Source organism: Zingiber officinale, chromosome 11B (assembly GCF_018446385.1).
Source record: "Zingiber officinale cultivar Zhangliang chromosome 11B, Zo_v1.1, whole genome shotgun sequence".
Taxonomy (NCBI): domain Eukaryota; kingdom Viridiplantae; phylum Streptophyta; class Magnoliopsida; order Zingiberales; family Zingiberaceae; genus Zingiber; species Zingiber officinale.
The window spans coordinates 11,662,682-11,734,770 of record NC_056007.1 but is presented as its reverse complement, the minus strand read 5'-3'; the positions used below and the strand labels follow the sequence as shown (position 1 = coordinate 11,734,770).

Here is a 72,089-nt window from a genome sequence, read left to right as displayed (position 1 = left end):
AAAGGAAGAAGTGAAGCTTAAGTATATGAAGTCACAAGATAAATTTGTCGATATCTTCACAAAATCATTGAAATTTGATGTTTTCAAGAAACTACATTTTTTACTTGGAGTAATGACCCTAGTTTAAGAGAAGATGTTGAAAATATAAATCAGATTAATTAAGTATTTAATATTGTGTATATGAATATTAGAAGATTCATGAATGACTCTTTGGATGAAGCATATATGAATATGGCATTTATTATTGGTTCATATATTTATATAGATATATCTTAGATATTCCTTATAAATACCTTATGTATTTAACCATTCAAATATGAAGAAAAAAATAATACAAATTAGTTTTCTCCTTAGTATTATAATTTTTTACTGTTTTATTTATATTTTAAATAAATTTTATTATATTTTATTATTATTAATTAAGTTTAGCTTCTAGAATTATCACCCAAATATCTACATCGACTAAAACGAAAAGAAAAAAACAAAGTCGTCGACAGCAGGGTTCGAACCTGCGCGGGCAGAGCCCAACAGATTTCAAGTCTGTCTCCTTAACCACTCGGACATATCGACTTTTTGATTATGTTAGATTTATTTTGTTAATATAGTTTTTAAAGTTTATTATATAATATCTGATCACTCGGTTCTTTAAAGTCCATATTATCTCCATTAGGCAATTGCTACAATGATTTATTCGAAAAATACACCTTTGAAAGGTCCCTAATTTTATGATTGAGATTATTATTAAATTATAGGATATTTGTGTATTTGCCCATATTAAGCAAGTTCTCTTAGCAATAAGTGGTTTTTTATTTCCTAAAAGAAATAAACAGGAATGGTAAAGGTTAAATGCAGAGACAATGATGTATTATGGTGATTCCGCTCACCTTTAGTATCTCTCATCATCGGTCTCGTAACAAGATGAAGACAGGTAAATTATATATCGAAACTTTCTAAGGAGAAGGATATTTAATTCTCAGGAGAATAAATCTCATGGGAATCCAATGAAATAACTGTCACCTAATACCAATTTAGCTACACAATATGCAGAGTGTAAAAGTATACCAGAATCATAAAATGTGATTTTTTTGTTTATTATTAAAACAACTTCTCATCTTATCTCAATCTATTTTTTTTATAAATCTATTTTTTCTGGTGACCGGTGGAAAATTTTCGTAGGACCAAACCGGTCACCCCAGACTCGACGTTACCCAACCTAATTAATTTTTTTTTCAATCTATTTTTATTTAAAAAATACTCTTATTTTCAATGATATTATAGTAATTATGATCTCACAGTTACTACACGATTATAACAACTATGTTCCGGTAGCCATTATAACACAATACTAATTAATATTAATAAGTATTAATCAAAAATAAAATATATATATATATATTATAGCATCTATGATTCATAACTATTACAATATAATATTGTGACAAAAGGTGAATACGCTCGTCTCCAGCGCCCCCGCCAATCCGTCTCAGGGCCAACACGGAGGAAGTAAATCACGGCGGCTACTAGTTTTTGGAATAGCGACTAGCACATAAGGAAGGTATTTGTCTCGGCTTTGTCGAGATTCAAATCCCAAATCTTATTATGACAACATCTCATGCGTTAGCCACTAGACCCCTCCGAAAAAACTATTACAATATAATATGAACAGTAGTTATATAACATAGTGTTATTAATATTAATTATAATTGAAATATCTATGTTGTAATATTGTAGTAGTGATAATTCCATAGTTACTGTACAACATAAAAAATAAAAGATTTTTTTCGAAGCTAAAAGTATACTAAGATGGGATGGGACGGGTGCGATGTTATTTCCATAATAAATTATGGAAGGCAAAAAAAAAAAAACACGCGATTCTAATAAAAAGGATTTTTTTTTTTTTTGTCCAAATAGAATTTTGACCCTAACGAACTTGGGCTAGATATTTGATAACTGACTTAAGATAATTCCCCTACGGAACTAATGAAGTTTTATTGTGACAATTAAAGCATGATGCCTATAACCATAAGATTTCATATTTCACAAGAAAATAAATCATATAGAGATTAATTATCACTTTAAAAATGTAGTCCCATAAAGTTTTTCAGTAGGTGACTGAATGCCTAGATTTGAATATATGTAACATAAGTTAAATTTCTATAATAAATTTAGGGCAACTTGAGAGAGAGTACTATAATTATATGTTATGTAACTAATATAAGAGATTATGTTGGATCGGGTGGACTAGTTAGAAAAAGTGAATAATCCTGCAATTATAAATTAACACTTTTCTTACTATTTAGTAAGGACATATTTTAATTAATTAAAAATAAATAACATAAATAAACTAAGATGGGATTCCGGATTTACTTGGATTTCAACTGAAGATCTTGCTAATTCATGCCAATGAAAGCTCAACTAAGATCTCCTTCGTAAAGATGAAGCATCCTCTTACAAACTTTGAAAGCACAAAATGAAATACAGAATTGAAAGAACATGTGTGTTATAAACTCCTAACTCTAAGGCATTATTTATAGTGCACTTCTCGAAATAACTATTTTACTGACATGATAACTCAGAGCGTCTCAGTTGGGTGGGGGCAATGCTTATCCACTCTACAATCGTCAGTGGATAAAATTTGTCAATGGTCAGCTGATCTAGCTGAATGGAGGCATCTTAATTCATCGAAGGCACCTCAGATATTGTTGAACTGAATTTCAACACTAATGCACTCTGCAACCATTCTGCTTAATCGAAGGCGCCTCCAATTGAACAGAGGCGCCTCGGCTAGTATTCATCTGAGGCGCCTCAAGTTTTTTCTATGACATCTAATTTGCTAGGCATCTAAAGCGCCTCAAGTCAACTGACGTCTTAAGTCTTCAAGTCTCAATGGTCAACTTCCAAATTGATGATTTTCAGACTCCGCTCAGTTGGGTGATACTTTGGTCGTCCAAAGTTGAACTCACCCAAACCGAACTCCGACATTCTCCTCAAGCAAGCTTCCTCCAATCTTCTCGTCCCTCAAATGTGTCGTGTGTGTCCTTCTCGCTCTTCCGGTATACTCTTCCGCAGCTCCTCATCCCTCGGATGCATCGAACCCATCGACTTCTTTACCATACCATTCTTCTTGCTCACTACGTCTTCCGTTCAATTTCTTATGTTCTTAAGCTTCTATACACTTAGACACAAGAAATCAAACATACACAGGATCTTATAACTTAATTTGATTAATTATATCAAAACTACCCGGGGTACTTACACTTCCCCTTTTGATATACATCAACCTGAGTGATAGTTAGGGTAAAACAATCAATGAATTATTTAAAACAATTTTAAAAACAATAAATTTTATAATTCTATACAAAGAAAATTTTGCAAACTCCCTTTTAACTTAACTCTCATAATTTCTCTCCCCTTGATCACATCAAAAATAAGGTAAACAAAATGAGAAAACAAATAGAAAAAATCTGAAAAATATTCTAGGGGTTATACATAGTCTCTCTGTTTTTCAAAAAAAAAAAAACAATATTTTTTAAATATACTAATTTCTAAGATTTAAAAGCCATATTTTCCAAAAAAAAATTAAAATGATTTTTAACTTTCAAAAAATTCTAAAAATTTTGTCGATATTAATCATTATCAATCCTCACCATCCAAAAAAAATTCACATGAAAATAGATTTTCTCATAGTGGAAAAATATTTTTCTTGCATAAAAATTTATTTTTGAAATTAAATGCTTAAAATTAAATTTTGACTTCAAAAAATCATGCTAATTTTTCCATGCTTTGAAAATATAAGGGTTATCTACATAAAAATTAAATTTTTAAAAAATTAATCTTCAAAAGATTTTTAATTTTAAAAATTAGTGTTTTGATAAATAATTCATAAAAAATTATTAAAAAATCTGATTTTTTTCTATTAACAGATAATATATTTATTTATCACAAAAAAATTTAAACCAAATTAAAATCGAACAGATTGTCTATAGAAAAATAATTTTATTAAAAATTCAAGCAAATTAAATTTGTTGCACACAAGTAATGACAATTTAATAGGTTAAACATGATTTTGAAACCCAACATAAATTTCTACCTACTAGATTTATCATAAATTTTCTTGGGATATAATTTCTTAAAACATTTGCAATTGGCCCCTATGATTTCTCACATACTAATTTAGTTTTCCATAATATCTAAAATTATTTTCTAGGACATATGAATTTGAACATATAAAATCTTGTTCTGATTTTAATTTTTGCATAATTTTATATTTTTAGTTTAAATTTTATCAAATTGTTCTAATAAACATGCATAGTATTTCTTTGAATTTATATATTTAATTCTAGTTTAAATAAACTTCTAGACAATATTTTAATAACATCGTATAATTGGTCAGAAGGTAAGAGTCGTATCTCACTTACCATGTCGGACTCGTAGGTGAATGCTCTGATGTAGGATGCTCTAGGAACACAATCATCTCATATCATCCAACGCGACAATCTTCCCCTTCGAGCTATGACGAGAAGAAAAGGACGCTACTAGCCTCCCTTTTGGATCTTGAAGAAGGACGATCAAGGCTATTGACAAGGAAGATGATTAGTTCATGACCTCCTGACATGATTGCACTCTATTCGGAGTCTAGACAAGATGGAATTGGCTAACCGGATTGTCAAAACTTAAGATTTGGTTTTTTAACTTTTCTTTTATTTGTTATAAATTTTTAAGGATTTGTTTTTTCCCTAAAAATTAGTTTAGATTTTTTATATTTATTTTTAATGATTAGTTTTCTTTTACTTTTTCTTTTTTTTTTCCATTGCAACTTTTTCTTATTTTTTAGGTTAGTTAAACAAGAGTTAGGACTTTTATAAAACGAATGTTAAGTTTGATTTTGATTTGAATAAAATTTATTTTTATCTTTCTCTGCAAACCTCTAATTCGAACATAGCACCCGAAGTTTCTTCCCCTACGTCAGTTGGTATCATAGCTTTAGATCCATGAATGATCATTGTAGTTAAGGGCACGGTCGTGAAAGACAGGTTCCAGCTGCGGAAGCCTTGAACCAAGATCAAAGCATATCCTACGAATTCATCGAAGATCTACAAAGACAAGTCTGTTGGATCGAGAAGCGCTAGAGGGGGGTGAATAGCGTTCATGGCTATTTCGTTCGATTTAAAACAGAGTCGAAAATACGCAGCGGAATTAAGTAAAGAAAAGAGCACATGCAAACACAAGCAGTTACTTGGTTCGGAGCTTGTGTCGACTCCTGCTCCAAGGCCCACGCTGTTGAGCGTTTACGTTGGGCAGCAACTATAATCTCGTAAAGATAGTTACAAATTTAAAGTACAATTAATAAAGAAATATACTAACGACAAGATTAATAGTAGATTCTGAGCTCTGGGGTCGTTGGAATCAAGTTACAGCTTTGACGGAACTTCTCGCTGGCAGCTGGTTGCGTAAGGATTGCTTTTCTTGTGTTGTCTCAAGCTGCTGGTCGAGTCCCTCTTTAAAATAGTGATAGAGGCGCCTCCAAGCCTGTTCGAGGCGCCTCCAGGCCGCCGAGTCGCACGCGTGGATCAGCTCTGATCTAGTCACGCCTTATCCCATTGAAGGCACCTCCAAGCTGCTCCAAGGCGCCTCCAACGCCTGGTCCAAGGCGCCTCCAGCTTCCTCCGAGGCGCCTCCAGCTTCTCTAGACAACTGACTTCGGCTAGCACCCGGGGCGCCTCCAAGCCCCATGGAGGCGCCTCGGACACTATTCATCAGAGGTTAAATGTGCTCCTTTGTTCCTGCAAAATGTGTTAGTCCCAAACACAAACCCTGCAAAACAAAGTTAGCACACAAATATGATAAATGATATCGACAGTCATCAGACTGTCCGGGTCTGACTTCGGATTTCCAACCGGAAACCCTAGGTCGACCCGACGCCTACTGTTCCCTTTACGGGGAACGCGTCCTCACCTACTCCACTCAGGAGATTTACCTATTTCCAGTGCGATCCTCCAGATCGACTGGACTTTTGCTCAGCGTTCGAAGTTTCCGGACTTTCTGTTGGACTTCCGCCTCCCGGCCCGTCCAGTCTTCCACCTGGTTCGCGACACCAGGACTTTCCACCTAGGGTTACCCCCCCCCCCCCAGGACTTTTGCCTGAAGCTGTCGACCTGCCAAGACTTTCCGCATAAGATTACCACCCCCTAAGATTTTCCACCTGCCTAACCGCAGCTAGGACTTTTGTCTAAGTACCACTTAGGACTTTCCTGCAAGCTCCATGAACCTTGTTAGATAACACCGCAGCTTAACTTTGAACCCTTTGCCATAATCAAAACTCAGGTTCGATCATCTGGTGCTCACTGCACCAACAAAGTCATGGAGTTATCCCAGCGTCTAGCGGCGCAAGATCTTGAAGATAGTGAGGTGGTCAAGGTCATGATAGACAAGTTCCGACTGAGAAAGTCTCACACTGTGATTTGTAATGCTAAAAAAATCCATGAAGAAGTTGGAACCCCCATGATGTCACTGGCAGTATTCTTACCTAGCATTGTTGAACTTGATGATGTTCTAACCTCTTACCATAGTTCTCTTGGAGGCATGATTGATGACATGCTTGGCATTCAGCTTGCTACTTGGCATTGTTTTATTCTTGAAGATCCGCCAAATGATGGCAAGGATGCACCTACCACTATGAGTTCTGTTGTCGAAACTATCAACGAGGAGTCTAACACGAATGAAAGGAAAATGCAAAGCTTAGATGCCACTAACAAATCCAAAGACGAGGATGTAGCTTCTGTTTCCATAGAGAATGAGAAATCCCTTTAGTTGCAAGATACCTCGATAACACAACCTGATGTTAAGGTGCATGAGTTTTTAGATGAGATAGATGTTGGAAATTGACAATGATTCAGCTTGCATGAGATGAAGCGTCGTTCTTAAAAAAACTCACTCTTGTATTCATAAGATATGTTACAAGGAGAGTATTACAAAGAGGAATAAAAAACTTCTCTCACAAGAAGGGAAGATTGTCCCTCTTGTTTGAGAATAAGAAATGTGGAGAAGGAGAAGCTTAGCCTTTTTGGTAGAAAATAGAAAATAGAAAAATAGAATTTCTTAATTCATCCAATGAGAGATGCAACTCCCATTTTATAAGGGATGAAATGATTATTTAGTCGTTGTCATCCAGCCAAATATTAATTGTATTATAGCCAAAATAATGGCAAGCAATTAATGGTTGATGTGGCACCAATTAATAGCTGATAAACTTGCCAAAAGAAACTTATTTGACAACCAAACAATGGCTAGGTGGCTGGCCAAATAATGACTTGCATAATGGTGGATTTCCATCTGTTTTATCTTCCTTATTTTCAACACTCCCCCTCAAGTTTGGCGAATAGATATCCATGGAGCCCAACTTGATGAGGATGTTCTGCATATGGTTAACTGTAGTCCCCTTAGTGAAGATGTCAACAAGCTGCTCATGACTTCATATATAAGGAGTGATTATGATTTTGTCTTCTATCTTTTGACGCAAAAAATGACAACCAACTTCGATGTGTTTGGTTCACTCATGAAACACTGGATTTGAAGCAATATGGATGGATGATTGGTTGTCGCAATATAGTTTAATAGGAATGGTGACCATAAATCCCAACTCTTCGACTAAAGCCTTCAACCAGACTATTTCACTAGTTGCAGTTGCCATTGACCTATATTCTGCCTCTGCGCTTGATCTAGATACAACTGATTGCTTTTTACTTTTCCAAGATATTAGATTTCCTCCAACAAACATGCAGTATCCTGTAGTTGATTTTCTGTCTTAAGTGTCTCCAGCCCAGTATGCATCACAGTAGCCCACAATCCCTGAGCTTTTGTTGTTCTTCATGCATATCCCTCTTCCTGGAGATTGTTTGATATATCTGAGGATCCTTTCAATGGCCTTCCAGTGGCTTATATTAGGTGCGTGCATATGCTAGCTGATTTGGCCAACTGCATATGCAATATCTGGTCTGGTAATAGTCAGGTAGATGAGTTTGCCAACCAACCTTTGGTACCTTTGTATGTCAGCAAAAGGCTCATCCTTATCCTTCTCTTCATTATATCTAGAGAATGGATTGTTGGCTGGCTTTGCTCCCAACTTACCTATCTCCTGTAAAACGTCAAGAGCATATTTTCTTTAGGATTGAACTAGCCCTTTAGGGGAATATGCTAATTCTATACCTAGAAAATACTTTAATTTTTCCAAATCTTTAATTTCAAATTTAGACAATAAGAAATTTCTAGCTTGATTAATGCAGTTCATACTATTTCCAATAATAATTATGTCATCTACATATATAAGTATTATAGTGGTTTCCCTATCATTAGTTTTAATAAAAAGAGAAGAATCACTATAACATTTTCTGAAATTGAGACAAATAAGTGCAAAACTTAATTTTGCATACCAAGCTTGAGGAGATTGTTTCAGCCCATAAATAGCCTTTCTTAGTCAATAAACCTTTCCTTCCTCTCTTGAATGAATCCCTTGAGGTAATTGCATATATACTTCTTCTTCTAACTCCCCCTGGAGAAAGGCATTTTTGACGTTCATTTGATACATTGACCATCTATTGTTGGTGGTCAGTGATAAAAGAACCCTTACTGTGTTCATTTTAGCCACGGGAGCAAATGTTTCTATATAATCGACACCGTAAGTTTGAGTGTATCCTTTGGCCACTACTCTGGCTTTAAAGGGATCTATTGAATCATCGCTTTTATGTTTGACTTTGTAGATCCATTTACACCCTACTGCCTTTTTGCCCTCGGGTAAGGTTGTAATTTCCCATGTTCTATTTTTTATAAGGGCATCTAGCTCTTCTTGCATTGCCTTTTTCCATTCTGGATTTTCAGTGGCTTCATTATAATTCTTGAGTTCCTGTACTTGATCAATGTCACTCAAGAATACTTGATGACTTAGGGAAGTATTATTAGTAGTATAATAATTAGCAATTGGATGAGATATAGCTTTAAGATTGTAATAATCTACCCATTTAGATGAAGGGAACCTTGCCTCGTGGATCTTCTGAGGGAAGGTAGAGTTGAACCAGAAGTTTCATTTTCTGATGGTGTTGAGAAACTTTGAGATTGATCTCTCTCTTGCTCATTTCTTGTTTCAATCTCTAAGGAGTTTGGTTCATCATTTTCTCTTTGTTCAAGAGTGTTGTGTCTTCCTTCCTCAGAGTTCATAATATTTTCCTCCTCGCTTGATTGTGGAGGAAGAATAGTTGGCTCTTCTAGAGTATATAGGAACATTTGAAAGTCCTCTTTTTCTTGTTCTTGCTCCTTTTCTTGACCTGCAAAGTAAAACTCATTTTCTACAAATATCACATCCTTCGATGTGTATACTTTATTAGTAACAGGATCATGACATATATATCCTTTCTGAAATGAACCATATCTAATAAAAACACAACGTCTACCCTTTTTATCGAGTTTGTCCCTAAGTTGTTCAGGTACATGAACATAACAAACACAACCAAATACTTTCAAGTGTGAGATGTTTGGTTTAATGTTAGTGAGTAGATCCAAAGGAGATTTACCTTTGAGTACTCTGGAGGGTAAATAATTGATAAGATGAGTAGATGTACTAACTGCATCACTCCAATAACTTTTTGAGATGTTTGCATGAAATAGAATAGTTCTAGCTATTTCTAATAGGTGTCGATTCTTTCTTTCTGCTACGCCATTTTGTTGTGGGTATATGGACAAGATGTTTGATGAATAATCCCCCTTTCTTCTAGATAATTTTTAAATTCATGACTCATATATTCTCCTCTATTATCAGTTCTAAGTATTTTGATATTAGCATTATATTGCTTAGAAGTGTATCGAAAGAAATGCTTAAATGCCTCGAATGCTTGTCCTTTAAATGTAAGCATGTATGTCCAAGTGTACCTAGTTACATGATCAATGAAAGATATAAAATATTTAAAACCTCTTCTAGACACAATCGGAGAGGTCCATATATCAGAGTGAATAAGATCAAAGGCGTTTTTATATATTGTTTCAGAAATAGGATAGTACGCTCGAGTCTCCTTTCCAAAAATACAAGCTTCACATGATCTTTCTTCATAAATTTTATATGGGAACAATTTTTGTAAGCCTTGTTTATGTGGGTGACCTAATCTAGCATGCCATAAAGAGTAATTATCTGTTTGACATGTTGTGAGCGCATGACTATGTTGGTCCAAAAAATAAAGATTATTTCTTCTAGATCCATTACCAATTACCTTGTTCGTTTTGAGATCCTGAAAAGTAACAAAGTTAGAATCAAAAACAACCTTACAATTATGATCTTTAGTGATTTTGCTAATGGATAGTAGATCAGAAGTAAATTGAGGAACATATAACGCATTAGTATTTTTCCAAAAAGTTCTATCTCTCCTAGTTCTTTAATTTTTAAATTATGTCCGTTAGCTACTTTTACCGTCATATGGTTGACTAGTGGTTTGAGATTACTAAGTTTATTCTTATCCCTTACCATATGATAACCACAGCCTGAATCAATTAGCCAACTTTGAGAACTAAAAAATTTAGAAGAGTTTGAGTAATTACCTTGATCATTTATAGATGTTTTTACTTGCTCGAATAGTTTTGAGATGTCATTGATGGCGATTTCCAGAGTTGCAATCTTGGCCGAGTTGTGGGATGATTGATCCTTTTCCTTTAAGTGATCAGGCCTTAGGTGTGGATGAAGTCGCCAACATTTTTCCTTTGTGTGATTCGACTTCTTGCAATATCCATACACAACTTTGGATTCTTGGACTTTATTCGTCTTTTGTTCTTCTAGGTCTATATTGAAGCCATGACCCTTTGATTGTGAGGCTTCAAGTCTCATGCTTGCTGCAACTCTTTGAATCATAGCCCTGACCTCTTGATAGGGAGGAAAACTTTTCATCCTCAGAATCTTTTGACGTAGAGGAGCATAAGTTTCTTCTAGCGACATAAGAAGGTCAAATATCATATCTTCCTCTCTTTGTTGTCGTAAAACTTTGAAGTCGGTTGTAATCGGCCTCAAAGTATTATATTCATTCCATAGATCTTCGTAGTCACCAAATAGTGGGAAAGAATCTTTTTTTCCTTTTTGATATCTGCAATTTTTCTTTTGATTTCAAAGATCCTTCCCAGATTTGATTTGTGTCCATACAAATTACTCATTTATTCCCAGATGACCTTCGACGTTGGGGCGCAAGTGACCATTGATCTATGAGTTTTATCCATAGAATTTGATAGGAGAATAATACTTCATCATCCTTCTCTTTCCAAGCTTCGAAAGAAAGATCCGACTCTGCAGGAGGATCATTTGTAATATACTTCAAAAGCTTCCTTGAGTTTAAAGATCTCTTAATATGAGTGGCCCAAGAGAAGTAATTAGATGAATTGAGAATCATAGATGAAAAGATATAAGGTTGTGCTGAACTTGCTTGCAAATCTCCCATATTTGTACAACGTATAAAGGTTCGTCAAGGTTGATCGAACTAGTGCCTAGAATAAGCTTGCAACATCCTATCGGAATCAACCAACTTGCTCTAATACCATGTTGGAAATTGACAGTGATTCAGATTGCATGAGATGAAGCGCCGCTCTTAAAAAACTCACTCTTGTATTCATAAGATATGTTACAAGGAGAGTATTACAAAGAGGAATAAAAAACTTCTCTCACAAGAAGGGAAGATTATCCCTCTTGTTTGAGAATAAGAAATGTGGAGAAGGAGAAGCTTAGCCCTTTTTTTTTAGAAAATAGAAAATAAAAAAATAGAATTTTTTAATTCATCCAATGAGAGATGCAACTCCCATTTTATAAGGGATGAAATGATTATTTAGCCATTGTCATCCAGCCAAATATTAATTGTATTATAACCAAAATAATGGCAAGCAATTAATGGTTGATGTGGCATCAATTAATAGCTGATAAACTTGCCAAAAGAAGCTGATTTGACAACCAAACAATGGCTAGGTGGCTGGCCAAATAATGACTTGCATAATGGTGGATTTCCATCTGTTTTATCTTCCTTATTTTCAACAATAGATAGATGAGATAGAGTATGATGCATGGTCTATCTTCGCCGCCTTCTAAGAACGGTGCAATAGACATAGATCCTAATTTACCAACAAAAGTATAGCAGTTTCTAGAAATTTTTACCAAGTTGATACTAGTTGATCTTTCTCTTGGACTACCACTTGAAACTATTTTGAACTCGATGAGTTTTTTTTAATCCGGAGTGTCTGATGCAGGAGCATCTAGGAACACAATCATCTTATATCATCCAATGCGGCTATTTTCTCCTTCGAGCTATGAAGAGAAGAAAATGAGGTTACCGGCCTTCCTTTTGGATCTTGCAGAAGAACGATCGAGGCTATTTACAAGGAAGATGATTAGCTTGTAACCTCCTGACATGGTTGCACTCTATTCGAAGTATGTACGAGACAAAATTGCCTAACCAGATAGGCAAAACTCTAGATTTGGATTTTTAACTTTTTCTTTTATTTATTATAAACTTTGTTAGGATTAGTTTTCTTTTCTAAAAGTTAGTTTAGATTTTCTATATTTATTTTTAAGGATTAGTTTTCTTTTACTTTTTCTTTTTTTCATTAGACTTTTTCTTATTTTTTAAGTTATTTAAACAAGGGTTAGGGCTCTTGTAAAAAGAATGTCTAGTTTAGTTTTGATTTGAATAGTATATTTTTGTCTTTCTCTACAAACCTCTAATTCGAACGGCGCGCCAGCAGTTTTCTTCTCCCCCCCCCCCTCATGTTGAGGTGTCTTTGTCGTCTAATTCTTGGTGACCAGCCATCAATGCTAGTTCGGCGTATTCTTCTTTCTCGGACTCAAATGATGATGACTCGCTCCACATTGCTTTGAGGTTCTTTTTCTTGAACATTTTTGACCCTTTGTTCTTCAATCTAGGTTGTTGTCCTTGATATGCACTTTTTCGTCTCAGTTGAAGTACCTCACTTTCTTTCTACCTCATAGAAGCTTCTTGGCATGTGTCTCATTAAATTTATTAGTTTTAAAAATTTATTGAACTTCCTTATCATGTAAGTTTTTTCATCTTCATCGAGAGATGACTCTAAATCTATTTTGATCTTTTTGGCTTTGAGCACTAGATTCTATTTCAGCTCCTTTTCTTTTCTAAGTCCTACACATCTAAATTGGTAAAGTTCTAAAGTTAAAAACAAACTTTCTAAAATACTTACCTCGTGGTCCTTGGAGATATAATAGGAATCTACTTTTGGCATTCATTCCAATGTTCTCAAAAAAAAATCATTTAGAGCATACCTTAGTGAATCTCGATTCGTTACGGTTTCTCCAAGGTTGTTGAGTTCGGTTATCAATTCCTTGATCTATACATGCAGTTGAGCCACCTTTCCTCCCTCTTCCATCCAGAGGTTGGTTAAGTCAATATCGGAGCAGGTTTCATCTTACTAGTTTTGCCTCTGAGGCCCAGAGCTCTTTAGCGGAGTTGTAGGATCCGATCTGATTGACTTCTCAAGACGGTTGTACATTTAGCAGGTGGAATTCCACTTTACTGTTGCCACGAAGTTTGTTTGTTGCTTTTTGTTCCAAAGGCGATCTTCCTTTTCTTCTCAGTTCTCATTTTTGGGGGCTTCAAAATCATATTTAATTGTTAGAAGAATATTAAAGTTGATTTTAAAGAATACCTCAATTTGATGTTTCTAAAGCACGAACTCCCTCTCGAACTTCAGTGGGCGAATACTTGATCCAACCATTTTCTTGTTGCTTTAATTTGCAATTAGTCCTTCTAAGGCTATTAGGGTCTGATATCACTTGTTGGTTCGGGTGGAGAGGGGATGAATAGCACTGCAATCACAAATTAACACTTCTCTTGTTACTCACTTAGAAAGGACGCACTTTAATTAATTAAAAACAAATAACATAAATAAAGTAAGAGGGGACTCCAAATTTACTTGTTTTACAACCAGGAAGGTTGCTAATTCAAGAAAATAAAAGTTCCACTAAGATCTCCTTCGTGAATGCGGAGTATCCTCTTACAAATTTTGAAAGTACAAAATGAAATGTAGAATTGAAAGAAGATGTGTGCTATGAACTCCTAACTCAATAACACTATTTATGGTGGACTAGTTGAAATAACTGTTTTACTAACGTGGTAACTCGGGCCACCTCGGTTGACTAGGGGTGCCTTCATTGGATGAAATTTGCTAACATTCAGCTTATCTAGTTAAATGGAGACGCCTTGGTTCATCAGAGGTGCTTCGGTTGTTGCTAAGCTAGATTCCAACACTTATTTGCTCCTCAACAGTTCTACTTCATCGAAGGCGGCTCCAATCGATCAAAGGCGCCTCAGCTACTGTTCATCTGAAGCGCCTCCAATCAATTAAGGTGCCTCAAGTCTTTTCCGCGACATCTAATTTGTTGGGCATCCTAGGCACCTCAAGTCAATTGAGGCGTCTCGGGTCTTCAAGTCATCCTGGTTAACTTCCAAGTGGACCATTTTCAAACTTCGCCCGCTTGGGTGATGTTTCACCGTCCAAAGTTGAATTCACCCGAACTCAACTTTGGCCTTCTCCTCGATCAGGCTTCCTCCAGGCTTCTCGCCCCTTGGATGTGTCTTACGCGTCCTTCTCGCTCTACAAGGGTACTATTCAATAGCTCCTCGTCGCTCGAATACACCGAGCCCGTCGACTCCCTTACCATGTCATCCTTCTCGCTCACTGAGTCTTCCGCTCGACTTTTTGTGTTTCTAAATTCCTACACACTCAGACATAATATATCAAATATACAAATGACCTAACTTAACTCAATTAATGATATCAAAAGTACCCTAAAGTACTTACAAATTATTTATTATATTATGTGGCAAAAGGCGATTCGCTCACCCCCAGCGCCCCCGCCAACCCGTCCCTAGGCCAACACGGAGGAGGTAAATCACGAGTGGCTACTAGCCATTAGTGCAAATGGCCAAGACATGGGGGAGGTTATGCTCGGTCATACCGAGTTTCGACTCCAAGACCTCATGTGGCAACACCTGTCTAATATAAGGGATTATGATTTAATATTTATCACAAGATAAGGTTCAAATCACATGCTTGAAGTCTGCATCATTTATGTAACAATATGAACAATATATTTATGTTAAAAACCAAGGTGTGTTGTGAGACATGATTGTTTACATTGAAGGCACAACCATCATCAACAATAGATACCAGCTCATGACTGTTCTTGCAAGCATGAATGGCGCAAACATCTACTTTCCGAAGAAACTTCTCAGCATGCATCAGTATCAATGTCCCACATATTGGAAAACAAGTTTCTTACACTGCAGAGATAAAGAGTGATTAAGACTGAAACAGATCAAAAATGAAGTAACTTAGATGAGAATAGAGTGCTAGATGATTCTTCACCAATTGTCTGAGAATATTAGGAATTGTGTACCTTTTGGACATAGTTTTTCAGCTTGTTTCATTCTTTCAGAAGAATCTCAATCACCTCAAGCTGGAAATTTTCAAAGATTTATTGGATGAGTGTTCCCGAATACTTGCAAATTTTGATATTTTATTCGATAAGTGCTTCTGAAACAATTTCGATAAAACAGTGGCAAGGGAATGCTTTTGTCCAGTCTTCAGAATCAAACTCTGAATTTACTCCTGATCATGGCCTTCTATTGTTTTATGACTAACATGATCAATGGACAACAAAGTAAAACTTAAACTGATAACGCGATCAGATAACAGGACTTGTCGAGGTGATTCATTACTACCTCAGTCTCTGGGTCTTCCAGTTTGGTAATTACTACTGCAACAACATCGCGGCATGAATTATCAGGCTATGACAAAGTCACAATTGCAGCCTCCTTACCGGCATTCGCCTTTCCGCATAACTTAGCACGACTAATTTCGTAAACCTCCATGAAAAAGATTGGTGCCAAGTAGTCCAGCCAGGGAACACACTGCACAAAAGGAACAAGTTTTGAATACCTGAATACCATTCAGAAACAGATAAATTGCCATGAGAGGAAGTAATTGCACCTGTTCTTCCGAAAATTGTAATTCGGCACAGGCTTTGTGTATGTATTGTGCTTGGAATCTCACTTCGAGTCGCATGTTCACTGAGATAGTGTGTAGCCTGAGAAGTAAACTCCTCACAGAGTTTGCATGACTTTTTATTCCTTGCAGTTTCACTTTCACTCTCAATCTCTTCATCTATTTACCAAATTCCATTTGAAACAAGTCACCGAATTTTGCGAGATTTCTGGCATTTGTAAAAGTTAAGCTGATTAATATGGTGAGGAATAACAAAGCTCAATCTCCAAACCATTGTTGCCTGTAGTTCATTGAAGAAATACATAATTCAGGTCAATGAACAAGCAAAAGATAGCAAAGATAAACTTCACCAAGAATAATCACCTTCTACTTTAGTTTTAGAAGATGAAGATAAAATTACCCGCAAGTTGTAGCAGACAGTGGGTGCATAGTATCTCTGACGTAATGACCAGGAGTTGATTCTCAGGAACTGACGACCTACGTCAGACGCTTGTGTACCTGCATCTACTTCCTTCCATATTCGTGGGACAAGTGTCTGACTGGTGTGGAGGAAGACTAAAAGGAGAAAGGAAAACAAAATAATAATGAACAAGCAAAAGATAGCAAAGATAAACTTCACGAAGAATGATCACCTTCTACTTTAGTTTTAGAAGATGAAGATAAAATTGCCCGCGGGCTGTAGCATAGACGATAAGCGCATGGTATCTCTGGCGTAATGATCAGGAATCGATTCTTAGAAACTGACGATCTAGGATTTACCCTACGCGCCTAACGCCTGTGTACCTACATGTATTTCCCTCTATATCCATGAGGTCGATAATAAGAGATCGTTAACCTAGCAGATCTATATTTAGAAAATGAAAATCACTCTAAAGAAGGCAGAAAATCAATGCTGATTTTGAGTTCTTTAAGCTTTCAAGCATCTAAACAACAACAGTAACAACTAAGTGAGATCGATAGATTTTTATTTATATTTAAAATAAATTTTATCTTATTTTATAATCTCAAATATTCGATCAGACATAGCACATTATGACAAAAGGTAAATACGCTCGCCTCCAGCGTCCCTGCCAACCCGTCCCAAGACTAACACGGATGAGATAAATCACGGACGGTTACTAACCTTTGGAATAATGACTAGCACATAAAGGTATGATAACACCTCATACATTAACCACTAAACCCATTCAATCAGACATAGCACAGGTGGAAGACTAAAAGGAGAAAGAAAACCCCAAATATTCGATCAGGCATAGCACAGGTGGAAGACTAAAAGGAGAAAGAAAACAAGTGTGTGACTGGTGTGGAGGAAGATTAAAAGGAGAAAGGAAAACAAAATAATAAATCGTCGACAGCAGGGTTCGAACCTGCGCGGGCAAAGCCCAACAGATTTCAAGTCTGTCTCCTTAACCACTCGGACATATCGACTTCGATAATGTTTTAGATTTATCATTTTAATATAGTGTTTCAATTTTATTATATAATAACTTTTGCTATTTTAGACCACTCAGTTCTTTAAAAGTCCATACTTCTCCATTAGGCAATTGCTACATGATTTATTTGAAAATACACCTTTGAAAGGTTCATAATGTTATGATTGAGATTATTATTAAATTATAGGATATTTGTGTATATGTGCAGATTGGGCAAGTTCTCTTAGCAATAAGTGGTTTTTTATTTCCTAAAATAATGAGAAATAAACAGGATTGGTAAAGGTTAAATGCAGAGACAATGATGCAATAATATGATTTTGCTCATCCTGAGTGTCTCTCATCGTCGGTCTCATAATAAGATGAAGAAAAGTAAATCATGCACCGAGCAACCTCCTGAGTATGAGGATATCCTGAGTATGAGGATATTTAATTCTCAATGGAGTAAACCTCGCGAGAATCCAATGAAACAAGTCTGTCACATGAGTACCAACTCGGCTACACAATATATAGAGTGCAAAAGTATATTGGAATCATAAAATGTGATTTTTATTTATTTATTTATTTATTATTAAAACAACTTCTCATCCTGTCTCAATCTATTTTCATTTAAAAAATACTCTTATTTTTAATGATATTATAGTAATTATAATCTCATAATTATTATACGACTGTACCAACTATGATTCCATAGTCATTACAACAAAATACTAATCAATATTAATAAATGTTAATTAAAAATAAAGTATCTATATTATAACATCTAATGATTCGTAGTTATTACAATATAATATTAACTCATATTAATATGATGTGAAGTACTCATATTATAACAACTATAAATGGTAGTTACTATAACATAGTGTTAGTAGTGTTAATTACAATTGAAATATCTATGTTGTAGTATCGATGATTCCATATTTACCATACAACATTGAAAATAAAATATTTTTAAAAAGTAAAAATATAGTAAGATGGGATGGGATGGGATGGGATGTTATTTCCATAATAAATGGAAGGATAAAAACACAATATTCTAATAAAAAGGATTTTTTATTTTTGCCCAAATAGAATTTTTACCCTAAGAACTTGGGTTAAATATTTGATGGCTGACTTAAGATAATTCCCCTATGAAACTAATGAAGGTTTATTATGACAATTAAATTATGATGCCTATAACGATAAGATTTCATATTTCACAAGAAAATAAATCATCTAGAAATTAATTATCACTTTAAAAATGTAGTCCCATAAATTAATTAGTTGGTGACTGAATGCCTAGATTTGAATATATGTATAATAAGTTAAATTTATATAATGCCGTAAAAAGGATTACCTCCGGCCTCCAACAATTTGCCCCTAGATTAACATGAAAAAAATAAATCATAGATAATTACTAGTCAAATTTCGACACCAAAACCTCATGTAATAACATCTCATATCTTCATGGCCGCATCATCCCGAAAGGACAAGTTAAATTTTTATAATAAACTTAAAAACAACTTGAGAGAGTACTACAATTATATATTATGTAACTAATATAAGAGATTATTTATTATATTATGTGTAATATAAGAGATTATGATTTAATATTTATCACAAAATAATGTTAACATCACAAGCCCTATATTAAGGTTGATTAATTAACCACTTTAACTTAAAAGGTCAAATTATTAGGAAATAATAAACTACCACACTTGTACATGAGACTAAAAGATTGTACCCTTATCCTCTCGGGGCGGTGTAAATGATTAATACATGGGTGTTATCATATGAGGTCTTGGGGTCGAAACTCGACGTGACCGAGCATAACCTCCCTCATGTCTTGATCATTTGCATTAATGGCTAGTAGTCACCCGTGATTTACCCCCTCCGTGTTAATCTAGGGACGGATTAACGGGGACACTGGAGACGAGCGAATCACCTTTTGCCACATAAAAGATTGTACCCTCTTACTTTCAACATCATTTTTTTTTGTTAAAACAATCTTGTACAACGCTTTGCTTGCCACTTAAGTTAAAAATAATGAACTTAATTAAGCCCGTAATAATGAACTAACTTTGCTTTAAACCATTTTATAAGTTAAATACGTCTTGCTGACAACAACCTAGAGTCTAGAAGCTACACAGCTTCATTTCCCTAATAATAATTATATACAAAAACGACGTGGTAACTACAATGTTACATATGTTTTTCTCGCCTACTCGAGAAATAGATTGTCCCATCAGAAGTTAGCTTGCTTTTGTTCCGAGATGGCATCTTCTTTTGTTCTTTTTGATCTGTTTTGCCCACAGGATCCCGACGAAACCGAGCTTCTTCCTCTTCACGGAAAACTGCTTCTGTGCAGATCCTTCTTTACTCTCCTGGGGAGTTGTTAGAAACTCTTCCCTTCTGGTCAGCATCAGACCCAATGAAACCTTGGGTTTTTCATTTTCCTTCTCCCTGATTCTGCTCTCGTGCTCTTCAGGTGACTCTGGACTGATCAGCTTCATGCTCAGTATCTGCCCGATAGACAATGCTGGTCTTGGACCATAGTTTGTTGCCTCAGTAACCAAGGTTGAGCTGTTCAGGTCAAGCACACATGCATCCTTCCGTTGGTGCGATGCAGAATTCTTAAATTTTGTGGTGTTTTGTACACCAGAGCGCCGCTTCTGACCATTCTCAGATCGCCATCTCCGTAGAGCATCCTCGACAGCAAGCTTCCCTGTGTTGGCAACCTCTACCCGCTTCAGTGCATCTTCAAGTGCCTTCTTATATTTTTTTGCATCGGCAGTTGCATCCTCAACTTTCATCATCGCTTCTGATCTAGATCTGTTTGCCTCCTCTATTTGAACCATGACGGTTTCAATTTTCTGTCTAGAGATTTCATCTGCTTCTCGAGCTTTACCTGTTAGGTTGTGATATTCCTCAATTGAAATGGTTATGCCATGTGAATTCTCAAGCTCTTTGATTGAATTATTACTGATCATTAAACCTTTTGTGTGGGCAAGAGCTACAGCTTCAGCTGCTTTCGCTGCTTCTTCGATCTTCTTAGCTGCAAGTTGTCGGGCTTCAGCTGTCTTAATGCTAGACTTTGTCTGAGCAATTTCCGATGCCAGATTGGTCAATTCAACCTTAGCAGCTTCTATTGACTGCATTGACTGTTCTATTTCCAAGTTCTTTTGTTTGATCTCCTGCAAAATATTACAAGGTTCTTCAGATCTCATACTTTGCAGATCTTTAGTCTTTTGCAATCTCGCTGCTGTCTGATTAAGTTCCTCCTCCAGTGATGAAACCAATGCAATATTTGAAGCCAGCTTCTCTCGGGTTTTCTCAAGTAAAACCTTTTCCTCTCCTATCCTCATTTTCAGCATTTTGACAGAAGTTTGAATGCCACATAGATCATTGGATGACCCGTTCAAGTTTGCCTTGGTCTTCTTCGGGTCTAATGAAATCTGTTTTTCAGATTGGCTCAATCCTATCATTCCACAAATTTCCAATCCATAATGCACTTCTACATGATCAACGCTCATAGATGACATATTATTGGTTTCTGATGTTTCTTCATGTAACCTCGATTTTAAGCCAATTACAATATTTTTTGTCGTTTCAAGCTCTTTCAAGACATCAAGTGTTTCCCTTTCTTTCAGGATGAGATCTTTCTCTAGTTCAGCTATCTGTTCCTCCACTTTCATAACCTCAACATCCTCAAAGCAGTGGGGTTTCTGATGGAACGTGTGGAAGAGAGACTCAGGAATAAGCATTCAAAAAGAGTGCTGATATGAACATAGACCAAAAACAAATGAAAATAGCAACCACCCGAAGAACAATTTTATGTGCTTGGAAACAAAGTTTTTAATAGAACATAAATTTCTCAAAACATGCACTTGAATTTATGTTAATCTCAAATTGAGACCTCTAGCTCTATATTCCAGAATCATGCCCTTACCTGAACTTTCTACCTCTTAAACTGATCAATCATCAACCATTAAACAATTTAGAAGAAAAACTTGACACTTATTTCTACCAAAAATCTGCCTTTCTATTCAAAAACAAAAAGTAATTTATTATACTAAAATCCCACTTCTGTTTCTAGACCATGCAAAGGCTTGAACTTCTCTCCTTCCTTACCTGTCCCACATAGTTTTCCTATTTTACAACTGTTAGAATAAGTAAAAGGGTATTTTTATCTTTTGGTGTATATTTTCTTTTCTATATAAAGGCCTAACTCGTGATTCCCAAGACACGAGATTTTAGGTTTTGCTTTGAACATGGTATCAGAGCCAAAACCCTAATTTTCTTTCCCTACCGCGTCGAATTGTGCCCTAGTTTTTTTTTTTTTCCTTTTCTCCTCGTGCCACGTCCGTCTCCACAGGACCGCCGCGACACCATCCGCCTCCGTCGCGACCTCTCCTTCTCGTCGCGATCTCCTGCTGCGATCTCCTGGCGTCGATGTGTGTTGGCTCTGCTTTCTTCTCACCGGTTCGGAAATCTCTCCTCTCCTCGCCATCTCCTGCCGCGAGCCCTAGCAGAGGGCGCCGCGAGACATAGCAGAGGTCGCCTCCCTCTCGCGCCTGTGGAGCACGTTGCACCACCCACTGCTCGTAGCCGCCGAGCCATAGCAGAGGTCGCCTCCCTCTCGCGCCTGTGGAGCACGTCGCACCACCCACTGCTCATAGCCACCGAGCTATAGCAGAGGTCGCCTCCCTCTCTCTCCTGTGAAGCACGTCGCGCCACCCTCTTCGACAACATAAGCTTGCCACCTCTCCCATGAGCTAAGGCTTCTCCTCTCGCGCCGATCTTCCGCCGCCTCTCCCTGCCCTAGATGCAGCCGGCGTCATCACATCTGACTACAGTACCTGTAATTTTGGGTGGCTAACGTCGTCGCCATCTCTTTCACCGGCTGCCACTTCTTCCTCTTACACAGGAGAGTAGGGTTGTTCTTTCGCATATCAGCAGTTGCCTCTCTTCCCTCTTGCGACGCCGAGCTTCCTTTCTTCCAAGGAGCCGCTGTTTTTCTTCTGCCCTGTCACCACTAGCCCACAAGCTCTATTCATGGTTACGTCCAGCGCCCCAAAACCAGATACCTCAATCTTTACCAACCATATCACTGCACCCCTTTCTTCCGAGCAGTTGAACGGTAAAAATTATATCTCCTGGACATCTCACATTGAACTTTGGCTTGTTGGACAGGGTTATGAGACACATCTCACTCAAACTGAAGAAGATATTCAAGTCGCCGATCTTCCTCTATGGAAGAAAGTTGATGCTCAGTTGTGTTGTATTATCCAAGCCACCATCCATCCATCTCTTAGAAATTTCTTCCGTACTCACAAAACCTGCAAAGCTATTTGGACACAGGCTCAACAACTCTTTACAAACACCTCTCGGCGCCTCTATCAAGTTTGTGAAGATCTCATGACCATCCTCAGCGCCCATCAGATTAAGGATTCAATGTCAATGTCAATGTCAACTTATCTAGGTTCAGTCCCTAGCCTTCTTTGTGACTTCAATGAACTACTCCCACCTGCGGCCAATCCTGTTGAAGAGCTTGAAAATCGGAAGAAATTTTTTATGTCTTTGGTTTTATATGGTCTGCCCACAGATTATTCTCATGTCCGTGATCAGATCCTGGGCAGTCCCACAGAAGCTACCATGGACAATACCTGGGCGACTCTTCTCCGTGTCCCGGCCAAAGTCTTGACGATGCCTTCTTCATTTCCCATTGACTCGTCGACTTTGGTCTCTCGACACGACAAGAAACCTCCACCTCGCAAGGGTGGCAAAGGACGTCCTTGGTGTGATCATTGCCACCGACCGGGACACTCGATTGATAAGTGCTGGAGTCTACATGGGCGTCCTCCTCGTGCTGCTCAGATTGTTCAGAGTTCTGTTGCTCCTTCAGCTTCCACTTCACAGTTAACACCTGATTCGATTTCAACACCTTCCTATACTGACTTTCTGAAATGGTTTGAGGATCGACGGGCTTCGGGTTCCACTGCTACCATCGCAGACGCTGGTACTTCCTTCTGGCATATCTCGTTCTTCGATCCTTGGTTCTTGATTACGGGGCCATCATATCCATTAATAAATCCCTTTTTTTCTCTCTCACTACTTCTGGTAATTTACCAATGGTCACCATGGCCAATGGTTCCCAAACTCAATCCCAGGGTATTGGTATTGTTCATCCTTCTTCATCTCTTTTAATTCATAATGTTCTTTATGTTCCCAGAGCTCCCTTTAATTTGTTGTCAATAAGCCAACTTACTCGATCTCTTGATTGTGTCATTTCTTTTACTAACACGTCTGTTTCCTTACAGGACCGGAGTACGGGGAGGATGATTGGCTTCGGATGTGAATCTCATGGCCTTTATCGACTTCAACAACCCTCTTTTGTTGGTTCGGCGACGGCATCTCCACTTCTTATTCATGCTCAGTTGGGACATCCAAGTCTTAATAAGTTGAAACAGTTGCATCCTAATCTTTCTCACCTAGAGTCCTTATCTTGTGAGTCGTGTCAATTAGGTAAGCATGTTCGTAGTTCTTTTTCTCCTCGTATTGAGAGTCGGGCTATGTCTCCTTTTGTTTTAGTTCATTCTGATGTTTGGGGTCCGAGTCGTGTTTCTTCTACAATGGGATCAAGGTATTTTGTTACTTTTATAGACGATTTTTCCCGTTGTACATGGTTATATCTGATGAAGAATCGTTCAGAATTGTTTTCTATTTTTGAATCCTTTTTCCTTGAAATAAAAACTCAATTTGGTACTTCCCTTCGAACTTTACAAAGTGATAATGCACGCGAGTATTTGTCTACTCAGTTTCGTACCTTCTCGACATCTCATGGTGTGTTGCATCGCACGTCTTGCCCTCATACCCCTCAACAGAATGGGGTTGCAGAACGCAAGAATCGTCATCTCCTTGAGACCACTCGGACTCTTCTTCTCCATTCTCATGTCCCTCATCAGTTTTGGGATGATGTCGTACTTACTGCGTGTTATCTCATCAATCGCATGCCTTCATACACTCTCCAGGGTAAAATACCTCATCAGGTACTTTATCCACATCAGTCCCTTCATCCTCTACCACCTCGAGTCTTTGGTTCTATATGTTTTGCTCATGCTCTTGATCCCGGCATTGACAAACTCTCTCCTCGGTCTCAGAAAGGGTACAAGTGTTATTCCCCTACTTTTCGTCGGTAGTTCATCTCTGCTGATGTCACATTCTTTGAGTCAGTTTCTTTTTTTGGTCCTTCCGCTCCACAGGCCGAGGTTTCTCCCTCTCCACCTGCACCAGTGACTATCTTTATCCTCCGGAGGTGCCTCTATCATCTCCTCCTTTGCAGGTTTATCAGCGTCGTCCTCATTCTGCTGCCAGCCACTGCAACTGCTGGGGCACGTCTTTGAGTCGAGTCCTGCGTTTCCTCCGGTCCCATCTCCTGACTCTGATGTTCCTATTGCACTTCGAAAGGGTATGCGTTCCACTCGTAATCCTTCTCCTCACTATGTTTCTTTAAGCTATCATCGTCTTTCCCCATCCTATTATTATTGTTTGTCTTCCTTGTCATCTGTTTTTCTTCCAAAGACTGCAGGTGATGTCTTTGCCCATCCAGGATGGAAACAGGCTATGCTTGATAAAATGAGTGTCTTACAGAGCAGTAGGACTTGGAACCTCGTTCCTCTACCTCCTGGGAAGTCAGTGGTTGATTGTCGATGGGTGTTTACGGTGAAAGTTGGTGTAGACGGCACGGTTGATCGGCTTAAGGCTCGTCTTGTCGCTAAAGGCTATACTCAGGTATTTGGATTGGATTTTGGAGACACCTTTTCTCCTGTTGCCAAGATATCTTCCGCCGTCTTTTCCTATCCATTGCTGCAATTCGCCATTGCCCCTTCATCACTTGGACATCAAAAATGCATTCTTACATGGTGACATGCTCGAGGAAGTCTACATGGAGCAACCTTCGTGTGGTGTTGTATATCGTCTGCGGAAATCTTTATATGGTCTCAGCGGTCACCCAGAGCATGGTTCGATAGATTTAGTATTGTAATTCAACAGTTTGGCATGACTCGAGCGAGGCTGATCATTCTGCTTTTATCGTCACTCATCTACTGGTTGCATCTATGTAGTGGTTTATGTTGATGATATTGTCATCGCGGTAATGATCATCTTGGGATTTCCAAGTAAAACTTCTTTTGAACATTTCCGGACAAAAGATCTCGTGAACTCAAATATTTTCTAGGGATAGAGTGCGATCTAAAGATGGAAGGAATCATTATATCCCGAAGGAAGTATCGATGGATATTCTAGAAGAAGCAGAATGTTAAACTCGAAGACATCGACAATCCCTGGATCCTAATGTCAAGCTCCTACCAAATCGGGGAGCCTCTTTGAATCTGAGCAGTGCAGGCGATTGGTAGGGAACCTAAGCTACCTTATTGTCACTCGTCCGGATATCTCATTTGCAGTAGCGTAGTAAGTCGGTTTCTTAGCTCTCCGTGCAAAGAACATTGGGATGCAGTGACTCGCATTGTTCGATATAGGTGCACCAGGAAAGGGTCTTTTATATGAAGACAAAGGGCATACTCAAGTCGTAGGATATTCTGATGCAGATTGGGCAGGATCTCCCTCTGATAGAAGATCCACTTCTGGATTTTGTATATTTGTCGGAGGTAACCTTATTTCTTGGAAAAGCAAAAAACAAAATGTTGTGGCAAGATCTAGTGCAGAGGCAGAATATCGAGCTATGGCTATTGCTAGTCAAGAACTTATATGGTTAAAACAGTTGCTTCAGGAACTAAGGTTTGGAGAGGTTACACAAATGTTACTCATATGTGACAACCAGGACGCTATGCATATTGCCTCAAATCCAGTCTTCCATGAGAGAACAAAGCATATTGAAGTTGACTGTCACTTTGTCAGAAAGAAAGTCATATCTGGAGAAATATCTACTAGTTTTGTCAACTCAAATGATCAGCTAGCAGATATATTCAATAAATCACTTAGAAATGATCAGCTAGCAGATATATTCAATAAATCACTTAGAAGTCCCCGGATTGACTACATATGTAACAAGCTTGGTGTGTATGATCTATACTCTCAAGCTTGAGGGGGTGTTAGAATAAGTAAAGGGATATTTTTGTCTTTTGGTGTATATCTTCTTTTCTATATAAAGGTCTAACTCGTGGTTCCCAAGACACGAGATTTTAGGTTTTGCTTTGAACAATAACAAATACCTATTTGTTTTTATCTCATCAGTATGCAATTCAGCTTTTGTTACATTCTGAGTTTAGTATTTTCTTGAGGGTTGTGGGTACTCTAAACCTTTTCGGGATGTCAGCCTCACCTAGTAGAGAGCCTCAAGAACTTTTTATGTTTACTTCGTTTTCTTATCCCGCCTATGTTCAGGTCTTCCTATAGCATGTTTTCTTTTTGCCTTAGCCTGCACAAGTTTTATAAAATACAGAAATATACAAGTCCGTCTTCTACCAAGGTATACTAAGGGAGTGTTTGGGAGAGTTTTTGCTTATTTAAAAGTGATTCTTATAGAGATTATTTTAAAATTAGTGAGAAACTAAAGTATAAAGTATTTAGAAAAAGAACTCAAATACAAGGTAGAGTTGGAGTGTTCGATGAATAATTACTTCCAAGCTTAATTTTTAATTAAATGACAACAATATCCTTAAATTATATAAATTAATATTTTTTAATTATCTAAATATAATTTTGATACACTATTTGTTTATTATTATTATTATTATTATTATTATTATTATATTTAAATATTGTATCAAAATTAATTTTTTTATAATGAAATGTTATAAAAAATAATAAAAATAAAAATAACAAAATTTATAAAATGTATAAAAAATTCTGAAAATACAAATTATATAAAAATATAAAATATTATTTAAAAAATAAATATCATAGAAATGAGGTGGCAATTATATAAAATAATAAATTTATTAAAGTCAAAAATGTGGCAGCAAGTATGTAAAATAATAAATTTATTAAAATCAAAAATGTGGCAGCAAGTATGTAAAATAATAAATTTATTAATGTTAACCATAAACAAAAAAACAGAAGCAGCAAAAAACATCAAATTCTTACTTCCAGCTTTTAAGTAAAAGTTACAGAAGCTGAAGTAGAAGTTGACATTCACAAATACTCAAAAGTGCTTTCATGTAGTTCCCATATTAGAAGCGATTAGTAGAAACTCTACCTCTAAATCCTAAGACAAGAACTGAGGATTTCTTGATGTAGAAAGTAAAAAAGGCAGAACCCTAAAGGCTTAAAGAGATTTATTTACTCAGTCATGCAAACTATATAAACATCATGTACAAAATAGATATAGGAAATCTAGAAGAGAACTTACAAATAGTAGGGAGAGGAGAAAAGTGGGAGAAAACTTCCCGTCAATCTTACTTTCTTGCTTGTATGCTTCAGTTGAGAGAAGAGGGGGCTTTTATAGAGAAGAGAAGAGGCTTCTGGACACAGGAGGAAGAATAAGTGGGAATCTGGTTAATGCTCTTGGTCGTCACTGCTGACATTTTTGCAGAAGTAGTGGTGTCTAACATCCTGGCTGACATTTTTGTAGAGGTAGTGGTGTCTAACATCTTGGTTGACGTTTTTATAGAGGTAGTGGTGTCTAACATCATAATTCCATCATGTTGATTAGGTTTGCTTCTTCTACTGAACCCATAGATGATGGTAGTGTAGAAGTAGATGTTGTTAAGGGGTTTTATTTTTATTTTGTTTTTGGTATTTTTTTTTTTTTGGTAGAATTGACATAGGTTTGAATGTTGAATGGAGTAAGAAAATAGAATGAATTCTGTTCCAAAGTGTTTTGACCAATAAATTTTTACGGTAAATGTTTCTCATGCTAAAGTATATTCCTAAGGGGTCCTGGTAGGGATCCCAAAGCCAAGAACTTCCCTGAATGGATGATCTCCAATGTTTAAGTTGTTCTTCCACTGATTTGGGAGAAGTTCATTCTTTGTCAAGGTGGGAAGGATACTCTTCAAACGGAAGAAATTGAATATTAAGTCCTTGAATATCTATTTTTATTACATGTCTGGCTGGTTCAATGCATAAGTGTATCCATTTTGGAGGAGAGAAATCCATAGTACATAGGACAAAAGCTTCTTTTTCATCAAGTATATGTTGTACAATTTTTCCAAGTTTATACAGAAAAGATTGTACTGAGTCTAAGTCATGAATCTAAGTAAAGGGAGTAATAAGACTGCCTCAATAGTTTTTGTGTTCAAATTTTTTCACAATGGATGTTGGTTTTTCTGAATGAGTAGAGTAACTAACATCTGCATCCTAAATCTAATGTTTCTAGAGTTGCACATTGGGGAAAAGAAATGGTACATTTGATTTTATAAGTATATTCTTCCCCATAAGTAATAGTGATTAAGTTCTAGAAATGGTACATTTTCTGGTGTTGGATGTTGGTGAAACCAATTAAGTTCTTGAAATTGTTGGAAGGTAGAAGTATCATCCAAAGTTTGGATGTGAGTAGTATATCTTCTGGTGAATTTCTTCCAGAAAATAAGTTTCTTTTCTCTCAAGTTTGGCTTACAATATTTCAAGTGATTGGTACTCCATAGGTTTTGGTATCCTGGTTGGTACCGAAAGTAAGTCACTTTCAAGTATTGTAGAAGTGCCATGAGTAGGGAGTGTTGTAGTATGTTTTATTTTCTAGGATCTTTCCACCTGTTCTGAGTAATGGGCTGGTGATAAAGTTTGTATACCCAATTTGATTCTAAGTAAATCATAAGTCTCATCAACTGAATAAAAACCTTTGTATGAAGATTTGTTTTCTTCTGGAAGTAGAACTTTTGACTTCGTTCCAGTTAGCATATAATCTTGCATATGGTCCTTACAGAATAGCATAATAGCAAGAAAACTTTTTTCTCATTGGTTTTTGTAAGATTGGTAAGAAGTAATTAGATAGAACATTAATAATAGTTATCTTATGATTAGTTATTCCAGGAGAGGTTGGAATATTCCAAATATTGTCCTTCAGACAATGTTGTACTGGATCCAGTTGTGCTCTTAAGTGAAACTGAAAAATATCCTCTTTTCTTGAATATTATTGAAGTTTTTTATTACCAAATTTCATGGTCTTATGGCTATAAGTTCAGACTTTCTTTTGTTTGTCCATTTTCTTGAAATAAGAGAAGTTAGTAATCGTGATAAAATATCAGTTAGAGAATTATTAGTTCCTTTTACATGTTCCCAATTTATTTTTAATCTTCTATTGATGATTGTCTGTAACTTTGATCCATCGCTTTGAACCAAGTCCTTTCCTTGTTCCTTTAGTTTCTTGGCTATATTTAATGATGCATAATTTGTTCTAAGCGTAATTGCAAATAAAAAGAATGAAGGAGTCTAAGCAGTAAATAACTGCTAGTATTTCATAACCTAAGGAAGTAAAATGACCCTTTTCTTCGTATTTTCCGAGGCATATCTGTAAAGGTGTAAATGAACCAAGCCGCTCGTGAACTATTCGAAGCTCGATTCAATAAAAGCTCGTTTAATGAGGCTCGTTAAGAAAATAAATCAAGCTCAAGCTTCACAATATTCAGCTCGTTAGCTCGTGAACACGTTCGTTAAACTCATGAATCAATTTTTAAATAAAAAAATAATAGTTTTGATATTGAATTTATAAATTTTACATTCTACTTATGAAAAATATAGACAAATATATTAAATTTATTTATTAGAATAAAATTATAAATTTTAATAAGAATATTATAATTTTCTCTAAATATATAATTTAATTCTTAATGAATATTTAAATTTATAATTTATATTTATTAAGTTCGTTTAGGCTCGATAAAAGCTTGAATAAGCTCGTGAGCCATGAATATATTCGTTAAATAAAGCTCGAACTCGGCTCAATTATAAACGAGCCAAGCTCAAACATTCAAGAGTTCGGCTCGGCTCGATTACATTCTTACATATCTGCATAGAGATTCTGAAATTTTTAGGTCGTATTTTGAAGTTTTTCTAAATAAAGCTCCTCCCCATCCAATTTCACATCCATCGGTTTCGATGACTAAGTAATTTGAATCTAAAGGGAGAGTTAGCATTGGCAACGGTTAGAGTATCTTCGTCCTGAGATATTTTATTATACAAAGGACCACTTATTTTTCCAATATATTTAAGATAGGGTCTAGCATAGTTAAGTAAACCCAAAAAAATCTAAGGGTTTTGATATCCTTCATTTTGTCAAGGAAATTTAATAATTTAGTGGAGATGTGGATTTGGAGTGATATTTTTCCTTGACCAATTATGCTGCCTAGGAATTCAATGTGATAATGCTAAATTTATTTTCTTCCGAGAGACGATTATCCCATGTTTATCAAATACGTTAAAAATCATGTGAAGATGAGCATAATGCTCTTTTGATTTGGAAAAGATTAGTATGTCATCTATATAGATAGAAGTAAAGGAATCAACTCCACTAAAAATATCATCCATTTTTCGTTGGAAGATAATACAGTTCAGGGATAGAGTCTGGGTGTATTTTAACTTGCCAATAACCAAATTTCATATCAAATTTTAAATACCATTTTGAATTCTGGATTTTATTAAGTAACTGATCTTTGTCTAGTATCTTCTAACAGTCTTCATGGTAATTATTCATTGAAACGCTTATAATTAAATACCATTTTGGACTCACCTCTCTTTTGCTATGCTCCTTTGTTTACCATGAAAGCAGGGCTCCTATGTCTTGAATCGGACCTTTATATAGCTTTAAGTTTAAGTAATTAAGAAATATGATTTTTGCATTCTTCTCTTTCCCAATTTATGCATCTTAAATCTTGTACCTTAATAGTTAAGTCGGGATTGATGATGCTTAGTTTGCAATGTATTTTGTCTCGTTTCCAATATTTGGTAAGTTTTCTCCTATGATTTCTAATTTTTCGAGTCTAGAAAATACTGTATCTAAACTTTCTTGTGTTTTTAATAAAGTGCATAAATATGCGGAATCTACACAATCCTAACAATAAATATCTATCTATGTCTTGATTACGAAAATAACAGGTTACTAAGTCTGCTACTTCCGTATTTGGGCTTTCATAGCCAAATAAAGTTAGTTTTCCTAAAGGGGAACCTCCTTTTTACCTTTACAGGTATTTTTAATAGGGCGAGGACAGCTTAAGGTCTGGTTGAAAGATTCAGGAGGACGAGGGAGGCTATCACCACGCTTACAAGCGCTGACCTTTGATGGATAAATAGAAAGAATGGAAGAAATAACAGGAGTAAATAGTAAAAACCGCATAATCTTTAGTGAGCAAGAGGGCACGATCAAGCAAAATAAGTAAATCAGACCTAAAATTAGTGGGATATTTTTGTGAGCCATAGGGCAAATCCATAATTGAGGAAGTAAAAGAGGAGAATTAAAAATACCACAATTGGTGTAAAAACACAGATATATGTTTTTAACAAATTTGTAGTAGCTGAGTTGTTAGCTATCAAATTGCGTGCTGACAAGAGGTGTATTGGTAGATTGGATCAGCGAAGGAGGTAAGAATGAGGAAAGTAAATGTTCATCAATAGCAGAAGTGGTAGCTCTGCTATCCAAAAAGACATGGAGGGTGAGTTCATGGCCTCCAACCTTGCATCTTCCGACTTATATGGACTTCTTGCTAAGAATTTGGCTCTCGACCCTCTTATATTTTTTTTTATCTTGCACACTCGTAATTCAAGTGAGAGCTAACGTATTAACCTAAATATAAATAATTGGCAATCAGACACATCCGAGGTATAATTGTACCAACAATCTCTCATTTTGATATTTGAGCTAATTTTAAACATATCATAATATACTATTAAACAACAAGAAGATAACAATACAATAAGCATAAAAATTGCAAAATCATGTCATAATATCAATAAAACAAGCATGAACTTAAATACGTTATTTCTCCTGCTTTGTCAAATATCAAAATGAAGCTAATAGGAAAGAATGAATAACAAGATAACGCTCCTCAACTAATTCATAAACACAGATATATAATCAAGGATGAGACACCCCCTCTTAACTAATGCAATGATAGAATACACCCCTAGACGTCACATAAGCAAACAAATAATCAATAATGGGGAACTCCCTTAACTACACATCATAAAAGCAACCAAATAATGAATGACGGAGCACTCCCTCGCTAAAACTACAGTGTTTCACAAGTAACAAATAAAAACTAGAGACATCATATAAAATCAAAATCAAACATACAAGATGTGCCTCCAACATATCAACTGTCATGATTAAATCCACAAAGTCAAAATATAACGATAAACACACAATGTCCCACTCCTACTTGAGATCCAAAATGTGTGGCACTTATCATCATCCGCTGGAGGAGGTGGCTGAGGAGGTCCACTAGTCCATGAGAATCAAATTATGCAAGGAAGCAACACACGTCTAGATAGCAATTTGACGTCGCTCCATACCCTCAAGATAAGTACGTAATTGAGCTATCTCAGCCATCTAGAGATCACGATCCAAGCACAGCTCATCAAATCGTGAATTCATAGTTTCCTCAAGCTCGGCATCATCCCTAGTGATGATAGCATCTGGTGTCGATCCCTAATCCCTGAGTCACGATCTCGATTCCTCAAACCAATGACCATCTATCCACCTCACAGTGTAGCCATTGGGCTCCATTTTTTTTTGTCCCCTCGGGACAATCTAGTGACTAGCACATAAGGTGCTGTCATCATGAGATCTAGGGTTCAAATCTCGGCAAAGCCAAGGTAAATACCTCCCTTATGTGTTAGTCACTATTTCAAAGGCTAGTAGCCGCCCTAGATGGCCAATCAACCCTAGGAATTGGTTAACTTTAGATTATCCTAGAACCCTAGATGGTTAGTAAATCCTAGGACATGGTTAACCTAGTATCCGTCAACACTAGGAATTGGTTAACCCTAGGGATTGACTAACCCTAGATTTTTCGTCAACCCTAGATGCTTTGGCCTTTGTGGTAAATGGACTTTGGCTTTAGGGGTATATGGGCTTTGGGCTAAATGGCCTAAATGAACTTTGGGCTAAATAGCCTAAGTGAACTTTGGGCTAAATGGGTCTAGGCCTAAATGGGCTTAGGCTTAAATGGGCTTTGGCTTTAGGGGTAAATGAGCTTTTGACTTTAGGGGTAAATGAACTTTGGACAAAATGGTCTAAATGAGCTTTAGGCTAAATGGGTCTAGGACTAAATGGGCTTAGGGTTTAGGGCTAAATGTGCTTAGGACTAAATGGGCTTTCGTCTAAATGGGATTTGGAGTAAATGGGCTTTGGCTTTAGGGGTAAATGAGCTTCGGCTTTAGGGTTAAATGGGCTTTGGGCTAAATGGCCTAAATGAGCTTTGGGCTAAATGGGCCTAGGCCTAAATGGGCTTAGGACTAAATGAGCATTCGTCTAAATGGGCTTTCGCTTTAGGGGTAAATGGACTTTGGGCTAAATGGCCTAAATGAGCTTTGGGCAAAATGAGTTTAGGCCTAAATGTGCTTAGGGCTAAATGGCTTTGGGGTAAATGGGTTTTGGGCTAAATGGGCTTTAGGCTTAATAGGATTAGGGCGAAAAGGCCTTTCATCTAAATGGGCTTAGGGCCAAATGGGCTTTCATCTAAATGGGCTTAGGACTAAATGGGCTTAGTGTTAGAGTGTATATACTAAAAGCCTAGCTTTTTGTATAAACATTTATAAGAATCACATTTGTCAAATGTTTACATTTATATGCTAAGTGTAGTTATTCAATTAATTTATATTATAGATAACATGATGTATGGTGTCACATACAGAAGATCATGTTATCAGTTCCTTATAAATTATAAACAGTAGCTCACGACCAAGATGGAAAGGAACAAATCATCAGAACAGTCGTAGTGTAACTAGGTATTAGTTTATCTTAACTATATAATTACACTAGTACACTTAGAGTATATTGAGTAGGACCATTGAGGCAGTTTCTTTTTATACTGACTAAATAAAAGAACAAGACCTCGGTCATTATGGAAGTGTGTGCTCTTAATCCTAATATAATAACAAGCACATATATTTAGTATTTATTTCTTTGACTTATCAAAGGGTGAGATTTAGTTCGATAAATCAAAAGGTCCGATAAGTTGGGAAATGATATTACAAATAGTGTGTGTTGTTGATTATAGAAGGAAACTGTGTCCTAGTAATCTAGGTTGATAATGTCCCCAAGAGGAGCTCATAAGGATTGTCATGTTAAACCCTGCAGGTGGACTTAATCCGACATGACGATAAGGTTGAGTGGTACTACTCTTGGACTAAGACATTAATTAAAATGAGTTGTCAGTAACTCAATTAATTAGTGGACATCCGATATATTAACCACAGGGAGACTAACACACTCATGATAAGGAGCCCATAATGTAATTTGGGATTGGTGTGGTATTGCAATAATAACTCTCTAGTGGAATGAGTTATTATTGATGAACTTGAGTTGTGTGTTCGAGGCGAACACGGGATACTCAAGCTCGTCGGGAGGCCAAAATCAATTTCTCCTCTAGGTCCCTGTCGTAGAGTTAATGCCTCAAATTCACTCATGAAAAGCTCATCTTGGTGTCCAAGAGGGTCGACCCCAGCTTGGTGACGAGCAAGGGCATATCTATCTCGAGGGGTCGGCCCTTGCTTGGTGCCCAAGCAAGGGGGTCGGCCACATAATTCAAATTAGGGAGGGTGTTTTGAATTTTTAAAATCTTCTCTTTGAGATATCTGAGTTTTAAAAGAGGATTTTAAAATTATAAAACTTTCCTTATTTGAATTAGGCAATTGGTTTAAAGAAAGTTTAAAAGTTTTAAACTTTCCTTTTTAATCATCCTCTTGGTTTTTGAAAAAAGGAAGAGTTTTAAATTTAAACTTTCCTTTTCAGAACCATATTAAAAAAAATTAGAAGAAGTTTTAAATTTTAAAACTTGATTTTAATTTTAAAACTTTCTATTTTAACATCCACATTAGGAAAAGAGAGCTTGTAAAATTTTATAAGAGCTTTTCTTCTTTGCTTATAAAATTTTTACAATTTTTTTTTTCTTTTTTTCATGCCTTTGCTTATTAGAGTGGCCGGCCAATCAATTAAATCAATCAAGAGGAGAAAAAAGGAATTAAAAAGGAGGAAAGGAAAAACAAGAGAAAGATTTTAATCTTTTGTAAAAATCTTTCCTTATTTACCTTGGACAAGAATTATAAAAGAAGGGAGGAGAGGCCTCATGAAGCATGCTATTTTTTTCTCTATTCTCTCTAGTCTTCTTCTAAGGGTTGGCCCTTTGCTTCTCTTCATGCTAGGGCTGGCCACCTCTTGTGGTTGTTTTATGTGGCCGGATACAAAGAGAAGAAGAAGAAGAAGAAAAGCATGCTAGGGCCGGCCACCTCTTGTGGTTGTTTTATGTGGCCGGATACAAAGAGAAGAAGAAGAAGAAGAAAAGTAGGGATTGCATCAACTCTTGTTCGCTTGCTTGTGCTCTCTCTTATGGCCGGCCCTCTTCTTTTTCCTTTCCCCTTGCTCTCTTTTGTTCCTCGGTGGCGGTGATGGCCGAAACTTAGAGGAGGAGTCTTTGTGGTGGTGTTTATCTTGGAGGATCGTCGTCCACACGACGTCTAAAAGGAGGCGAGGAATACAGCAGAAGATCTCGAGATTATTAGCATACAAAGAAAAGGTGTAACTAGTAATTATTTTCCGCATCATGCTAGTTAATTTTTCTTTGTATGAATTCCAAACACAAGATGCATATGATTCTAGAATTTCGAATTTGTAATTTGAATGTGTTTTTTTTTTCGAATTTTTTATTCGATTGTTCCTTTTGGTTAAACCTAGAGTTATATAAGAAAATTAAATATTAACTTTCCTTAAAAGACTTTGTCTAGGCGGTGGTGGATGATCTCATACCCAAGAAGGACTAGTGTCTCGCCATGCAGTCCTGGAAGCCAATTTTGGAAATTAATATTTAATTGAATTTATAACATAGGTGAATTTGAATCAATAATGTTAAGCATCGTTTGCGATTCAAATCTAAACCATTAAGAACAAATAAGTTAAATTTGGAATCAATAATGTAAAGTTCCGTTTGCGATTCCTAATTTAATTTCTAAAGAACACAATAGGTTGTTTAGGAAAGGTTCGACATTTGTACAAAATTTTTGTACAGTGGAGCAGGTACGATCTTCCTAGGACCAACCAACACTTAGGGCTAAATGGGCTTTGGCCTAAATGGGCTGAATGGGCTTAAAAACCTCCTCGCTCTTGTGTCAATTAGGGTGGTCAACCGCATTTATTGTACCACATAATATCATCTAATATCACGATTGAAGTAGGTCAAATCCTCTTAATCACTGCAAATGAGAAGACTTAACTTTCATAATTTCGCATAAAATGGCATAACATAGCATATCTAACACTGAGTTACCCTAAACACTTAGCATAAAATGTCAGAGCATAGCACAGCATGACTTAGCAAACCTTAAGATAAGATAAGATAACATATCATAACATAAGAGAACCTGACATAACATAACAACCCTAACTTTCCTTGTGCCTAACGCTCACTCGATTTAGGGCTGATCATATACACGCGATGCTTGTTCGATGCACTCCAGGATGTGCAGCGTTTGGACGTTCGGACCGCGTTCGACGATAATAGAACTAGCGGTAAGCTGCAATGCCCCATCTAGACTCAGTGTGATCTTCCCTCGGACAAACTTCCCCAAGTCAACTAATGCGACCTGCCCGCGAGCGATCTCTGTCGCCACCTTGTTCGGGCTGTGGTAGGAGGAAAAGGGTGCATGGAATGCGGCCACTGCCATCGTAGACAAGGATGGTCAGAGTCTTGTGGGTGTGCGTTACACTCACGACGACCCCCACAGTCTCAACCCGCGCCACCGGCCTACCTTTTAGGGTGAACGACGAAGATGAGTTAGGGTGGGTGTGGATGGAAAGGGACAGGAAATCGGATGCCCTGAGTTTAAAATATACGGTTGAGTCGACAGTGGTCATGTTGATAGCTAGCAGTGGTGGGGGTGGGATGAGCATGACGAAGAAGGAGAAGGAGAAGGAAAAGAGAATGGAGGCGTAGAGGGTGGTTTAGGGAAGAAGAAAAAGCAAAAGAGCGAAGGCCCAAAAGAGTGACGGTTGAAGCCGAAGAATAGCCTAGGGTGAAGGTCGCAACGGTGGTGAAGGGAATGAAGCGTCGTGAATGATGGAAGTGAGAATCAAGCGCAACAAAAAAAAAAAAAGAGTTAACCCTCACTCAATGCTATGCTGCATCATCCAAAAGCCTACACGGTAGCAGACATGACACGAAAGTAGCACGCGAGGGGACATGAGGGGACACGACGTGACGGCACTGCACGCGAGGGGACACGACGTGACACGATTGGACAAGAGCTGACAGGTGACGTGACGGCACTGTACACGAGGGGACATAACGATTGCAGACTGACAAAAATGTGACGTGACGGCATTGCACGCGCGGGGACACGGGACGGCAGCTGATAGTTGACGCGACGACACCGCACGCGGGGGACACGAGAGGATCGGAAAGGACAGGAGCAGAGACGAGCAGACGTGACAGGACAGCAGGACACGACAGGACGTCTACGTAATCAGGGTTGATAAAATAATTAATGAATTCATTAACAAATAAAAAAAAAAATAAAGATTAATTATTAAAAAAAATTAAAAATAGAATAAAAAAATGTGAGTGGGAGAGAGAACAGAACTCGTGGCATTGGATTTTTGGGCTTTTGGACTTTTGAACTTAGAGCTTTTAGGCTTAGGGATGTTGGGGCTTTTGGCCTTTAGGACTTTTGGTCTTTTGGATTGTTGTGCTTTTGGGCTTTTGAGCTTTTGGGTTGTTGTGCTTTTGGGCTTTTGAGCTTTTGGGCTTTTCGGCTTTTTAGGGCTTTTGTGCTTTTGATCTTTTGCGCTTTTGGACATTTGGGCTGAAAGATCATTGGGCTAAAAAGACTTTTGCAATTGGGCTAAATGTGCATTTAGCTATATAGGCTTTTGGCTATATGAGCTTTTGGCCTTAGTGTTTTTTGACTTAGGGCTTTGGTCTTTTGGGTTAAAAGATCATTGGCTAAATGTGCATTGGGCTAAATGGGCTTTTGGATTTATGGGCTTTTGTTTATATGGGATTAGGCCTAAATGTGCATTGGGTTAATTGGGCTTTTGGCTATATGGGTTTTGTCCTAAATGTGGTTTGGCCTCAATGGCCTCTTTTGCCCTGAATGGCCTTTGGGTTATACGGTCTTTTGGTTAATTTGGTTTTTACTAAATGAGCTTTTACCCCCTATTGCATACATCTATTAGCAAAGATTAGATTATTTTGTGCACTGCATCATGAATTCAAAGGAAAGAGTAAGAGAAAAATATCGATGTGGTTTAAGGGGGAGTATTGTATCTGAATCTGCACTTATTGCGTAATTACCTTCCGAGATTATCTCTGTGTTGTATGCTAGCAAAAAAAAACGCAAATTCATCATGATTCTCATAAACCCGATTGATACCATAACACCCTTCAACAAACATACCATAACATTACGTCACGTAGATTAGCATACAATACCATTAGACAGACAGCTAAAGTAAGACGACAATACAAGACATAGCATAACATAACACAGTACAATACTTAGGATCATAGAAGCTATAGCCTCAACGATTAGATGGAAGAGTGACAGTCGGCGTTTAGGGATGTGACAACCCGCCAGCTTGTGGCAACCCCGCATCAACGATTAGATGGACCCGGCTTATCATATACTTCCCTAAACCCTAAACCCTAATCTGATGCAATCGAGGGAGTGGAGGGTCTCCATGTTGGGATCGTTTTCCACCTTCAACTGAATCGACCCGCGATACAAGGTGATCATCCCTCTGAGCCGAACCAATTTCTCTAACTCGACAGCGACGGCCTCCATGCGAGCCCTCTCGGCCGCCACACCGAAGTCCCGGTCATGTTCGCGCTGGTGGAGGAGGCTAAGAAAGCAAGGGATGCATCCGCTCCCATCATCGACCAGGAAGGTGATGTAGTCATTGTTGGAACCCCAAGGTTGTTTTGGTGTGATCAACAAGTTAAGTTAGGTCCTGCGTTGTTTCTAACCTTGTGTCTAAGTGTGCAGGAGCTTAGGAGCACAGGTACTCGAGCGGAAGACGCAGCTAGCGAGAAGGACGGCACGCGGTGCGTCCGAGGGACGAGGTGCTGCGGAAGAGTACACCGGCGGACGAGAAGGAAGTGCGCGCGGTGGTTCCGAGGTACGAAAGCCGGAGCGGAAGATTGCTCGGGGAGCAAGAGACGCAGCTAGCGCGAAGGTCGGCAAGGGACCAAGAGCTGCGGATGAGTACGCTGGTGGGCGAGAAGGGAGCACGTGATGATTCCGAGGGATGAGAAGCCGGAGCGAAAGCCTGCTTGAGAAGGTTAGAAGTTGAGTTCGGATAAGCCATATTCCGGATGGTCGAGATCACCCAAGCGGGCGAAAGATCCGGACCGAGGGGAACGGAGCTTGAGCAGAAGACCCGGGTTGAAAAAGTCAACGAGGTTGAGTTTCCCCACTCGGGGCGCCCGGAACAGTCTGGGGCGCTCGGAATCATTCTGGGCATCCGGAATGTTGATTCTATCCAGAATGACATGGACGCTGACCGTTGCATCGGGGATAAAGTTTTATCCCCTCCCAGGCGCCTGGAACGCTTCCAGGTGCCTCGACCAAGACTATAAATATAGTCTTGGTCAAGAAGCTAGACAACAGACAAGCAATTAACATTTCCAACACTTGTGCGCTTCATTTGTAGTTTAGCTTCTTTATTTCCTGTGCTTAAATGCTGTAAGAGGTTTCTCCGCCTAAAGGAGTTAGTTAGTGAGCTTAATCTTCCTTGGATTAACAACTACATCGGTTGTAACCAAGTAAACATCTGTGCCTCGTCTTTCTTTTTTTATTTATTTACTTTATTTATGCAAGTGTTAGCTTGAAAGTTCGAGAAGGGTTGCTTTTTATTTTAATGACTATTTAACCGCCCTTCTAGTCGGCCAACGTGTCCCACAAGTGGTATTAGAGCAAGGACGCCTCGGAGGGACTAACCATCGACTGAAGCAGCTTGCTTCTTGAAAGCAACAAATGACGGTATTTCTTAACTCTGATATTGGTATTTCTCTAATAATGAAAGCGGTTATGAGCACCGAAGACCTGAGCGGAGAGAAAATCGGCATCGCCTCCGGAGCGAGAAGCGGCGTGAAGAGTCCATGCGAATGCTCGGGCGAGTTCGCGTAAGCGCGATACCAACTAAAGATTTCGGCGGTCGGAGAGTCTGGCGAAAGAACTTTAGGAAAAGTTCTTAATGCTCATGAAGAACCGGTTGAAGTCGTCTCCTCGATAGACATCGTAGTCGTGGAAGAATCGAGACGGAAGAAATTACCAGGCATTGACGGTGAATCGTCCGAGATCGATGAAGGGAGAATCTTGGAAGAAATTAATTCAGCGGGGAGAACCTACGGCGAAAGTTAAGTCGGTATGGTCTCCATCTTCAAATTGGTTAAACCGATCGAAAAGCTAAGATTTTTGAATTAGAAATTGATTCATTAAAAGAGATTTTAGCTTGAACTTTGTATATGAATAACTAAACTAGATTCTTGCGAATTAAGTACTTTATCAAAAGATTTATTTCCAAATATGTTATCGAAAGAATTTTTCGGATTAAGAAATCGATTGTTAAAAGATTTTTGCAAGTTAGAATTTTTGTCGTCAAATTCTTGCAAATCACAAAATAGTCTTTCGAGCGAATTTTGCACCTTTCCGAAAGAACTTCTTATATTGTCAAAAAATTTATCAAGTTAAAATTTATGCTATTCAAATATTTTTGTGAAGTAAAAATTCAAAAATAGAAATTAACATGATACAAATTTTTACATGTTTAATACTTGCGGTTTTAAATCTGAAAAAGATTGATTTAAGAAATTATGATAAATTAAAATGAAAATTTAAAACTTTCTGATAAATAGAATTAAGAACTAAATAAATAAATAAATGCATAGAAATTTTTTTAATGTTTAAATTTTCTTGCATAAAAGTCTTTTTGGGCTTAGAAAGTTTTTTTTAACTTAGAAACTTTTCAAAAAGCTATTGTTGACTTAGAAATATTTTAACAGATAACTTTTCAAAATTTTCTAAGTCTTTAAACCCTTAGAATTTTAAACCCCATTTTATTGTGATCAAAGGGGGAGAAGGAAAGTATAAGTCTAGAGAGAGGTACAAATTGAAAATTAAAAATTTTCAAAATTTAATTTTTTCTATCTTGTTGCACATTATTGCAATAAATTGTTTAATTTCATATCTATTTTTGACCCTAGCTTAACTTGGGTTGATCACACCAAAAAGGGGGAGATTGTTGGAACTCCAAGGTTGTTTTAGTGTGATCAACAAGTTAAGTTAGGTCTGCGTTGTTTAACCTTGTCTCAAGTGTGCGGGAGCTTAGGAGAGCCAGTTACTCGGCGGAAGGCGGCTAGCGAGAAGGGCGGACCTTGTGATGCGTCAGGGGCAGTCTTTGCGGAAGAGTACCGTGGACGAGGAAGGAAGTCTGTGTGTGGTTCCAGTCTGGCCGGGCGAAGATTGCTCGGGAGGCGAGGCGCGGCTAAGCGCGAAGGTCGACAGGGGTGCGGCCAGGGGCGAATCTGCGGATGAGTACGTTGGTGGGCGAGAAGGACCGCGGCGATTCGAGGGCGAAGCCGGAGGAAGCACGCTCGAAGACCGGAAGATGGGTTGGGTGAGCCTCTAGGATGTCGAGATAACCCAGCAAGCGGGCCGGGCGAGAAAGACCCGGACCGAGGCGAGTGAAACCGGAGCGGACCAAAAGTCAATTGGGTTGACTTTTGGCTCCGGCGCCTTGAACTGTCCGGCGCCGGAGGCTATCTGGCGCCGGTGTCCGGGCGCCGGAACCTCGGGCGCCCGGAAGTGACTTTTTCACAGGATCGAGCTTTGACTCGATCCAACCGTTGGGGGATAAATCTTATCCCCCCAGGGCGCCCGGAACCCTTCCAGGCGCCCCGACCAAGGCTATAAATATAGCCTTGATCCAGAAGTGTTTCAACAATCACGATCATTCTATTTCCAAACACTTGTATGCTTTAGTTGTAATTAAGCTTCTGTTTTCTGTGCCTAAATTCTGTAGAGGCTTCTTCGCCTGAAAGAGTTTTTGAGCTTAATCTTCCTTGGATTAACAACCACATCGGTTGTAACAAAGTAAACATCTGGTGCCTCGTCTTTTCTTTTATGCTTCTATTTATCTGCTTAATTCATTTTACAAGTGTTAGCTTAATCATTCGAGTAAGGGTTGTCTGTTTTTAATTGACAGGTTATTTACCAACCCTTCTAGCCGGCCCAACGGTCCTACAGTCATCTCCGCGGTCGAGACTAACCACCACCCCAACCGTCTCAGCATGTGCAACACGCTTACCCTTCCGAGTGAAGAGGAGTGCGGGGAGTCATGAACTATCAAGGAGAGGAGATCAACGGCAAGCAGTTTTACGTGTACGGCTACGAGGGAGGTGTCCATTTTAAGCGATGCAGCTGATCAGGCAGCCTGAGGAAGAAAAAGAAGAGGAAGCAGAAGAGAGTGACTAGAGTGAAGGTCGCAAAGTCAATGAAACGATCTTTATAATCGTGAATGATAGCAGTGAGTACATAGGAGCGAGATTGACTCAAGCGAAAAAAAAATTTAAATAAATAACCCTCCTCACAATCAATGCTACACTGCAATGAAATCTAATTTCGAGTTTACTCTGCTACAGCAGACGTGACACAACGGGAGAAGCACGCAAGGAGACACGACGCGACGTGACTGAGCAAGCGCTGAAAGGTGACGTGACGGCACAAGCACGAAGGGGATATGACGCGACGCGACCGATCAGCGGCCGACAGGTGACGTGATGGCACGAGCACTCGAGGGGTCGCGACGTGACACGACCGGTTAGCGGTCGATAGGTGACGTGACGGCACGAGCACGCGAGGGGTCGCGACGCGACGAGACGTGGGTCAGTAGCCGACAGGTGACGTGACGGCACTACACGCGAGAGGACAAGACCGTTATTGTCCCCTCGCGTGCTCGTTCCGTCACGTCACATGTCGGTCGCTGATCGATCGCGTCACGTCGCGGCCTCTCGCGTGCTCGTACCGTCACGTCACCTGTCGGCCACTGATCGGTCGTGTCGCGTCATATCCCCACGTGCTTGTGCCGTAACATCACATTTCAGCGTATTCCCAGCCGCGTCGCGTCATGTCCCCTCGCATGCTTCTCCCGTCGTGTCATTTCTGCTGCAGCAGAGTAAACCCGAAATTTGATCTCATTATATTGTAGCATTGATTGTGAGGGTTATTTATTTATTTAATTTTTTTTTCGCTTGAGTCAGTCACACTCCTATGCACCCACTGCTATCATTCGCGATTATAAAGATCGCTTCATTCACTTTGCGACCTTCACCTTAGTCGCTCTCTTCTGCTTCCTCTTCTTCTTCTTCTTCTTCAGGCTGCCTGATCAGCTGCATCGCTTAAAATGGACACATCCCTCGTAGCCGTACACGTGAAACTGTTCGCCGTCGGTCTCCTCTCCTTGACAATTCATGACTCCCCGCACTCCTCTTCCGTCACCTTCAGTTGGAAAGGTAAGCATGTTGCACGTGCTGAGACGGTTGGGGTGGTGGTCAGTCACGACCGCGGAGACAACTACATCACCTTCCTGGTCGATGATGGGAGTGGATGCATCCCTTGCTTCCTTAGCCTCCTCCACCAGCGCGAACATGGCCGAGACTTCGGTGGCGGCCGAGAGGGCTCGCATGGAGGCTGTCGCTGTCGAGTTAGAGAAATTGGTTCGACTCAGAGGAATGATCACCTTGTATCGCGGGTCGATTCAGTTGAAGGTGAGGGACGTGTTGGTGGAAAACGATCCCAACATGGAGACCCTCCACTCCCTCGACTGCATCAGATTGGCCAGGGAAGTATATGATAAGCCAGGTCCAACTAATCGTTGATGTGGGGTTGCCACAAGCTGCCGGCTTGCCACATCCCTAAACGCCGACTGTCACTCTTCCATCAAATCGTTGATGCTAGCTTCTATGATCCTAAGTACAGTACTGTGTTATGTTATTCTATGTGATGTGATGCTATGTCTTGTATTGTCGTCTTAATTAAGCTATCTATCTAATGGTATTGTATGATATTGTATGCTAATCTACGTGACGTAATGTTATGGTATGTTTGTTGAAGGGTGTTATGGTATCAATCAGGTTTATGAGAATCATGATGAATTTATACCATTAAGCTTTTTTTTTTGCTAGCATACAGCACAGAGATAATCGGAAGGTAATTACGCAATAAGTGCATATTCAAATACAATACTCCCCCTTAAACCACATCGGTATTTTTCTCTTACTCTTTCATTCGAATTCATGCTGCAGTCCACAAAATAATCTAATCTAATCTTCTCTAATCATCTTTGCTAATAGATGTATGCGATAGAGGGTAAAAGCTCATTAAGCAAAAACCAAATTAGCCAAAAGGCCATACAGCCCAAAGGTCATTCAGGGCAAAAGAGGTCATTGAGGCCAAAGCACATTTAGTACAAAGCACATATAGCCAAAAGCCCAATTAGCCCAATGCACATTTAGGCCTAATCCCATATAGCCAAAAGCCCATTTAGCCCAATGCACATTTAGGCCTAATCCCATATAGCCAAAAGCCCATAAATCCAAAAGCTCATTTATCCCAATACACATTTATTCCATATAGTCAAAAGCCCATAAAACCGAAAGCTCATTTAGCCCAATGCACATTTTAGGCCAAATGATGTTTTAGCCCAAAAGCCATAAGCCCAAAAGGACAAAGTCAAAAAAACACAAAGGCCAAAAGCCCTAAGCCCAGATAGTCCAAAGTCCAATAGTTAAATGCACATTTAGCCCAATTGCAAAAGCCTTTTTAGCTCAATGATCTTTTAGCCCAAATGCCCAAAAGCGCAAAAGATCAAAAGTCCAAAAGCACAAAAGCCCAACTCAAAAGCCCAAAAGCACAACAGCCCAAAAGCTCAAAAGCACAACAGTCCAAAAGGCCAAAAGCCAAACATCCCTAAGCCCAAAAGTCGTAAGTTCAAAAATCCAAAAGCCCAATGCCACGAGTTCTGTTCTCTCTCCCACTCACCTTTTTTATTTTATTTTTAATTTTTTTTTAATAATTAATCTTTATTTAAATTTTTTTATTTGTTAATGAATTCATTAATTATTTTATCAACCCTGATTACGTAAACGTCTCGTCGTGTCCTGCTGTCCTGTCACGTCCGCTCGTCTCCGCTCCTGTCCTTTACAATCCTCTCATGTCCCCAGCGTGCGGTGTCGTCGCGTCAATGCCCATCTTTTCCCCGCGCGTGCCATCTTTTCCCCGCGCGTGCAATGTCGTCACGTCACATTTTTGTCAGTCAGCAATCGTTATGTCCCCTCGTGTGCGGTGTCGTCACGTCACCAGTCAGCTCCTGCCCAATCGAGTCGCCTCGCGTGCAGTGTCGTCAAGTCACCTGTCAGCCCGTCGCGTCACGTCGTGTCCCCTCATGTCCCCTCGCATGCATGCTTTCGTGTCACGTCTGCTACAGTGGCTGTTTTCCAGATTGTCATCACGAATTCTAATTAACTTTACAATGATCAGCGGGCCTGTTATCAAGAAGTTTACGTCGGTTCAAGAAGTTAGGAGGGGAATCACGAGATAAGAAGTGTAACGCCCGAAAATTCTCAAAATTATTTTAGAAATATTCTATGATTTTTATGGAATTTTAGAATATTTTTATGGGATTTTTAGAATAGCTGAAGTAGCAAAAATAAATAAGACCGTAAAATAGCCTACGCGGGAATTGAACCCGAGACCTATTGGGTCCTATGACTTATGGTGAACCATGGTAACCAGGTGAACCCAGCAGGGCCGTGCTGAAAGGAAAGGGAATCAATTTTATTTAAGTTGGAGTTGGGGCGAATTAGATCACTTAATATAAATAAGAAATAATTAAGTGAAGGGTTATTTGTATCGTGATTTTTCCTCTCCTTAAAACCTTACCGCCGCCCACCTCTCTTTTCTGGCTCTCTCTCGACGCCAACCACAAGGAAGGTTAGGGTTCCGCCCAATGGCACCTTCCGGCGACGACTTCGACACGAGGGCGCTCCCCACTGTGAGAGGAACGCGTGGACGCGAGAAGATCGTCGAAAGGATCGTCTCCTCCGGAGATCTAGCGATTAGAATCGTAAGAAAATCCGAACAAGAGGTAAGAAACCCCTCACCTGCAGTATAAGTAGCTTTTCGGATGATTGTATGTTTTTAATTTAGCGATATGCAATTTTCCGACACAAAGGATGCGAACTAGCGCATACCAAGTGTTCGATCAAATTAATAGCACTGTTAAAATGCAACTTAGACATTTTAATAGCCTAGATAAATGCAATAGAAGCATTTTACAGCTTATTTAGTCTTGCTACAGTTATGATGGACTAGATGTTCAACGAGTGGGCTCCCACAGTCGCCTCTAGGTTCAGATAACCTAGTTCTGGGTTTAGACAACCTAGTAGAAGCAAGACAATAGTTATTAGCTTATGTTCAGTACTTTACTTTCTCATTGGCACTGTACTGGATTAGATATCCATTGGGTTGGACTCTCATAGTCGTCCCTAGGTTCAGCTAACCTAGTAACCCTACTAAATTCGGGACTTGCAAACCCGGGTCTAGTTAGGGATGCGCGCACAGCAAAGTACAGTTGCCGGACCCAAACAGCAGCATTATTATTATTTTAATCTATTATGTTATTAGCTTTTCAAAACTCACAAGGATCAGTTATATTAGTTGAGTTTGAATTCAGCTTCAGTCTAGCTCAGTTCATGTTTCAGTTCAGCTCTCTCTTATGATTATGTATGATAGCTCTATGTTCAGTTTATTACACCTGCTTTAGATGGTAGTATGCCATGACTAGCTTTTGATTGCTATGTATTGTATGATAGCATGCCATGTTTTAGTTCAATCAATACGTGTTTTAAATAGCATGTTTTCAAAGCATGATTTGCATCGATTGCATGTTTTAGTGAGGTAGATGGTTTCTTACTAAGCGAAAGCTTACAGATATTTTCTTTTCCTTATACTGCAGATAAAGGTAAAGGAAAGATGGACTAGCGGAGGCTGGAGGGCAATACTACGAAGATGTGTGTGGATGGAACTTGGAATAGAGATCTTAGGGAATTTAAGCAAGCCTGTTTAAGCACTAGAACTTTTTAGCATTTGGTTATTTTGCACCATAGCATGTTAAATGTTATGAATTAGTTAATCAAGCATCCTATCATGTTTAGAATACTATTTTTGTGATGTTAGAATGTTTGACATTTAGTTTAGAATTGTTATAGGTGATTTTGGCACGAACAAGTGCTGAAATCAGACCTTTGGTCGAAATCAGAAACTCGAATCGATCAGGTGATCGATTCGAGAGTCTCCAATCGATCGAAGGATCGATCGGGCAATTTGCCTCGCGAACAGTAGGCCTCTGGATCGATCAGCCGATCGATCCAGTGAATTCTGTCACGAACAGAAGGCTCTGGGATCGATTGGCCAGTCTGGATCGATCGGCCGATCGATCCAGAATTATCCGATCGCGAAGCCTTGGATCGATCATGGATCGATCCAGATACATGGGTCTGGGGAGGCTTTGGATCGATCACTGGATCGATTCGACCATTCCAATCGATCTGTGGATCGATTGGGAGGCCTGATAATAGCAGAGAAACCTTTAGTTCAGCTCCTTGACCATCCGGGGAGGTAGAACATATTATGAATAGTTTAGATTACACCCCCTAACACATATAGAATAAAGAAATGATAATAGTTTAGCAAGATTTTGATTAGTACAGCTTCCGCATCTAGATTTAGTAATGGTCAGGGAATAGTTTAGCACAGATTAATGTAACGATCGACCTCACAGCTTAGCCAGTAGAAGGTGGGTCGTTACAGAGTGGTATCAGAGTCAGGTTCCATACTTCCTACACACACATCAGCATTGAACCTGCAGCTTCCAAGTAAGAACATCTCTCACTTTCTTTATGTTCTTGTTTCATGTTTAGATATAACTAAAGCATGCTTGTTCATGTATGTCCTCCATGTCTCTAAAGATGGCACGAGGACGCTCTGGAGAGAGCACCACCATGAGCCTGACATGAGGTGGCGGTTCGATGTCTCCCAGACTGGCGCATTGGTGGCTCGATTCTGACATGATTATTAGCGGCGCGGAGAGATAGCCATCTTAAAGGCTAATCGTGAGAATACTCCACAGTCGCCCGGAACCAAGTAGCCGTGAGTCTTGAGGTTCCAGATCCAACCCTCTGACGCAGTGATGGCCCGGCGAAGAAAGTCTATCGATCGGTGGCGGAGTCGAGCGAGAATTTTCTCAGGCACCAGCGAACCATGGGATGCTCAAGCTTGGTTCAAAACACTGGAGAGCACGATGGAGCATCTGGACTGGCCAGAGCATGAGAAGGTGAAGTGCGCCTCCTTCTTACTGGTCACACGAGGACTGGTAGGTCGATTATCTAATACACCTAACGTTGGCTTTGCTTATGAAATCCAGAGTGTGGTTGACTACTTGGCAAGTCATGGCGTAAGGGCTCTTCCAAGAAGAAGCTATAACACCAGAGATGTCTTAGGGCATAACTGGGTTACAAGGCAATTAACTGTCAATATACCCATGCAGCCTACAGAAGTTAACACAAGGAACATGCTTGATGGAAGTGTTTCACTACAGTTCAATCAATATCAAGCAGCAACCTCATCATCTCCACCCAAATTCAATTCAAAGGATGAGGAGATACAGTCAGATGAGGAAGAATTAACAAGTCATACTATTGCAGTACTTGTTGAAGAAGAAAGCTCTGATGAATTACTGGTTAAAAGAATATCTTCGCTGGTACAACTCCCTATTAGACGAACATCAGGGGCCTCGGGGTATGATATTTCTATTACACATGCACAAGATATACCTGCTCTTAACAGGTCTTTATTATCAACGGGCATTTGTATACAAATTCCGCAAAATACCTACGCAAGAATATCTCCCACATCAAGCACTGCTTTGAGGGGCATTATTATAATGGGAGGCGTCATTGATTCAGACTACAGAGACGAGGTAAAAGTTATGGCCTTCAATACAACAAATGAAGATATATTTCTTAACAAACAGGAGTGTATTGCTCAACTCATACTAGAGCACATTGCTACGCCAAATGTACGAGATGTTGAACTATTAGGTTCAACTAAAAGGGGAACATCTGGATTTGGCTCAACAACAATGAAGCAGGTTTGCTCTAGTACTAAAGCTAATCCTTTATGCCTGGGTTGTCATTACTGTTGTAGTGATGAAGATTGTGCGGAAGAATATGATGAATATGTAGCTACTTGTTCCAAGGCCCAAAAACAGAAAGAAATAATTTCACCTCTAACAATTAAGCATTTCCCTGAAGAACAGTTATTAGCTATACAGAAAAAGGCCAGGCAGTATGCAGTAGAGCAACACAAATTTTATGAAGAAGAGGCATATCTGGACTTACTAGATGGACCTCCATCAATGGAACGAAGTTTTGCTCTCACAGACAATTAAGAAGCTCAAGGGAATATAGACGACAGTTACAAGCAGAACTTGATAACATGCCATCATCTTCACAAGATTCATCAAAATCAACACAATTTTTGTGTATGCTTACAGACATAAACCCTGACAATACTAATGATGACTATCTTGATTATCTGCAATATCTAGCTTTGCAGGATTCACCTCATTATCCTACTTCTGAAGATGAATTTATCAATCCATTCGTGGAAGATGGTGGGATAGAGATAATAGCAGTCGGCACTAGTGGCAGTGGCACTATTGATATTCCAAAACCAACAGAAGACTGGGTCTCTGATTACCCACGATTACAGCAGTTACAGGAGCAAATTTATTCTCAAGCAGAATCTGCATATAGACCACCTGCTGATACTACAATGAATCCTGTTGGTTACCCCCCAAACCGAGCTCCAAAAGATGAACCTGTAAGTATGGCAGTTACACCCACAACCAAGCCAAAATTCAAGCATAATGACCAGTCTGAATGGTGGAATTTACCAACAGCCCACCAACAAACAGGGGCGATTCATACACTCCCACCCCAATTACACAGAATAGAAGATGTTTTCTTAAGATGGGAAGCAGTCACCAAGAATGTAGTAGCCCTACAGAATTTCACAGACACTCAAGATAAGGCTGACTATATTGAGAATTTGCTCGGAGAAACAGAAAGATTAACCTGGATACAATGGCGAATGGCCTATCCAAATGAATATCAAGAGTTAATCAATTCAAGTGACGGAAGAAATGGTACCCAAAATATAATTTCTCAGATAAGAAGGGTATTCTTACTAGAAGATCCATTTCAAGGATCAACCGACATGCAAGACAGGGCATATAGAGATCTGGAGAGACTTAGTTGTCAGCAGGTAAAAGTTCTCATTCCATTTCTAACTGATTATATGCATCTTGCTTCAAAAACAGGAAGATTATTCACTGGACCAGAGCTATCTGAAAAATTTTGGCTAAAACTTCCAGGAGAATTGGGTCATCGTATTAAAGCAGCATTCGAAGAAAAATACCAAGGTAATACCATGGGTGTACATCCCAGGGTAATATTCACCTACAAATACTTAGAGGAAGAATGCAAGAAGGCAGCCTTTAGCAGATCCCTCAAAGACTTAACTTTCTGCAATCAAATGCCTATTCCGGGATATTATAAAGACCCAAAGAAGAAGTATGGACTCAGAAAGTCCACTACTTACAAGGGCAAGCCTCACCAAACACATGCACGAGTGGAGAAAAAAAAGCATCTACTACGAAATAAGAAATGCAAGTGTTTCCTCTGTGGCGAAGAAGGTCATTTCGCAAGAGACTGCCCCAAAGAATTTAAGAACACAAAAAGAGTGGCTCTTTTTGAAGGATTGGAAATTCCTGATGAATATGAAATCCTGTCTGTACAAGAAGGAGATGAGCCCTCAGATGCTATATTCAGTATATCAGAAGGAGAAGACCACCAGGTGAATACTGTTCTTAACCAAGAATTTCTATTTGTTTTTATAGAACAGACAAACTCCTATATGATAGGAAAGACAGAAGGGTGGCAACCTATGGTGAAAGTATCAAAGGTACAGCATGACTGCAATCACATATGGGAAATCAATGGAGAGATAGCACCTCCCTACCAAAAATATACGTGTTGCAAAAGGGAAAGTATGCAAAGGCACCGTATGCACTGCAGTACTTGCCATATAACCTCATGTGGTATGTGTACAAGAAATTACTTCGACATGAGCATACCCGTGGAAAGGTCAGTACCAGTTCCTTTTTCCCCTACTACATTAATTCAAGAACAACAAAACTATATTGCATGGTCAGTAGCGGAAATTGAAAGACTGAAGCAGGAAGTTGTCAGCACCAAATTATTAGCAGAAATTCAGATTGAGACATTAAAGAAAGAATTTGCTGCTGAAAAAGAAGAAATGCTGAGAATTAATAGTGCCAACACATTAGAAGTTAACACTGAAAATGAAGAACTCCATCTCAAGCTTGACCGCCTGGAGTTAGAAAACAAAGATCTTCTAAAAAGATTAGAGAAAGGCAAGGAATCCTTCAATCCTGAAGAAGAAGATGAAGAAATATTTGAAGAAGAAATACATGTTCTGATTGATTCAGGAAAGGAGAAAGTCTTCTCTATAGAAGAGGCAAAACAACCAAGGCCTAAAACAAATGGCCTTTTTAACTTGGTGGTAGAACTTTTTATCCCGGGGGTAGACAGTTTCAAAGTAAACGTCATCCTTGACACCGGCGCTACCACCTGCTGTATAGATCAGGTATCAATACCTCCTCTTGCCATTGAAAATAATACTTTTGTTGTTAATTTCAGTGGTATCAATTCAAAGACAACAACCAATAAGAAGTTGAGGTACGGTAATATGAAGATAGGGGATCATCAATTCCGGATACCCTACACTTATACTTTCCCACTCACATTGGACAGAAACATTACTATGATCCTAGGTTGCAATTTCATTCGAGCTATGCATGGGGGAGTTCGCATAGAAGGAAATGAGGTAACATTTTATAAAAATGTTACAACTATACATACTCAACAAATTGTTCCTACAGCCTCTGTTATTGAAGAACTAGAGCTAGAAGAGGAAGAATATAATCAAATCCAGGAACAAGTATGTTTATGGCAACCTGGACAGCATCTTCAAGACTTGATTACGGAATTAACTAACACTGGTTATATTGGGGACAATCCAATGAAATATTGGGAGTCTAATTTAGTAACCTGCAAGCTGGAAATTAAGAATCCAGATATGATAAATGAGGATCGACCACTTAAGCATGTTACACCTCAAATGCAAGATTCTTTCCGCAAGCATATCAAGTCTCTGCTGAACTTAAAGGTCATCAGACCTAGCAATAGTTGTCACAGAACTACTACAATTATAGTCTACTCAGGTACCACGGTGGACCCCAAAACAGGGAAGGAAACTAAGGGAAAGGAAAGAATGGTCTTCAACTACAAGCGACTGAATGACAATACTCACAAAGACCAATATAGCCTCCCAGGTATTAATACTATAATACATAGGGTTGGGAGAAGCAAGATCTTTTCCAAATTTGATCTTAAAAGCGGGTTTCATCAAGTAGCCATAGATCCTGATTCAGTACCATGGGCAGCCTTCTGGGTACCTGACGGGCTTTTTGAATGGCTCGTTATGCCCTTCCGCAAAATGGTAATGAATGCTTTAAAGGTCTTGAAAAATTCATAGCAGTTTACATTGATAATATTTTGTATATATTAAATGAAGAAGAGCACAAGGAGCATCTCAAGAAGGCCTTCTAAATATACAAAAATAAGGTGATACTAAGCCCAATGAAGATGAAGATGGGCAGCTATAAATTGAATTCCTAGGGCTACTATTGGTAATTCAAAGTTAAATTTCAACCTCATTATCTCAAGTAGCTAATTTCAATGTGAGGAGCTGACAGACCACCAAGGGTTGAGATCTTGGTTAGGGATTAAATTATGCCGCTCTTATATCCCTAATCTCGGAAAAATCCTTGGTCCTTTATATTTTAAGACGTCTCAAACGGGAGAAGTGAATTCTCATTGGGCGCTAGTTAATAAGTTAATAAGGTGATCTATGATTAAGACCTTCAGTTCCTCCCGCAGTGCTATGTTATAATTGAATCGATGGCTGCATGGAAGGATGGGAGGGTTTGAAATGAAACCTCGAAAATATGATCCCAATGCGAAGACCATAAGTGCTTATCAATGACGTAAGTCCACTTAAATCCACTATTGACGTGAAATTCATGCCATAATGAATTTAAGGAATAGCTTAAAGATATATTATGTTGATAAAGAAGAGCTTCTTGTCGTTATTACGAGTCAATAATAAGCTTCTTTAACAAAAGCTGCACAAAACAAACCTTCACGAGTGTGGATAGCATTGGACTCCGACATTGAGGATCTTCATTCCACTTTCAAGAATAGAAGAAGCAATTTCAAACCCAAGCGAATACGAATTGATAATACAACAATGGGAGGAAACAATTCATCAGTTGCAAGCCAAGCCCAACAACAAAGCAACCCAACATTTGAAGAGCCTTATCACTTTTTGGCTCAGTACAAGGAAGTCTCCTCCAACCACGGCCCAAGAGTGTGCACCATCCTCGAAGAAGACGCCAGAAGACACTTGGCCGACATTGAAAGAACCGTTGCAAACCAGCTCATCCATAACATCCTGGAGCTCAAATTTATCCACGACATCAAGGAAGCAGACTGTACCCTATGATTTATCTTTCCTAAAAATTGTGGCTTACAGCTTAGAGGGTTCTAAAAGTTTTCTTGCTCACACAGGTGTGCCCTTGGATTTATCTAGGCATCCCTTGCCTTGTTACCAAGTTAGGACCTGTTCTTTTGCAATCCACTCGTCGTTCCCCGGTCGCCTTATTACCACAGAATTTTCAGTCTGATAAACTCTTAGGGCTCAGTTACTCAGACACTATATCAGTTCATGTCTTCGCTATAACTGGTCAACAGTTGCAATTCGCTAAACATGCCCTCGGAGTTTGCTATAACTGATCAACAGTTGCAATGCGCTGAATCCGAATTTTAAAGAAAGATGTCTTTTATTGTTTTAAGAACAACACATAAAGAAAATCACTACCATACACATCCTCTCCCCTGTGAATACCCTGAGTAGGGTTTACTCAGCCATAAAAATTAGCTCTGATACCATAAAATCGCGGAAACGTCTTCTTTTCAACTAACTTAGATAATGGTAGTGATTAAGAGCCAAAGAGAAAAGTACAGGACTAAATTACAAGAAAAGGAACTTAAGAGCTTAAAAGCTTTAAGAACTTACAAACTTAGACTTCTCAGAGTAGAACTTGTAACGGTCCTTTCAATGTCGGCCAAGTGTCTTCTGACGTCTTCTGCGAGGATGGTGCACACCCTTGGGCCGTAGCTGGAGGAGAGAATGTTATGGATGAGCTGGTTTGCAACGGTCCTTTCAATGTCGGCCAAGTGTCTTCTGGCGTCTTCTTCGAGGATGGTGCACACCCTTGGGCCGTGGCTGGAGGAGACTTCCTTGTACTGAGCCAAAAAGTGATAAGGCTCTTCAAATGTTGGGTTGCTTTGTTGTTTGACTTGGCTTGCAACTGATGAATTGTTTCCTCCCATTGTTGCATTATCAATTCGTCTTCGTTTGAAAGGGTCCATGGGCCTGCAATAAAAGAAACCAAGCGAAATAATGTGTCAGCCAGGGTATTGTCTTTACCTTCTATGTGCTGAAAGTGGACAGGAATGTCCAGTCCAGTAATCCGTACGAATAAGAAGCTCTTCTTTATCAACATAATATATCTTGAAGCAATTCATGCAATTCATTATGGCATGAATTTCTGCGTCAATAGTGGATTTAAGTGGGGAAAACTTGCCGCTTGCATAAGCACTTATTAATTCTGCAGCCTTGGGATCATATTTTTGAGGTTTCCATTTCAAAACCCCTCTCCATCCTTCCATGCAGCCATCAGACTCAATTATAACATAGCAATTTGCAGGAGGTATTGCTAAATCTGGAAGGTCTTTAATCATAGATTTCACCTTATTAACTAGCGCCCAATCTTGAGAATTCAGTTTCCCTTTTGCAACACGTACATTTTTGGTAGGGAGGTGCTATCTCTCCATTGATTTCCCATATGTGATTGCAGTCATGCTGTACCTTTGATACTTTCACCATAAGTTGCCACCCTTCTGTCTTTCCTATCATATAGGAGTTTGTCTGTTCTATAAAAACAAATAGAAATTCTTGGTTAAGAACAGTATTCACCTGGTGGTCTTCTCCTTCTGATATACTGAATATAGCATCTGAGGGCTCGTCTCCTTCTTGTACAGACAGGATTTCATATTCATCGGGAATTTCCAATCCTTCAAAAAGAGCCACTCTTTTTGTGTTCTTAAATTCTTTGAGGCAGTCTCTTGCGAAATGACCTTCTTCGCCACATAGGAAACACTTGCATTTCTTATTTCGTAGTAGATGCTTCTTTTTCTCCACTCGTGCATGTGTTTGGTGAGGCTTGCCCTTGTAAGTAGTGGACTTTCTGAGTCCATACTTCTTCTTTGGGTCTTTATAATATCCCGGAATAGGCATTTGATTGCAGAAAGTTAAGTCTTTGAGGGATCTGCTAAAGGCTGCCTTCTTGCATTCTTCCTCTAAGTATTTGTAGGTGAATATTACCCTGGGATGTACACCCATGGTATTACCTTGGTATTTTTCTTCGAATGCTACTTTAATACGATGAGCCAATTTTCTAGGAAGTTTTAGCCAGAATTTTTCAGATAGCTCTGGTCCAGTGAATAATCTTCCTGTTTTTGAAGCAAGATGCATATAATCAGTTAGAAATGGAATGAGATCTTTTACCTGCTGACAACTAAGTCTCTCCAGATCTCTATATGCCCTGTCTTGCATGTCGGTTGATCCTTGAAATGGATCTTCTAGTAAGAATACCCTTCTTATCTGAGAAATTATATTTTGGGTACCATTTCTTCCGTCACTTGAATTGATTAACTCTTGATATTCATTTGGATAGGCCATTCGCCATTGTATCCAGGTTAATCTTTCTGTTTCTCCGAGCAAATTCTCAATATAGTCAGCCTTATCTTGAGTGTCTGGGAAATTCTGTAGGGCTACTACATTCTTGGTGACTGCTTCCCATCTTAAGAAAACATCTTCTATTCTGTGTAACTGGGGTGGGAGTGTAAGAATCGCCCCTGTTTGTTGGTGGGCTGTTGGTAAATTCCACCATTCAGACTGGTCATTATACTTGAATTTTGGCTTGGTTGTGGGTGTAACTGCCATACTTACAGGTTCATCTTTTGGAGCTCGGTTTGGGGGGTAACCAACAGGATTCATTATAGTATCAGCAGGTGGTCTATATGCAGATTCTGCTTGAGAATAAATTTGCTCCTGTAACTGCTGTAATCGTGGGTAATCAGAGACCCAGTCTTCTGTTGGTTTTGGAATATCAATAGTGCCACTGCCACTAGTGTCGGCTGCTATTATCTCTATCCCACCATCTTCCGCGAATGGATTGATAAATTCATCTTCAGAAGTAGGATAATGAGGTGAATCCTGCAAAACTAGATATTGTAGATAATCAAGATAGTCATCATTAGTATTGTCAGGGTTTATGTCTGTAAGCATACACAAAAATTGTGTTGATTTTGATGAATCTTGTGAAGATGATGGCATGTTATCAAGTTCTGTTTGTAACTGTCGTCTATATTCCCTTGAGCTTCTTAATTGTCGATGTGTGATAGCAAAACTTCGTTCCATTGATGGAGGTCCATCTAGTAAGTCCAGATATGCCTCTTCTTCATAAAATTTGTGTTGCTCTACTGCATACTGCCTGGCCTTTTTCTGTATAGCTAAAAACTGTTTGTTCAGGAAAAGGCTTAATTGTTAGAGGTAAATTATTTCTTTCTGTTTTTGGGCCTTGGAACAAGTAGCTACATATTCATCATATTCTATGTGGTGGGAGAGAATTAGAGTGAAGCGCCCAGTAAATCAGATGACATGGGCTGACTTCGAGAAAGAATTCTTCGAGGAGTTCTTTCACATGCGGGTTACAAACCGCAATTACGACGAGTTCACTGAGTTTCGTCAGGGCAACCTATCAGTTGAGGAAGCCGTGAAGAAATTCAATAGATTGGCTCGTCTATGCCCCGAACTAGTCGTGTAGAGAAAAGAGCGAGTTCGATTGATGCTCGAATCTTGGTAGGAAATAACGATGAGCGTGGCTAGCGGCGTTCATGGGCATGAACCACGAAACTAGTCGGCGATGCTCGACCGACACTACAGCGATGTCAAACAATGACGAGTCCTCTCGAGTTAAAGGCGAGGCTCGGGCACTCGAAACAGACGCGGCTCATTGGAAGGAACTCAATGATAGCGCGAGCAGGGAGTTACCAAAGGAGGTCATAGCATTATCCAAAGTGTGCTACTTGTGGAAATTTCACCACAGGTTTGTCAGACGCGAGGATGCTTTGAGTGTGGACGGGAAGGGCGTATGCTAAGCAGTGCCGAACAAGACTAGTCTTCCTCCACCGGATTCGATTATGGAAGCCTGACCTCGGCATCGTCGCGGGGCGCTAGATGGTCACACATCCCAGTAAGGCGGACTAAAGCCCTCCACTTTGGCGAAAGCAAGGATCTACTCCTAACGAGAAAGGCGTGGCGAATGCCTCGGCGGTTATTACGAGGTAAGATTAGTATTTTACGGTAAACTGTTGTATTATTCGATCTTGGGGTAACCCGTTCTTATATATCCGAGGCATTTGCTAAAGAAGTTAACACGACCTCGGAGGTACTCGATGGTGTTCCTGACCTTACCTTCGAGGAAATTATGGCGTCCACGATCTTGGCTCGGGGCGGTGCCGTCATTATAGAATAGAGAACTCTTTTGTGATCGATAGTGCTAAATATGGTGACTACGATGTCATCCTTGGAATGGACTTCTTGATCGGATACGGTGCTTCCATGAGTCGGTAAAGCGTAAATGTATTCGACAGAGGGAAGCCTGATTCGAGTTCGAGAACCCAAGAGAAAGGCGAAAGTTTCTCTCATTGTAAGCACAGATTAATGGTTTCGGGATGTACGGATTTTTAGACACGAGTCGATGCGGTGACAAGGACGGCGGTGCGAGAGGTCCGGTAAATGCGTGACTACTTGATCTTCACGAAAGAGTTACGGGCTAGCACGGAGACGGGAGATCGAAGAGATGAACTCGTTCCGGTGCTGAATCCTATCTCAAGCACCTTCTGCGTAGTGAGCGAAGAACTTCATGGCAAAACTCACAAGGCCTTGAGGGGCTTCATACGTCCGAGTCACTCACCACGGGAACGCTATTGTTCGTGAAGAAGAAGGACGGGGCGTGCGCAAAGATTACAGAGCCTAACCAAGTCACGATCGAGAATAGTATCCTCTTCCCGAATTGATGACTGCTCGAGCAAGGAGGCGTGAGAGAACTTCTAAGATAGACCTCGGTCAGGTTATCATCGGTGAAAGTTAGAGAAGGAGATATACCCAAGACAACATTCAGAACTAGATACGGACATTACGAGTTCGTAGTCATGCCCTTTAGCGTACAAATGCTCCAGTACTTTCATGGACCTCGTGAGCAGTATTCAGAGAGTACTTAGATAAGTTCGTTATCGCTTCATGACATCCTTATCTATTCAGAACTCGGGAAGAACACAGAGCACCGAGAATAATCGCAATGAGAACAGGTTATCATGACGCCAAGTTCACAAATGTGAATTTTGGTTGAGCAGTGTCCTTCCCGGGACATCATCTCAAATGATGGTATCTGGTAGACCCAAAATAGGTTCATGAGTAGGCGGAAAAGACCCAAGAATGCCATGAGATCGAGCTCGGGATTAGCGAGTTATTATAGAAAATTAGAGGACTTCTCCAGATAGCTTCCCAACCGATAGCTCTCACCGAAAAAGCAGAAAATATCGGAGGATCATGCGAGAACACCACAGTTAAGAGGAAGATTGACGGTGCACTATTCTAGCTCTGCAGGAACACGCATAGCTTCGATATTTATAGTGATGCCTCTAAGTTGGGACTAGGAGCGGTCTTGAGGCAGCGAGGTAATCGCCACGCCCGTGACTCAAGGATTATGAGAAGAACTATCCTACTCATGACCTCGAGCTTGCAGCAGATGGTGTTCGCTCTCAAAATTTGGAGACATTACTTGTATGGGCAGTGCATAGTGTATCGATCGTGTGCTCAAGTACTTCTCGGAAGGATCGAATATCCGACAAGATGGCAGGCGGTTAAAGACTACGGCATGACATCCTCTACCACCCAGAAAGGCAAATAGGTAGCGGATGCACTTAGCGAGAAGTCCAAGCTACCTTGTTATCTCTGAGACGCCACACCGCCCCACTAAGAGATCACAATTTCGGTCTCGAACTCATAGTGGACAGCTCTACTATGACATTAGAGTCTCGCTTGGTGATATCAGAGATACCTCGGGAGGGGATACTAAAATCGAAAATCGACAAGGAGAAGCAGAAAGTGGAGAAGAGTGTCACAGTGGTGTTGTATTATAATGATTATGTGTTCCGGATCGGGAGAAACTACGCAGAAAATTTTAGATGAGGCTCAAGACTCACTGTCACGATCGTCCAACAAAATTACCGGACTCAAGAAACGCTTTTGGTGGCACAGGATGAAGAGACATCGCTCGATATCACTCCGTCTGCAGCACATCGAAGGTTAAGCGAGAACATCGAGACCAAGATGAGTTTTGCGACCCGTTCAGATACGAATAGAAGTGGGAAGACATTTCCATGGATTTCATAGTGACACCTGAACCACGAATGGTTTTGATACCATCGGTAGTAGTCGACAGGGTAAATCATCGGCCCACTCTTAGCTATCGGATATCCTACTCCGTGGAGCAGCAACAGATCTCAGGAGATCGTTAGACTACGAGTCCCAACCATTATATCGCATGGAGATAGTAGGTTCACATCACACTTGGAGTGTATACGGTCGATTTAGGCACGGTTAAAGTTTAAGATGACTTTCCATCCTCATGATGGTCGACTGAGCCAGTGAGTAAATGTGCACTCGAAGATACGCCCGAGTGTGCCCTAGACTGAAGGAAGTTGGTGCAAATATCTAAGTTTAGCAGAATTTGCATACAACAGCTATCGGACCACTATCGGTGTGGCACCTTACGAGGCTCTCTACGCGGAGGTGTAGATCTCCAATCCGGTATGAGAGTGGTGAGCAGAAGAACTAGAACTGCAGATCTAGTGGCGATACCACAGCGGTATACAACAGATCCGAGAGGATAGAGACGACTCAGGCCTTGAGGAAAAGCTACGCCGATATGAGACCTTTAGAGTTCTCGGTTGGGGATTCGGTGTTCCTCATAGTAGCTCCCGAAGGTAGTAACGTTTTGGGAAAAAGCGAACTAAGTCCCATATGTGGGACCATACCTTATCACTAGAATAGGCAAGGTAGCATATGAGTTAGAGCTACCCCAGAAAATGTTGTCCATTCATGTCTCTATGCTCAAGAAGCATATCCCAGATGCCACCCAGTGATTGAGCCTCAGACAAGTCCGCAAGACCTCAATGACAAATCGTACTATTCGGATAATAACAAGAGCTAAGAAATTGAACAAGGAGTACCATTAGTGAAAGTAATTTGGAAAAGTCACACAGTAGAGGCGATATGGATGTATACCCAGAGTTATTCTAAGTTCGAGGACCAACTTTTATAAGGTATGGGGGATCAGAAGCTAAAAAATTCTCAAATTATTTTAGAAATATTCTATGATTTTTCCGAATTTTAGAATATTTTATGGGATTTTAGAGTAGTCAAGTAAAAAAATAGGACCGTAAAATACGCGTGAATTGAACCCAGACCTATTAGGTCCCATGACTTGGTGAACCGGTAACCAATGAACCAGTGAATCTTTGAAGGGAAGGGAATCAATTTTATTTAAGTTGGAGTTGGGGCGAATTAGATCACTTAATATAAATAAGAAATAATTAAGTGAAGGGTTATTTGGATCGTGATTTTTCCTCTCCTTAAAACCTTACCGCCGCCCACCTCTCTTTTCTGGCTCTCTCTCGGTGCCAACCACAAGGAAGGTTAGGGTTCCGCCCAAGGGCACCTTCCGGCGACGACTTCGACACGAGGACGCTCCCCTCTGTGAGAGGAACGCGTGGACGCGAGAAGATCGTCGAAAGGATCGTCTCCTCCGGAGATCTAGCGATTAGAATCGTAAGAAAATCCGAACAAGAGGTAAGAAACCCCTCACTTGCAGTATAAGTAACTTTTCGGATGATTGTATGTTTTTAATTTAGCGATATGCAATTTTCCGACACAAAAGATGCGAACTAGCGCATACCAAGTGTTCGATCAAATTAATAGCACAGTTAAAATGCAACTTAGACATTTTAGTAGCCTAGATAAATGCAATAGAAGCATTTTACAGCTTATTTAGTCTTGCTACAGTTATGATGGACTAGATGTTCAACGAGTGGGCTCCCACAGTCGCCTCTAGGTTCAGATAACCTAGTTCTGGGTTTAGACAACCTAGTAGAAGCAAAACAATAGTTATTAGCTTATGTTCAAGATTTACTTTCGGTGGCCGCATTTGCTAGATTAGATATCCATGGGTCGACTCATAGTAGTCCTAGGTTCGCCTAACCTAGTAACCCTACTAAATTCGGGACTTGCAAACCCGAGGATGCGCGCATAGAAAGTACAATTATCGGACCCAAACAGCAGATGATTATTATTTTAATCTATTATGTTATTAGCTTTTCAAACTCACAAGGATCATTATATTAGTTGAGTTCAATTGACCATCTAGCTCATTATTTTTGATTCGACTCTCTCTTATGATTATGTATGATAGCTCTATGTTCAGTTTATTACACCTGCTTTAGATGGTAGTATGCCATGACTAGCTTTTGATTGCTATGTATTGTATGATAGCATGTCATGTTTTAGTTCAATCAGTACGTGTTTTAAATAGCATGATTTGCATCTATTGCATGTTTTAGTGAGGTAGATGATTTCTTACTAAGCGAAAGCTTACGGATATTTTCTTTTCCTTATACTGCAGATAAAGGTAAAGGAAAGATGGACTAGCGGAGACTGGAGGACAATGCTACGAAGATGTGTGTGGATGGAACTTGGAATAGTGATCTTAGGAAATTTCAGCAAGCTTGTTTAAGCACTAGAACTTTTTAGCATTTGGTTATTTTGCACCATAACATGTTAAATGTTATGAATTAGTTAATCAAGCATCCTATCATGTTTAGAATACTATTTTTGTGATGTTAGAATGTTTGGCATTTAGTTTAGAATTGTTATAGGTGATTTTGGCATGAACAAGTGCTGAAATCAGACCTTTAGTCGAAATCAGAAACTCGAATCGATCAGCTGATCGATTCGAGAGTCTCCAATCGATCGAAGGATCGATCGGGCAATTGTCCGCGAACAGTAGGCTGATCGATCAGCCGATCGATCCAGCAATTTCTCGGGATCGATCGGCGGATCGACAGTTACGATCATGATCGATCCGATATCCGGATGGCGTCGATCGATCACTGGATCGATCCAACCCAAGTTCCGCATATAGTAGCATGCTGGATCGATCACTGGATCGATTCGACCATTCCAATCGATCTGTGGATCGATTGGGAGGCCTGATAATAGCAGAGAAACCTTTAGTTCAGCTCCTTGCCCATCCGGGGAGGTGGAACATATTATGAATAGTTTAGATTACACCCCCTAGCATATATAGAATAAAGAAATGATAATAGTTTAACAAGATTTTGATTAGTACAGCTTCCACATCTAGATTTAGTAATGGTCAGGGAATAGTTTAGCACAGATTAATGTAACGATCGGCCTCACAGTTTAGCCAGTAGAAAGTGGGTCGTTATAAGAAGTCTTCTTCTGGCAGTTGCTTCACCGCTCCTTCAGCTCCGGCAGTGTAGGCCGCCAAGATAGACTTTACAATTGGCCTGTTGAACTCGGGAGATTGGATCAAGACGGTAGCTCGATCCTTGAAACGACTGTCTTCACCAGCCTTATAGACGACCAAAGCTGTTTGGGAAGTCTTCAGTTCAACGTCTTTGGTGGATGCCTCTGCTTTAGCTGTGTCCCAGAGCCTTGAGTTTATCAGCCAATGCAGACTCACAATCAGATTTTAACTTGTTGAGCTCAACCGTCTGTTTCTCTAATTTGGAAGTTAATTCCTTGTTGAAATCCGTAGCTGATTTGAATTGCGATTGAAGACTCTCAATTTGAGATTCATATTGTCTCTTGGATTCCTCTGAAACTTTAGCAGAAGACATCTCAGCAACTTGCTGTTTCAATTTCTTGTTTTTCATTATATAAGTTATGCATCAGTCGAGACGGACCCATGTTTGCTAGCCATCGTTGAAAATATAATAAAGGGTCATAAAATAGTCAAAGATAAATAATAAATAAACATTGATAAACATACCCGGGTCTCCTTATAAGAGAATCGATCGATTGTCTCAGGAGTGGTAAGCTCCCCAAAGAGAGAATGAATTTCCTCCCAAGCACTAGCAAGAGAACCCCCAAGCAAGATAGGGAGGACGGGAATGGCAGAAGTTGGAATAGAATGGGGAGCGAAAACCAGATAAGAAGGTGAGAAGGGTAAAGATCCAGACTCTGGAATAGACAGAGGAAAAGTGAAAGAAGTGCCACCAGGAGCAGTTGTACTAGAGGAAGGCGAAGAAGAGAAAACAAGAGAATGATGAAGGTTAGCCAAAGTGGGCTCAGCAGAGGGAAGATCAGCAGAAGCAAAATCTTCTGAGAGCAATTCTTCAGCAGAAAGAATCAATCTCCTCGTGGGAGGAGGAGCTCTGGTAAGTTTGCGGTAGGGGCGTTTGCTGGGAGCAACCTCAGCCAAGGACTTTTCCGAGCTTACGGGGGATGTAAGCTCGATAATGGGAAGGGAAGTAGTCGCTGGAGAAGCAACGGCCACTGATAAAGAAGTAGCTGGCAAAGAAACGGCAGGAATTTCCGCAGGTAAGCTCCCAGGAACCTCAGGAACCACCTGAGAACTGGAGGCTTCCACCACAGGAACCGAAACCTCAATCGAGGAAGGCTGATTAAGTGCGGCAAGGAGCTCTTGCTCTTTTGCACGCAGCTGAGCCTCCTCCAAACGTAGTTCCTCATCAATCAAAGCAGCATAAAACCCAGCCACTGCACAAAACAGGAGGAAGGATTTACCTAAACTTTAGTTAGTAAAAATCAATAAGGAAAAAAACAAAACTTTACCTAAAGAGCCATGTATAGGCTTGACAGGGCTTAGACCAAACAGATACAGAAGATCAACCCGCAGCCATCTAGGGATAGAAAGGCGGCGACATAGCAGTTTTTCGCAATAGAGAGGAAAAGTAGGATGAAGGTGAAACTCATTGACGTCGGACAAGGGAGGCAAGGAAGATTTCCAGGCATGGGACTAAGGGATGGGTCCAGGAAACTTTAGAAAGAAAAAGCGAGATTTCCAAGCTTTGAGAGACGAAGGCATATATCCTCAAAAAGAACCATCTTAGTTCGAGATTGGAAAAGGAAAACGCCGCGCTCCGAACATTTTGGGTGAGAAAACATGAAAAAATTTTGGGGAGTAGGAGGAATATCTAACAGGCGGAATAACATGTAAGTACCACACAAATAACGAAATGCATTAGGTGCGAATTGTTGCAAGGGAATGTCGAAGTACTGACTCACATCAATCAAAAAATGAGGAATGGGAAACCTCAAATCCCCTATCAATTGATCCCTGAAAAAAGTCACGCAATTATCGGGAGGACGATGAGGATCATCATCTGGCTTAGGGATCAAGATACTATATTTCTTGGGAATTTCGTACTGATTGCGAATAGCAAGCCTAGCATTTTTCTCAAAAGAAGATGAAATTTGGACATACCAAGGGCAATCGTTTCTTCAGCCATAAACAGAAGTAAAGGTTAGTAGAACAGCAAGTTACTTACTGGAGTCAAGAAAGGAGATCGCCGGAAGCGGTGAGCGCGAGGATTGATCAAAGACTGCAACAAAAGAAGAACGCTAAGGCAAGGAAGAAAGGGACAAAGTCGACAAGAAGATGAAGGGTTTAGGATTTAGAAGTCACACAACCGTCGTTAGATCAAAACACTTTTGTTTCAATAGACGCCGTGGATTATAGAAAAAGGGCAAATGCCCGTGTTACGCAGCAGAGAGAGAAGATATGTGTTACATAATCATAAATGGGCATTTATGTTGGACGCGACAAATCGAATCACGCTGGTGTTGGTAACACTTCGTCGTGCGCCTCTAACATTCTCTTACCGTTGAAAAGTCAATTATAATCAAGGAAATTCTGGGAAGAAGACGAAGTTTACTAGGTGTAATAAAGGGAAAAGGGATTGAGTTTGATAGAACCCGGGTCGAGAACAAAAAATAATGAGAGCTATTTAGACGTAAAGCATGGTCCGAATTAATGTTATTATAAAGCACAGACTAATATCGATAGAGATAATCTTATTTGTTGTGGATAAATTAATATCGGTCGGGTGACATATTCATAAAAAAAAAAATTTTAAAAAAATTAAAAAAAGGGCTAAATATTTTGAAATAGTTGAAGAGCCAGTTTATTCTCATAAACCAAAAAGATTCAAGAGAGTCACCTAATTTGATACAAAAAAAACCATTCAATTTTACATTTAAGACATGATCAGATACATAACATTACATTTTCCTCTAAAAATGCTAAATCCTGGGATGCCAGTGCAGAATATTAATCTAAATTCTCAGAGTACTTAGAAGATTTCAATCCCATCGGAGCCAAGCTCGCCAAAGCGCAGAAGTGGAAATATTTTGCCTGACATGAAGGAAGCTTGCCCAGGCTGCAGAAGTGGGAATATTTTGCCAGGGACGAAGGAAACTATGAAGCAGAGTGGTCTCATGAACAAGGAGAGGCAGATTTATTCATGCCCTTTGCTGCTTGAGCCTTTGAGCTCTGCTTCCAGAGTGACCATCCTAGCCTGCGGGTAACATGGGCTATGCCTTCGTCGTGATGCCCAGGGACTAGGCACTGGAACCTCTATGACTATCGTTAACCCCTCTGAAGCCCGTCGAGTTTGCAGAACAGTCGGGCCTTTGGCTTGAGATTCTAGATCTTGAGGAATTTTGCTCCTCAGGGCAGTTTTTGATAGTACTCGAAATTGGGTGATCAACAGAAATGCCTCCAGTTCTCGGACCAGAGAGTTGATTGGATCCAAAACTTGAGCAAACTCATATATAGATCTCGCCTTGTCCAACAAGAATTGCCCCCAGAAAGGGGGATCTAAGGTCATACTCTCGGTAGGAAGAAGTGAACAAGGAAGAAAAAGAACTGGGGTGAATGGAAAACGAAGAGAGGGTAGTAGCCCTATTTAAAGGATCAAAAGATTCACGGGATTACAATACTTGAGTTCACGGGATGGCCATATCAGAGGATCACGAGGCCACTACAGCGCCTAGGGCAGAGTCACGGGTAAAGACAGGTAAAGAAACAAAAATAAACTTGTGTCTAGTCAATCAGCTACACCTCCTTCGACTAGACTTGAAGAGAAGGCTAGTGATATGGGTTAGGTTTAGTAGGTCTCTGATGAAAAACGGAAAGGAAATAGCAGAATTAAGAAGATAGATCAATATCGGCCGGGATATACCTTAAGAGAGGTAGGCCAATCCCGGCCAGATAATACCTTAATGAAGGAAGACCAATATTGATCAAGATATACAATTAAAAGGATAGATTAATATCGGTCGGGATATACCTTAAGAGAGGTAGGTCAATCCCGGTCAGATAATATATTGATGGAGGAAGACCAATATCGACATAAATATACTTTAAGGGAGGCAGGACAATATCGACCGAGATATACCTTAGGGGAGGCAGGTTAATATCGACCGATATATACCTTAATGAAAGTAAGCTGATACCGATCGAGAAATACCTTAAGAAGAATAGGCCAATATCGGCCGGGATACATCTTCGGAAGGGTAAATCAATATCGGCCAGGTTTACACGTTTAAGATAAAAAAAAACCAGGATTGTTTAAGGTGGTATATCTAAAATTAATTAAGTATACATGATCGTCCGGAAATAAAAAGATCTAAGGCTTTATAGAATTGATAGTATATTACTGAACGATTAGTTGAGTGATAATAATAAACCGACCGAACAAGGTCTAGGTTTAATATTCGGTCAATACAAAACATAGTATAATACCAAGTTGTCCACAACATAATAAAGACAGGACAAACAGGTAGGGGTAATAAATATACTCCGATATAACTTATAAGATAGAGTAGGAGCAAATATTTCAAGAATACTCATAATTAATTTAATAAAGATATCTGTATGTGATTGTATAACAGGTTTACCTATTTGGCGGGAAGTGTGCTTCTAGACTTTTCTGCAGGTACTAAACGACAAAAGATGTACATCTGGGGTACAAAAAAGATTCCTTAAAAGTCATTTGCCACAAGTACGCAGCTTACGTCATCTCATAACAAACTATAACAAACTGGGGTCCACTTCATGACTACGGAGGTTATATGAAGTGGTATAAAAAGGGGAATCCTCTCCGTTGGCCAGGTAAGTTCACATTGATGCTCACACTCACGACTCTAGTTTTCAACTACTGTTCATCTTCTTCTTTCTTCTTCCACACCAAGAGAGATGACTGACTTGAGCGTCGGAGGGCCTAGCCAGGGATTCCCACCCCGGTCTTAGGTCACTGACAATAGTGTTGGTTGGTCTCTTGTGCGCAGGAAGCCTTGGAAGCTCCGGATCTTGATTTTCTTTGGTTAGATTTCTATCTCGTCATTGAATCTTCGCAGGAGGAGGGCATTCTGTGACTTCATTCTCCCCGATCCGCTTTGGGTATCTCGGATCATTATTCAGTCAGGTATTACTCTTCATCAGCAGTAGATTTTCTCCCCAGCTTTCCATTTTGTCAAGCTTCTCAGACAGGATCAAATGGTATCACATCTGTTCTCAAGGAACCATCAACGATATGGTGGAGGATGTCTCCAAAGGCATATCTCATTTGTGTGCAAAAATGTTGAGTATTATGATTGTGATCCAAACAATTTGTGTGCAAAAATGCTAAGTGTTATGGTTGTGCAAAAATGCTAAGTGTTATGGTTGTCCAAACAATATATTTCAGAATCTCACCAATTTTTATTTTAATGTTAATCATATATTCATAGTCTTGAGTGTGATATTTTTTGTTTTTCATCTTCTATGTAAGTCATAACCAAAGAAATAGTTAGTCAGCTATAACCACAACATGAATCAAATTGTGGATATGATACAACTCTACAATTTGACCTTAATAATGCATATTGGGACAAAAAGGAAATGCCATATGAGTTCATGGAGGAGGATGAGTACGAAAATGAGACTGAGATTAAGGAAACATTTAGGCAACAACAGAGGAGGATGAAGAGATGGTCTATGTGGATTTGGACGAGTTCTCAAACACAGTGGATTACCATGCATTTGATGTAGATGGAGAAAGTCATGACTTGACTTGATGTTCAATGAGATAACAAACCAAACAAATACACATGAGGATAGTTTTATATTAGATACATTGAATGAGAAGGTTGAAGCTGAGGATAACATCGTGAAAGAGACATTGTTAAAGTATCAACCATTATCATTTATAACACAGTGTTCCACCCACTACAAAACCCAGATGCAATGCTCTTCCACAAACAACTTAGACTATTATACCAAATATTGACAATTAATATCCTTTGAACAAAACTTGTTGACATAGAAACAACGAAAAACTCATTCATTGAATCAAACCTAGCTAATAGGAAAGATACTTAAGTTTGTTTTCTAGTTACCATCCTCTCTAGCTTTCTCATGTCTAGTGTTCCTAGTTGCTCATTCCGTAAAAATTCCTTTTGATAAGAAAGAACTCTCCCTCTCCAAACACTTATATACATGAGGGCACACCCACTATAAAACCTAGATGCACCACTCTTACACAGACAACCTACATTTTGATACCGCTTATTACCAGTTAAGATTTCTCATCAAGTGCTCCTTGCTGCTCATAGCTCAAAAATTCTTTTCCATAAGAAAAAACTCCCCCTCTCTGAACTCTGAACTTCCACGGTAGTATACTCCAAGGCATTGTGACCACTAGGACTCTCCTTGGAATCAAAAACTCACAGAACAACTCCCAACTGTTGATACTTCCAAAAAAGTACAAAAATCCCCACAAAAGAAAACCCTTGAAAGGGATTACTAGGCCGTCCTGGGCCAACAAACAATGTTGACTGTGGACCAGGAGTGAACCAAACCAACAGTAAAATAGCAAATCCCATCTCTTTTCCACCAGTTCTTCACTGGAACTTTTCTTAACAAGGCCAACAAGCGAGCAGTAAAGAAGAAAAAAATTTAACAAGAAGAAGACAAAATCATCAAATTAAATAGCGTGTACTTCGCACAAAGGAAGGGGGGAAAAGCTTAAACTTACCCCTGGGAAAAAGATCTCCTTGAGCTGCAACTTCCAGTCGGCGCTCCCACCGAAACGATCCACCACCTCCTTCACCGACTCGAACGGCGCCGAAGTATCGATCTCCGGACTCCCACACGCGGCAGCCGCCGCCGGATCTTCATTCATCCCACTAGAATCTGTCGCCACAGCCCCTCCCATCTGCATTTCTTCTTCTCTTCTCCCACGCACCGGCGAAGTTCTTAGGGTTTTGCGGTGATTCGAAGCCGCTTCGTGCGAGCCAGCGAAGAGCGCACCTGACAGTGGAAGTGGGAGTGAGTTTACCCATGAGCCCTTAAAAAGCAGCCGAAAGCGGTGATACGATCACGCCACCCTCCGGTTATCTACGCCCATTCCGGTCCGTCCGCTTTAGCTCGAATAGCACGGCGGTAGCAGAGGGGCGTGTGTTTATCACACTGCACGTTTGATTTAGCTTCGTTCATCAACTTTTCGCGAATCTCGAGGTAAACAAGACCGTTGCGCTGAATGTCAGATATTATGGCTTCGTGGTCGGACGCTTTCAACGGTAAGTTTAAAGGAAAATTCGTGAAAAGCCCTTGCTATATTCTGAATTTAAAAAACACGTCTTTATTTCAAAAAATTAATCCACCTTATTAGAGTAATAAAATAAAAATATTTTCTCATTTTTATCTTTTTATTTCACAAATAAAAAACTATTTAGTTTAACTAAAGTTTTGTTGCATTGTAAATAGATATAATATTATTATTTAATTATTTAGTAAATTATAATTAACTGTAGTTTTAATTAAATACCACTGGAAAATTAAGTTAATGAAAATACTTAATTTTCATGTGTTTATATTTCATTATTTAAACATATAGAGATGTGATTAATTACTCTCTTTTGGTCAATTGTTAGTCTAATAATAAGTGAGATAGATTCAGAGAATATCCCACCACTATATGAGGGATTGAATGTACAGATATATATAAGGATAAATAAGATAAAAAAATAAATAAAAATATTAGAGATAAAATAAAAATTAAGAAAAATTTTGAAGACACATTTAAGATGATATAAAATATGTACTTAAGCATCCAATAAATATCATAATTAGCCAATAGAGATCATAACAAATATCACATGAATAATGAAAGAGATATCAAAGAAAATTTGATTAAAAATGATAAAATAAAATAATATATATTTAAATTTAGATGATCATATAAGTAAGAAATTGAATTCAATATCGTATAAAGATTTATATATCTAATCTTATTTAGTGGGATAAAAATTTAGCTGTTATTCTTATATACGAGCGTTTAAACCTATTTAGTGATATTGTTGGAAGAGATTAGAATAAATTTCGCCTATATCTCAAATAGTTTTCCTTAGCTAATAACTTTCATCTTAACAAAGATATAAATGTTATGTGGTATGAATTTACATGGTTGTAATAAGCACGCACATATTTTGATAAAGATTTTTTTATTAGTATCTTACTATTTATTAAGAATATTTACTCTTTAATAATTAATTTTGATGAAGCTCAAAATTAAATTATGTTCATGTTTTTTTTTTCTTTTTATGCTAAAAATAATTTTAAACCTTATTAGTAATTTTTTTTTTATTTTTATATTAAAAATATATACAAATCAATATTCTCTTTAGTCACACATCTTAGCATTGAAAACACCACAAGCAGATAAGCTTTTATAAATATCTTGGATTGGCAACAATAGAAAGTATATATTTCTCGACCTTTTGTATAAAATCAAGTGTAGTATATGTTCTTATCAGTTTAATATCTTATATATAAAAAATTAATTTAGGGGGCGTTTGGTTTAGGGGAATAGGAGTGGGGAATGGGAATGGGAATCATTGATTACCATTGTTAATGTTTGGATT

At 39.2% G+C, this 72,089-nt stretch overlaps 1 protein-coding gene and 2 non-coding genes across 5 annotated transcripts; all 3 read right to left on the bottom strand.

Moving 5' to 3' along the window:
• Window positions 1–488: 488 nt before the first annotated feature.
• On the bottom strand, window positions 489–570 carry TRNAS-UGA. The gene has a single exon. It is a non-coding gene; the product is annotated as a tRNA-Ser (tRNA).
• Window positions 571–17,393: 16,823 nt separating this feature from the next.
• On the bottom strand, window positions 17,394–17,475 carry TRNAS-UGA. The gene has a single exon. It is a non-coding gene; the product is annotated as a tRNA-Ser (tRNA).
• A 2,049-nt stretch (window positions 17,476–19,524) lies between these two features.
• Window positions 19,525–70,499, bottom strand: LOC122034256 (WEB family protein At2g38370-like). 3 transcript variants are annotated; one of them, XM_042593425.1, is made up of 2 exons: window positions 70,202–70,499; window positions 19,525–21,232 (listed from the first exon to the last, which is right to left on the bottom strand). In XM_042593425.1, the coding sequence occupies exon 2, from the start codon at window positions 21,218–21,220 to the stop codon at window positions 19,709–19,711; it is 1,512 nt and encodes a 503-aa protein (XP_042449359.1). In that variant the 5' UTR covers window positions 21,221–21,232; window positions 70,202–70,499; the 3' UTR covers window positions 19,525–19,708. The 3 variants fall into 3 exon arrangements, with proteins under 3 accessions (XP_042449359.1, XP_042449358.1, XP_042449360.1); XM_042593424.1 differs by having other exon boundaries at window positions 19,525–21,181; window positions 70,202–70,498; XM_042593426.1 differs by lacking the exon at window positions 70,202–70,499 and adding an exon at window positions 69,740–69,880 and having other exon boundaries at window positions 19,525–21,181.
• Between the last annotated feature and the right edge of the window lie 1,590 nt (window positions 70,500–72,089).

Coding starts and splice junctions, on each gene's coding strand:
- LOC122034256 (XM_042593424.1), bottom strand. CDS start 70,387: ATGCAGATGGGAGGGGCTGTGGCGACAGATTCTAGTGGGATGAATGAA. Junction 21,182..70,201: donor AGGAGATCTTTTTCCCAGGG/GTAAGTTTAAGC, acceptor ACGTTCCATCAG/AAACCCCACTGCTTTGAGGA.